We start from the raw sequence: 72,089 nt of genomic DNA on the forward strand, positions 1-72,089 counted from the left end.
TGTATGTGACATTATTTCCTAACACATCACCAGCATGACCTTGGCTATTGTGAAAATAGTCTGAAGTGAGGAGGACATCAGCCTTTCCCAAGGAGAGCATTTCAATGCCCTAGAGAAATATAGAATCAGCTAACAGAAGACTAGGTAATCTTAATTAATTAATAGAATTAATATATCAATAATATTACCTAGCCTTATTGCCCTTTGTCAGCCTTACTCCACAGTATCTCCCTTTCTGACACTCTGTTACGTGCATTTCCTCTAAGCAAAATGTTCTGTCTTACGCCCCTGTGTTAGTACATGCTGGGAACATTGCCTGATATACTCGGTGTACCTTGTTCTGACTGAGGGCTGTTTGTTGTCATTTGTACTCATTTTCTATCTCGGCCTCTCCAGTAAACCTTTCTTGACCCTTAAATCCTAGGTTAGCTGCCCTTTTTTATATAATCCACAGGACTCTGACCTTACCCCTGTCATGATATACACTGTATATTAATTTACTTTTCTGTTTCTCTCCAATAGACTCTATCCAAATCATAGGTAATTGCCTGGATTATCTTTCTACTCTCAAATTCCTGCCAATGTGAAACATATTGATTCATCTCGAAAAAATGACTCAGAAGAACAGATATACATACTCCTGCTTGTATAGAAATCTAAAATAAACTCATAGAAGCAGAGAGTAGAATGGTAGTTTGCCAAGAGCTTGGGGATAGGGAGTCAAGGAATTCCACTGCATTTATGGGTCAAGAAGTATACAGTTTCAGTTAAATATGCCCTAAAGATCTACAGTATACATAGTGCATGTGATTAACAATGCAAAGGTTATATACCCCAAAATTTGTTAAGAAGGTAGATATGTTAAATATCACCAAAAAAGAGGGAGAGAGGGAAGGATCTTTCGGAGGTGATGATTAAGTTTATGATATTATTTACGTTGATGGTGTCATGAGTATAGACTCCAAACTGATCTGGAAGTATGCATTAAATATGTACAGATTTTTATATCTGTCATATCTCAATAAAATAGATTTAAAAGTTGTAGAAATAAGGAAAACAAGGGAAACAAGGAAGGCATGAAGTTTAAATGTATATTTTGGCAGACATTAAGGAATTTGCTAAATTCAGGCAATGCATATTTATTTCCATGGGCTCATATGCAGACACTAGGAATCCATTATGAGTAAAAGAAAGAAAAATATCCACCACTATGGAGTTGAAAGGCCAATGAATGAAAGAAAGAGAAAACAATTAAGACATTCTCCTTTTTGAGACTCTTGGTACAATCCAGATTATCTTCCTTTTATTTTTTTTTAATATAAATACACAGTTGTTTGTTTTCATGTGTCCATTCTCCATCTCTTCAGAGTAGCTGCTATTATGTCTCTCGAGCCTGTCCTCAGACCCCCTACCCGAGCATCTGCTGGGTAATAAGCACTCCCTCTTCAAATAGTAAAACTCTTTCCATATTCCCTGGCTGTTCTATGGAGAAGTGCATTCCCAAATGTATTTCCAAAGTGTATTCCCTGGCTGTCAAATGGAGAAGACCTGGTCTAGTTGTGCTAAGGAAATATAGATATGGTATTCTGGGAGAGGAATCGGGAACCCCACGTTTCAAGCTATTCCTACTTGTATCTCTTATCTTCTATAAGGTTCATCAGACAATAGGACAAATTAACCCTTCAGTACCAAAGGCAGAAATATCAACTTAGCTAGATCTGCTGGTTTCAAATAAGTAAATATGCTATCAGTGTAATGGGTCAGAGAAATCACATTGCACGGACAGGAGGAGAGTACCTCTAAATTCTGGACCAGAGAGCACCTCAAGAATGTATGAGAGGAAGGAAACCTGAAGTTGACTTGGTTCTTTGAGTATGAATGAGACCTCTTTCAAATCTAGGGCATGTAATAAAAAAGGGATTGAATTATGGATACACTCTTGGTTGATTATACCTTAATAGAAATGAGAGCCAGGTATTTGAAGGATATGTGGTGACATGTGATAATCACCCCAAAATCTCTGCCTCCCAGAGCTATCTTCTTGTTTAGTCTTTTTCGGTGAGCAAAGTTCCACATTATTGTTTCATGCCTAGAATTATGGTTTTATTTTTTCAAATATGAACACTTTTTTTAGGACATTGACCCGGACTCTTTTCAGATATTAGGATATCAATCTGATTTGGTCTAAGGAATGATTTTTTTCTCTTTCTTTTTATTGAGATGAAATTCACATACATAAAATCAGCCATTTAAAAGTGTACAATCCAATAGCATTTAGTACATTCATAATATTGTGCAATCACCACTTCTACCTGGTGCCAGAATATAGACCTCACTCCAAAATAAAACCTCATGCCCATTAAGCAGTTATCCAACATTCCCTTCTCCCAGCCCCTGACAACCACCAATCTACTGTATATCTCTATGCTTTTATCTGTTCTGAATATTTCATGAAGTAAAATAATACAATATGTGACCTTTGTGTTTGGTTTCTTTCGCTTGGAATAATTTTCTAAGGAGCACCCATGCTATAGTGTGTGAGTACTGCATTTTTTATGGCTGAATAAAATTTCACTGCGTGCATACACCACAATTTGTTTATTAATTCATCCATTGAATGATAGGTGAACTTTCAATAGAATGGTCAATTTTTATAGAAGAAATAACTTTCAATTTCTAATGTCTAGTGGACACTAAAAGAAGCCTATAGATCTTTCCTAATTATCAGATGTTTCACTTGTGTTAGTGAATGTTTCTTCTTCTTCCTCTTCTTCTTCTCCTCCTCCCCCTCCTCCTCCTCCTCCTCCTCCTCCTCCTCCTTCTTCTTCTTCTTCTTCTTCTTCTTCTTCTTCTTCTTCTTCTTCTTCTTCTTCTTCTTCTTCTTCAGGATGAGAGAGAGAGGGCACACCTGTGAGGACATGAGCAGAGGGCGAGGGGCAGGAGAGAGGGAAAGGGAGAATCTTAAGCAGGCTCCAAGAGCTGGGTGCTTAACTGACTAAGCCACCCAGGTGCACCCCCTGTTTTTCTTTTTTGATTCTTTTCATGGATAAGTAGAAATTTACAAGAACAAGATATTTTTCCATTGTGTTAGCTAATTCCAGTTTATTATGTTTTCCAGAAGATGATTGTTAACTGCCTTGTCCCTACAGGTTTTCAAATTGAATATTCCTGTGTTTCTTTAAAAGTGAAAGCAAAGTAAAAATATACACATGTCGACCTCCAAATACACTCTCATCTCACAGTGTGGTAAACCTATACATTTTGGTAATTTTCTTCTCAGAGCTCAGGTTTTTTGGGCATGAAATATGTGGTGGAGTTGAGAGCATGATGCTTGAAGAAGCACAGATGTGAATTTAAATCCTAGTTTTACAGTGAGCAGCTTTCTTGGGCACTGTTTGCTTCATGCAGACATGGCTTGATGAGAAAAATAGTGTATTTTGAATAGGACAAGTGTTTCTGGAATCAGGAAGCTCATAGTTTGTCTAATGTAAGTGAACATGAACATAGATACAATTCGGTTAAAACAGTACGATTAAATAAATGGGGTTCAGAGACACCTATGTGTCTGCATATCTTTAAATCTTATGTGTGGCAGAAAAAAAGTTGGATTTAGTAGAATTTATGTATTCTTATATATAATATATGGTGGCTTTTAATCCTGAGTCCAATCATTTTTTATTAGGGAGATACTAACGAATTAATATCTTTTAACTATTTATTTTTCTTTAAAATGCTGCTAATACAATTCACCTCCTTTGGTTTAAATGAGGCTAATTTTGGTAATGTAATTAAAAGTTTTGAGCTTGAGGAAGACATCCTAATAATTCAATTTCCTTTCTCCTTTCCATAATACAGCATTTTAAAGACTTCTGTCACTTGTTTTATAGTTACATTTTAATGTGTAAATATCACACTTTTGCAGGCATATTACCAAAGACATCTTTAACTGACATATTTATTAATAAGCATTTATTATATTCGATAGTACAGATATTTCATAAAGTGCTGAAGATGCAATGGCAAAGACAACAGACTGGGCCCCTGATTGTTTAGAGGGGGAGGGTAATTAAACAGTAGTTAGGTTAGCAGGTAAGAGTCATGATGGCCAAGTGCAATTACCTAAACCCACCAACATTCCTTCATTTATTAAATGAAAACAATTGGGATTTACTGTCCCGTTGAATAAGTATATACAGGAGATTTAGAATAAAACAACACAATGCTTTTCCACAACAATTCTTAATTAAAGAATATAGACATGAAGTAAAATTGTGCCATATTACAATAAAATTATTAATGGGTTATAATTATTATAAGGTTGGAGATATATAATATATAATTATAATTATATATGAGGTTGGAGAGAAAGGTAAGGATAAGAAAATGGAAAACTTTCTAAAATATGTTAATAAATTTGGCCTTTATCTTACGCTTAATTTTAAATCACTTAATTATTTAAACAAACATTTAAATAGCCGAGACATAAAAATTATTTCAGTAAGATCTTTCATGCAACAGATTAATGGATGATAAATTAGATCAGAACAATAGTAAATAATAAATTGGCTCAAGACGACAACCCAAATACTACCATCTTTTTGTCACACAAGAAGAATATACCTGCACTCTCACAAAACCTTCCTGGAATGATGATACATTTCCCAGAGGAAAACGGACAGATGAAAGGGGAAGAGAGAGTCAGGGTGCCATTTTCACTAAGCCACACTTGACTACTTCAGCAAGTTTCCCCTGCCCTTGAATACCTTGCGTAGTACAGACCTTATCTGTTTCGTTTTTAGGCTATAAACCAAGGGATTAAGGACAGGGGTCAAGAAGAGAAAGAGGTTGGCCATGGAGACATGGAGAAGAGGAGATGTGAACGTACCAAATCTGTGAATTAGAGCCAGCACAATGAGTGGCACATAAAAGATGCAGACAGTGAAAATGTGGGACACACAAGTGTTAAGTGCCTTGAGCCGACCGTCTTCTGAGGCAATACCCAGCACTGTTTTCAAAATAAGGATGTATGAAATGACAATGAACACAGAGTCAACGCCGAAGGAGCAGAGGACAAGGGACAACCCGTAGATGATGTTGACTCTGACAGGGCCACAGGCCAGCTTCATAACATCAGGATGGTAGCAGTAACAATGTGATAGAACAACATCCTTGCAGAAGGACAATCGCTTGAGCAAAATCGGCAAGGGTGCCATCAACACCACACCCCTAACCACGGCTGCAATTCCCACCCCAAGAATCCGAGGAGAGGTTAAGACCACAGTGTAGTGCAGTGGGTTGCGAATAGCTACAAATCGGTCAAAGGCCATGGCCAACAGGATGGCTGACTCCATGGAGGAGAAGGTATAAATGAAGAACATCTGTGTTAGACAAGAATGGAACTCAATTTCTCTACGATTCAGGAGGAAGACCCTGAGTACTGTAGGTAGAGTTGATAAAGACAGCCCCACATCTGTGGCTGCCAGCATAGATAGGAAGATGTATTGAGGCTCATGAAGGATGGAGGTGGTTTTGATAGCAAAGAGGATGATGCAGTTCCCCAGGAGGGCAGTTAAATACATGACACACAGTGGGATAGAGATCCATATTTGTACGGCCTCCAGTCCAGGAATGCCTGTTAGAAGGAGCGTCGGTGGCTGGAACCAGCTACTATTTATGAGTTCCATAAGGTTATTTCTTGAGATCCAGTCCAGATCAGCTTCCAAGTGTTTCTATTGGGAGAAAAACATACATTTTAAGATAGGAGGACATAGCACATCTAATTCCTCTGGGACAGAACTAATCCTAGGTATCCTTAGATATCAAAGAACTTATCCTTAAAACATTTCCCAATTTATCTGAATAACTACCTGGAGTTAGGATAATGGGTAACCGCTATTAAAAGGGAAGAGCTACTAGCATCCTTTGGCCTAGAACACTCCAATCATTGATTGAGTGACAATGAAAATTAAGTACATGATTTTCTTTCTTATCTCAATGCTTAGAAAAATTTTATTCTCAGAAGTCTTTCACGTGTTGTAATGAGCACTGGGTGTTACACGCAAACAATGAATCATGGAACACTACATCAAAAACTAATGATGTACTGTATGGTGACTAACATAACATAGTAAAAAAATTAAAATAGAAAAAAAGAAGTCTTTCTATTTTTAATTGATTTAATTATGTTTGCATTTGCTTTTATTTTCAATTACTTAGGCTGAAACTTTGAAACAAACTCCTGCACTTTTTCCATATCAATATCATACCTATAAATATTCAAGCATATGGAAACCTGGTCATTTTTCCTGTTAGTTTTACCTATAGAAATAAAGCATAGAATAATTAAATAACACACATAAACCCCAACCCATTAAAAAAGAAAAACCTTCATGTGACATAATTTATTTTTATAATTAATTTCCATGTTGATTTTTTATATTATGTGTTGATTTTTCAAAATATGAGTGATAAAATCAGTAAAGTGATACTGTCATTACATCTTAGCTAGTGCTACAATAGTTCAAACATTAACAAATAATTTCTTTTTTAAAGAAATAATTTCCTGAATAAAATTTGAAATATGTCTACTTGAAAACATAGATGTCATTTATTAGGGAATAGATACCAATACTTCAGGAAATATCTTAAAAACAGCATAGCTGATGTGGAATCTACAAAAAAAAATTTAATAAACAAAGAGCAGACTCAGATCTATAAATAGAACAAACTAATGGCAGAGGGGAATGGGGGGATGAGAAACATGGTGAAAGGGAGTGGGAGATACAGGCTTCCAGTTATGGAATGAGTAAATCATGGGAATAAAAGGCACAGCAGAGGGAATATATTCAGTGGTATCATAATAGCATTGTATGGTCACAGATGGTAGCTGCACTCGTGATGAGCACATCACAACATATGGACTTGTCAAGCCACTATGCTGTATAGCTGAAACTAATGTAACACTGTGTGTCAATTATATTCAATCAAACAAAAATAACATAATTGGAGGAAATGGTCTTAGCACTTATGTCTTTATTTCACAATGAAGGGTTGGAAGAAATTATGAATGATTGGTTGAATACACTTAGGTTTAAGTGTTTTGTTTAAGATCGCAAGCAGAAACAAAATAGTGATGTAACTGTATTCAGATAAGTGAGATTGGGGAAGAGGGGAGGTAACATAACTGACCTAAACTCTATCTGGAAGAGCATGAGATCAAAACACAATGTCGTTTGTAAAATAATATTATTTAAAAGTATGGCTATACGCAACTAATGAATCATCGAACTTTACATCGGAAACCGGGGATGTACTGTATGGTGACTAACATAATATAATAAAAAAATCATTAAAAATAAATAAATAAATAAATAAATAAATAAATGTATGGCCAAAAATTAAAACTCCAGAAGAAAAATTAAACAGAGATTAATGAAGGATTCCTTTTTAGTAAGAAAGCTAGAGACAGGGAGGATTGGAACAAGAGACTATCCTTTCTTTGCTTTCAGCCAAAATTAATACTGTGCTGTTTAAAAAACATGCCATTGTAAACAAAGTTATCTTTTTAGAGATGCAAACATATTTTTGAAGAGCAGATCCCAGATGAATCACAATGTATGCATTTCCACTCGTTGATGTATAGACCTATGTTTGTTCAGTCCCCTATTGTCATATTCTTGGCCGTGAATGTCTACTATACCCTACTACATTCTTTCATAAAATGCCTAGTAAAAAGTGTCCCATAAAGCATGTTTTTTTAGCTGAGGGAGTGAGTCAGCCCCTCATAAGGAGGACCTTTAATAGGGAGACAGACTTCTTTGGGGATTAGAATACTAAATATGTGCGTTCTCTCTCTATATATACATATATATATGTACACATACATACATATACATATATAAAATTTCATCCGTACATATGAAATATCTTTTTGACATGAGTCAAGAAGGAGAAGGAGGTGGAAGAGGAAGAGGGAAGGACTCATTGTTCATAACAGCTGGGGCATCTGAACATACCGCACACTCACAGTAACTCAACATATTGCGTCACACCAGACTAAGGCCTGGGACTCTAGACATAAAGTTCTGACCTACCACAACATGCGATGCACCTCGTTTAAACTACACAAATACATACGCTGCAGGTTCGTATACACACGTTTTAACCATCTTTCCTCCCTTTGCTTTATCCTCCAGAATATCTTGGAATTCACTCTCCCCTCCTTTGGAGCCATTTTCCCCTTCTGATTTCAGCACTGAGCCTCTAGCACCACCAGCGCAAGCACCCAGGCCACCATCACCACAACGGCACCATCAATGTAAACCTCAAGTATGTACTTAGTCCTATCGTTAGCTGCTTCGGTTTTAATACTTCTCGTGCCTGTATGTCTAGCCCTTTTAGTGAGAATGTCTTTTATTTCAACTAATTTTATTTTTTTCTAGTCACTCTTTAGTCAGATTGGGTGCTTAATTCCACCACATAGGACTTACTCATTCCAACATCAAAATATCTGTACACTTCCTGATAGGATCTCAAATGTGATCATGCTTTACCTCCACTGATGGTAATTAAATTCATTGATTAAAAGCTAGTCTATACCCAACATTCTATAAAATCTTTTTTCCTTTTTTTTAAATAATTAATTAATTAATTAATTTATTAGAGAGAGAGAGCAAGCACATAGGTGGAGGGAGGGGCAGAGAAAGAGACAGAAAGACTCCCTGCTAAGCAGGGAGTCCGACATGGGGCTCGATCCCAGGACCCTGGGATCATGATCCAAGCTGAAGGCAGACACTTAATTGACTAAGCCACCCAGGCAACCCTGTAAAATTTTCCCATGACTATTTCATATTCCAAGAATTCCTCAAGCCATTAAATCCTTACAAAATGTACTTTTTTTCCTCAATAGCTGGCAAACACCGTATGATTTCATATTTGTCTTCCAACTGAGTTTTCCTTATGCAAACTGATTTTAAACACCTTTAAGGTTGCGATTGCACCCTTCACATATGGGAGTAAGGAGAGCCTAACACTCTGGACATTAAAGGCTCATAGTAAGCTTTGTTTAAACAAATAAATTACTTGTTAAGAGATTTTTACTGTAGCATAAATTTGCTAACCCCTAGTGAAGATTTAAAACTCACCAGAAATCCAGGCTCCCTCTTAAATTTTGATGTACAAAGAGTTTTGGGGGGTCATCCTCCTCACTGAGGCTCATACAGAACTGATGTACTGTATGGTGACTAACATAACATTAAAAAAAAAAAAGAACTGAAGAGTAGTGAGAGAGGTGACAATCAGATGGAGAATAATTATTCTGGTATTTATCAACCTGTTCAATTTCCAGTTATCCTTTTGCTAGAGTTCCATTTAACTGTGGTAGATTCCCCAATCTAGCCAGAAAGATCTCTTGCAGGCTATTCCTGGAGAGAAAAAAGACATTTAACTACAAATTATATATGCCCCACCTCCAACCGCCCAAGAAATCCTTTTAAGATGTATCACTTCTCCGGTCTTCTCCCAGAGCCCAAAATCAAACCTTGGTCTCTCACTTATGTACTATGAATACCCATTTGTTAACCTTGAACTCCATAACATACTTCTTGGCTCCTCAATTAGGTGTCTGTACCCTCATCTTTTCCCAACTCTTCCTTTTGGGTTCCTTTCTAAAGGCATTGAGGTTCCATGACCTTCATTTTGAATCTGTGGAAAACCTAGATGGAGCAACTCCTAAAGCTGGCTCCTCATCTTTCTTCTTTTATTTTTTTTTTTAAGTTTTATTTATTTAAGTAATCTCTACACCCCACGTGGGGCTCAAACTCACGGCCCTGAGATCAAGAGTCACATGCTCCTCGACTGAACCAGCAAGGTGTCCCTCATCTCTGTTCTCTTAAAGAACATACATTCAACAGTTCTTCTTCTGTGAGGTGCGACCTCCTCACCGTGCAGCTGCACCTCAGCACGGATTGGCAGGTGAACTGAGAGCGCAAGTCTTCTCTGAGACTCGTCTTCCTTGGCACAGAGAATGCATGGATTCTCAGAGGATGTTAGAAGCCTCTGATAGGGGTATCCGCCAAGCACTGAACTTATTTACTGCCACAAGTAGAATAGCTGAGATGTCAGGTGCCAGAGGGAGAGGATCAAAATATCCTCATGAGATAGTCATTTCAATGTGCCTCACATGAGATATCACAAAAAACAAATCACTTGGAAGCAATGACGTGCCAAACCTGCTTTTCTCAATGCTCCGAAGTCCCTGTAATTAAGTACACATTCCAGCATGAAACCAGTCGTATCTCTACTGTTCACCACAAACATGTGATAAGCTCTTTTTTAAGAAGTAATTTTTCCTGATAAATGACCTTTTGTATCCAGACTTAGTTTGGATCATTTTTGGAGGTGAACCATTTTGAACTACAATTTTTCACTATTTTTTTTTAAGATTTTATTTATTTATTCGACAGAGATAGAGACAGCCAGCGAGAGAGGGAACACAGGCAGGGGGAGTGGGAGAGGAAGAAGCAGGCTCATAGCAGAGGAGCCTGATGTGGGGCTCGATCCCATAATGCCGGGATCACGCCCTGAGCCGAAGGCAGACGCTTAACCTCTGTGCCTCCCAGGTGCCCCCTTTTTTTTTTTTTTTTTTGAGAAGTTGAGGGTTGGACTCAACTTCTCAAGGTTGGACTGTTTCTTTCAGGATCATTATTATAAATGTCCATTATTGTATTCTTTCTCAACATTGTAGTGCTATAGTGTTTTTGGTTTTTGTTTTGTTTTGTTTTTTGTTTTGAGAGGTACAGGATCCCTTATGTTAGAATGAGTTAGCGTAGCTTTATTAAAAGCTTTGGGTCTTCCCCCCTATGTCTTTCCTGTGGTTGTAATGTTTTCCTCTCCTTCCAAAGTTTTAATCTCTATTTCCTACTTTATTCACAATGCCTAGAATGGTACCCACTGTATAGAGACATTCAACAGATCCTTGATCAATGAAGAATAATCAGTGATGAAGGCTTCCATTTTGGGCCAAAATGGAGTAAGGGGGATTGAATCATCTCCCAATCTCAAACAATCAAAAAATTAGACAAAAGAAATGAGCAATAGTTTTTAAGACAATGAATCTCTGGCAACAAAGGACTATAATCTCTGAGAGTCAGGGAAACATACAAAATAAATCCTACAATGATCCCAGCTCACTATTTTGAGAGAGTTTCCAGGCAGAAAACCCAACAGAGCCTGTGAACTTCCTGAGTTGAGGAACCATTGCTGAGAATACAAGAGGACAAGATGGTGCATATGTGTAAAGAAACTACCTGAGACCAAAGAAAAACCCTCTGAAAGGAAAATGAAATAAACTTAATGCTCACATATGGGCTGAGTAAGTGCCTGTCCCCAACCACACTGGAAGCGCTCAGAGTCCACAGGGCACTGGGCCAAGCATTTAGAAAAATAATGTCCCATTAGTGTGGAGTAGTTAATAATTAATCCTAGGCTAAATGCTGTCTTGTCCTGCCTCATAAATCTTAAGCACAAGAATTTAAGGATCAAACTATTTCCGGGTAATTTAAATGTCATATCAGAACAAAGCTTAAGAATATTTATAAGTATATAAATAAGCTTTAGGAAGATACATTTTAATATAAATTTTATATAAATATTTTAATAACTATAAATTCTACTCTTACACCCAACAAGGTAAAATTCACGATGTCTGACGTTCAGTCAAAATATGCATACAAAAAAGCAGGAAACTGTGACTCACAAGAAAGAGGAAAAAATCAATAGAAACGGATCCAGAATTGACATAGATCTTGGAAATAGCAGACAAGGGTATTACAACAGTTGTTTTAACTCTATTCCACATATCAAAAATTAAATATCGGCGTGGAATTAGTATAATCTGAAGTATATATAAGAAGATAAATGGAGAAGTATATTTGGTAACTGTATTTAGCTTAGGAAAGATTTTGGTTGGAGTAGAGCTGTAACAGTCATCAGATGTCAAACACTTTCAGAATGAGAATAATATATCAGAAAAAGAAAGAAGTAGTAGAAATTATCTTGAGTGAATATGTGTGCGTGTGGAGGTGTGTATGTATCCTACACGTACGTGTGCGTACAGTAAAGGAGTCCATAGAGGAGGAGCAGATTGGGAGTAGACCGGGGCACATTTACTCAGAGCCATGTAAGACTTAATTCCATAAGAGATATCATTGCTGGAATTAAATCTCTCCACCATTAACACAGAAATAATAGCTTGTAAAGGGTTGAAATTGCATTGGAGAGCAAGGAGATCCCTCAAGGACGAAGTATGGTGAAGGGGGTGAAGGAACTGATCTTAGAACAAGGAGAGGTCCCCCCACGTAAGAAACACGACAAAGAGGAAAATGCCTTAGAAATCGTTTTAAGGAAAAGATTCCTGACTATTGGGAACAATATTGTTGAAAGACCAATAATACTTAGTCATTGAAAGAAATTTTTAAGAAGGGTGAGATTAGGTGGGCAAATAGCATAAGAAAATAAAACAAGACATCTGATTTTTTTTAAATAAAATTTTTGTATTATGTTATGTTAGTCACCATACAGTACATCCCAAGTTTTTGATGTAAAGTTCAATGATTCATTACTAAGACATCTGATTTTCTTTCTTTTTTTTTTTATAAGATTTTATTTCTTTATTTGACAGAGAGACAGCCAGCGAGAGAGGAAACACAAGCAGGGGGAGTGGGAGAGGAACAAGCACGCTCATAGCAGAGGAGCCTGATGTGGGACTCAATCCCAGAACGCCAGGATCACGCCCTGGGCTGAAGGCAGACTCTTAACGACTGAGCCACCCAGGCGCCCCAAGACATCTGATTTTCTAACACAGAAAGCAGTTTTATGAAGACCATGACACTAGATTTCTGGGGATTAAGACACACTCGTGAAGAGCAATGAATGTTTAAAAAGCTTAAACAAAACTTTGCATTTACAAAAGACCTATATTAATACCTGTTCTTGCTAAACAAAAGAAATCCTCAGACGGTTTTCACTGTTACGAGAAAAGGCAAAAAGTGAAACTAGCATTCAGTGTCTGTGCTGTAGGAGCCAAGCCCTTACAGAGGCAGCTCAGGCCCTGAGCTGCCAGAGTGGTGGCACTACCAGGCTCCTTCCCCAGGAATGACACTCCTTCCCCACACTCAGCATCTCAGCATCAAGGCTTCATGGCTTTGAACTGTGTCTGTGAGCATCTGCGTTTATCTCCACTTATTTCGTGCATCTGTTAGCAAGATGTGTCCTAAGGAATCAGAAAAGCTTAAGAGGCATTATGTTTTTAGATCTAGGAATGCTAACATTTTTTTCATATAAATTAATAGTAATTGCTTTTTCACTTTTCACCATCTTGGCTTCCAAAAGTTTTCATAGGAATGCTTTCGCCTTTAGATAGGAGGAAACCCGTATTTGTCAAGAATGTAAGATATTAGAGACTCAGCGCTTTCTCTATCCCTAATCAGACTTTATCTGGCTTCTCGTCGGCCTTATCTCATTTCTGCAGGGCATGAACTAAGCATATTACACCAGTGTATCTGGCTTTACTATACAGAAGTACACTGAGCAGGGAATTTATGCGCTCACTAGAGGCTAGTATGAACCTCATAACAATGGTTTCCATGAGGGCCACTCCTAAGATAGGAAAGATCAGAGGAAAGCGTATTTCATTGGTGTGGGACCCTACCGGTATTAACAATTTGATCTTAAAAAGGCAATACAAAATCTATGCGTCTACATGAGGTATAGTTATTTATCAGTGCAGACTTAGAGTAACGGGTAGAGAAAAAGTACTTATACATCATTTATTCTCCAAATCAGTGAATGTGAAGATTCTATATAATGTTCAAGCCCTTTTTCTGTTCAGATCCAATAACTGTCTTTGTGTTCTTTATTACTACATGAACTCTTCCTTGATAATTTCGTATCTTTCACCATGAGAGAAGGAAAAGTAGCAACACAATTACACTTGAAATACCACGGCTCTTACAGAATCTCTTTGTATTGATGGACAGTAGGACTTGCTGCCTTTTCGGCTCCCTAAAACCACTAGTAAATGTTTGTTACATCATCAGTCATGACCTGGAATCATCCACTGTGTTGCTGGAGTGTACTGGATTCCTGGACAAACTGCTTGTGGGCATCAGAAAGGACCAGGGCTAGAGTTATGGTACAAAGCAGAGACAATCTTTGCCTGATTACACCCGACTGACGCTATATAGTGCAGTGTATCCATAAAGGTATAAAGATCAATCCATTTTCACATTGATTTATCCTACTCCTTTAAACATGGGGTCCTTCTCTCTTGGGATTGAGCCCCACATCGGGCTCCCCATTCAGCAGGGAGTCTGCTTGTCCCTCTGCCCCTCCCCCTGTTCATGCTCTCTGTCTCTCAAATAAATAAATAAAATCTTTTTTAAAAATCCTTAAACACGGGGTCCTTCTTTATAACCTTACAATTGTGGATTAGGTGGGTGCATAAGGCAGGGTTGGATCCTTGCCCTAGAGTGTAAGTATAATCCCTACGGTCCTATACTATTCGCATATTTCACATACAAAAAATAAATTACACTGAACACTTCCTAGCTTCTAATGAATGGTTTTAATTCTGGTGGAAAAGCACTTCTTCTTTTACTTGCTCACTCTAAATTTGTATTAATAATAGGGGGTTGCCTAAGAAGAGCATGAGATTTGGCAAAAGAGAATCTGCATTTAACTTTCAGCTGGATTTCTTACTATATGTGCAGGTAAACCAAGTGACTGAACTTTTTGGACTTCAATATCCTCATCCAGCCAATGGCAAAATAAGAGCAGGAATCTTTGTGGTTTTAAAACAATTGTTACATTAGAAATATGCTTTAGGGGCGCCCGGGTGGCTCAGTCGTGAAGCATCTGCCTTCGGTTCAGGGTGTGGTCCCAGGGTCCTGGGATTGAGCCCCTCATCAGGCTCCTCCACTGGGAGCCTGCTTCTTCCTCTCCCACTCCCCCTGCTTGTGTTCCCTCTCTCACTGGCTGTCTCTCTGTCAAATAAATAAATAAAATCTTAAAAAAAAAAGAAAGAAATATGCTTTAAACTTGGTAAGTTTCATGGCAAGAGTAGTTGGTCTTAACGGGTATTTTTTCCCACATGTGTATCTCCTTTCCTCTACTAGACAGTGAGCAGGGGTCGAGGGTTTTATATTCCTTCATATATTTGTGTTTGACACAGATTTAGCACAGGACAAAATATTTCACTATAAATTGCTCTGTTTCTGTCCCCCATGGACTTTAGGCTATTTTTCAGGATTCTTTTTTTTTTTTTTTTAAGATTTTTTTAGATTATTTATTTATTTGACAGAGATAGAGACAGCCAGCGAGAGAGAGAGAACACAAGCAGGGGGAGTGGGAGAGGAAGAAGCAGGCTCCCAGTGGAGGAGCCTGATGCAGGGCTCGATCCCAGAGTACCAGGATCACACCCTGAGCAGAAGGCAGACGCTTAACTTGACTGCACTACCCAGGCGCCCCAGGAGATAGTAGATTCTTAAGGATCCTATTCCCTTGACACTAAAAAATAGACCCTCCTGCTCGGACAGTCACACTCTCACACAAACTCATACACTGAATAAGTGGAAACCTCAACAACATCCCATATTTCTATGATTTGTGTCTATTAAACAGTCTCGCTGTGAATCCCTGTCATTGATAGGGCAGCTATTGATTCCCTCCTCCTACAAGCCTACCTACTTATCCCATCGTTGGTTCTTTCTTGACCTTACTAAAAGGATCAAGGTCTCAGAAGACCATGGCCGCTTTATTAGTTTCCCCATTTCTCCTGGGTTTTAGGTCTCTTGGGATAGAGAAAGTTATAGAACGAGCCTCTGAGCCAGCGTTGAGACCTCAACCAAGAACACCCAGCCTATCTTGCAGGGCCTCTGTGATTCTGCAATTGCTGAACGAAGGAGGTAATAAGTCTCTGGTATTTCATATTGGACAGTAAATGACTGCTGTGTCCTGAAGGTGTCCTGTGAATCTCAGGTTTTAGATAGGTGTACTCCTGGTGTATATGCCCATGGGGTCATGGTTTAAGCAGATCCATGGTAGTGGTGGAGGCATGTCCAATGCCTGTGAAGTGATACTTGTTATTTATATGAGTACCTGGCTACCTGGCAGACCCTGCTCTTGCAAGCTGATGAGAGTTCATGGAAAGGTTGTTTGTGGCTCTTGACACAGCCAATCTCTGTGAGGAAGAATTATTTCAGAATGTGAAAGTTAGGTTAGTTCCAAAATGGGCTCAGCAAAAGAAAAGGGCCTGCTTTGTTGCCCAACTTATCTGTCAGTTACAGATACGATTTCTTATAGATGAAGAGAGATCCTTGAAATTCCTTTTTTTTTAATTTTTTAATTTTTTTTAGGTTCTATCCCAAAGATTTCTGTCTGTTTGGTTTTCTTTATTTACTTTCAAGTAGCTGGTTAAAACTTTTTTGGACCAATTTAGTGCAGAAGTGTTTCACCTCATTTCAGCAGAAACAGAAAAGGAGTTGAAACACAAGGTTAGCTGTAGTGGGTATGGAAGCCAGTTTGATGGAAGCTTTTACTTACTGTTTTTTATTTGGGGGGAGAGGCTTATCTATATATTTGGGGCAGGGAAGAATTAAGGTGGTAAATAAAATGGAAATGATAAAATATGACATAAATCAGAAGTCAACGGTATGAGAAAGGTATAAATGGTTGAGAAGAAGGAGGGGAAAAAAGGAGAGCATTTAAGTGAAAATTCCTTCTTGGTAAATAAACCCATGAGCTCTATTGGACTGCATGTGTCTGACAAAGTTCTGGCTATCTCTGATAAGAGGGGTACAGGTTTCTCCGGTCATTTGGCTCATTGTCCGTGGCCTTTCTTGCCATAGTTTATGGATGTGTTCCCACAACTGCAGCAGAATGTTGCTTTGAGTAAGGTAAGCAGTATGAGAGAGAAAGGGAAATGATGTTAATTATAATAGAAGATACTGGGGTTCTGGATGATTCCTAGAACAGAATTAAATTTCTCACAGTGAGAAAGGAAGCCTTGACCATAGACTATGAGGGCCATGTCATCTCTGCTTATTAAGAATTGTGGTTGAGTTGATATCTAAGCTGGTTTTCAAAATTAGCTCATTTTATGCCTTCATGGGATTTATTTTAATATATTAGTACACATTCATTTAAAACGTGGTATTCTCAGTACTTCTGAAAGGAAAGTGAGTAGAGTGGGCACAAGAGAAGAAGAGATGAATGTGGAAGATCACTGCCTACCTGGATTCCTAGAGGAAAGAGATTGGAAAGACCAAGGACGGAATCTCTTACCTGACTGGCATCAGCTGAAGCACCCTCTCTGACCAAACCTGATCTTTCTTTTGGGGATCCTTGACATCTCATAAGTCTTTATGAACCATTTGTCCTTCCAGCCATCATTTCCTTCAACTGCTGGACAATGATGCTTTTCCTGTGATTTGATCCCCTTTCTCTGTTTGGCTTTTCTTGATTCTGGAAAGTTGAACTTTCCTGGTGAAAAATCAGTTGCCCCTCTGGTCCTGTGTAGTCTCTCTTTCTGCCAGGATACCCTTAGTTCTACTATAAAATCTTTCTTTTTTCTTACCTTAATAGCCATCACTACTGTTGGGCAATTGTTTATTCACTCTTATTTTCTGCTCTACGTATCTATTTCTCAATAGTATCTCTTCCAGATTTCTCCTTCTTTTTTCCCCACATGAGCTTTGGAAATAACTCTAATAATCATTGTCTTTCATTTTATTATAAAGATCTGGATCAAATGTGAGCCTTGTGAATATCTTCCATATGTCCCTTAATATTTCTTTGACTACTCTTGGCTTCAATGGAAGAAGAAAAACACCCATATAATAACCTGATTGAGTTATCTTTGTCATCAGGGGGCCTTAATTCCAAAATTTGTTCACTTTCTTGCTTCAAATTCTACTTCACTGCCAAACTCCTCTGACATAAATGGACATGTTCATCTCTTGTTCCAAAGAACACTTCCCAGTACCTTTTGATCCTTCCAGTTAGTGTTTTCCTTTCCTTCAGTGCCAATCTTCTTAAGAGTTGTTCACCACTGCTGTTTTCAGCTATCACATAGCCAACATCTTGCAATCCCTAATCAGACTTTACCCTCACCAATTCCTTGAAATCATACTAGCCACTAATGGAAGTCTAATATTTTTTCATTAGACCCTAGTGAATGTCTAATATTTTTATTTCACATTCTACTCTCACCGCAAAAATTGGGGAGTGACAATGAATCATCATCATCCCCATCATTACCACCACCAACACACTGGAAATTACAAGAAAAATAACATTGGAAAATAGACTCAGAATTGTGAAAATTGTAGTATGTAGATGAGAATATAATGGGATAAAGGCTGATGAAGGAGAGGAAAGTTTGAAGAAGGGGCTGCTCACGAGTGACGAATGAAACAGTGTGCTAAAAGCATGGGGTTTTAAGCAAGAAAACTTGTTCGAATCTTTGCTTGGTTAGATACTAGCTTGGACAAATTATTCAAACTACTTGTACTATAGTTTCCTAAAGTATAAAGTGGAAACCATACTAGTAGCCATTTTGTTGGGTTCTTATTATAATTAAATGGCATTTTGTGAGCATTAAATTATACAAAGTGGTTAACACAAGATATAACTCATAGTAATTACTCAAACATTGGTTAAACAATGTAAGTAATGTGGGGACTACAGCATTTTCTTTGGGGTAAAAACCCAGGTGATGGGAGGCTGTCACTGTGATCAAATAGACTACATGTTGGAGATACAGCTAGAGAAAAGATTTAATACCAGAACTCTTCTCTTCTTAAGTCTTTCTTTTTTGAATCTAATAGAATGACTTATAGTTACACTAAACTGAAATATACATCCTGATATATAGGTATGTATTTTTTTTTAAAGATTTTTTATTTATTTATTCAACAGAGATAGAGACAGCCAGCGAGAGAGGGAACACAAGCAGGGGGAGTGGGAGAGGAAGAAGCAGGCTCACAGCGGAAGAGCCTGATGTGGGGCTCGATCCCATAACGCCGGGATCACGCCCTGAGCTGAAGGCAGACGCTTAACTGCTGTGCCACCCAGGCGCCCCTATATGTATGTATTTTTGAGCTCCAGGTCCATGATTGGATTTTAGTCTTTTGTACCTAGAAGAGAAGTAGCTATGCGCTAGTTCTGTTCCAACCTATATGGACAGAGAGTTTGGAATGGCAAAACGCCTCTACCGAGGTCCCAGTTGCTTTTCGTGGCATAGCCGAGACTACAGCTCAGAGTGCCACGCCCAGTCCAGTTCTCTTCCAGTGCACTATGCAGGTCTGAGATAGTCGGCCAGATTTATTCCCTTAGTTGTTCCATAGATACGTCATATATTAATAGTTTCAAAACAATTGCTTTAACTTTCTCTGAGTCCTACAGCCTCTACGTTACTCCTTATGTTGGTTAGTGGCACCACATTTTTCCAGAGAGTATGTCTCAAAATGTTATATTGCCTTTCATTTTTGCCTCATATAACCTGTCACCTGGGGACGCCTGGGTGGCTTAGTCCATTAAGCACCCGCCTCCCACTCAGTTCATGATCCCACGGTCCTGGGATTGAGTTTGCCTCAGGCTCCTTGCTCAGCGAGAAGCTTGCTTCTCCCTCTGCCTGCTGCTCCCCCTGCTTGTGCTCTCTCTTTCTCTCTCACAAATAAATAAATAAAACATTTTAAAAAATAACCTACCACCTGGAAATCTCTATTTTATTTGCTTTTTTAAAAACACATTTCTTCTCTATCCCCTGTTTTCACTGTAAAAACCATGTTCCTAGTTCTGCTTGGTTTGTTTCAAAAGCTTCCTACAGTAACTGGTAGTTACCCTTCACCTTTTCAGTCCATCTTTTTGCCTTTTATGCCACATTTGCTCAACAAAAATATATTAGATATTGGAGATAGAGTGATCATGGAACTTCAGACATATTGGTGAAAAAATTACAAAACATGCAACTAGGAATTATATCAGTGTGCTATTGGGAAGTAGAGAATAAAAAATAAGCATATTGTCTATCAGTAAAGACTTATTTGAAAGGGTAAATCTTAAATTTTGATCCCATTATGTTCTCCTTGAAACTGTGGTAAAATACTATAGAGATTCCATAAATATTGTTGAATAAGAAATCAATTCTTCGGGGCTCCTGGGTGGCATAGCGGTTAAGCATCTGCCTTCGGCTCAGGGCGTGATCCTGGCGTTATGGGATCAAGCCCCACATCAGGCTCCTCCGCTATGAGCCTGCTTCTTCCTCTCCCACTCCCCCTGCTTGTGTTCCCTCTCTCGCTGGCTGTCTCTATCTCTGTCAAATAAATAAATAAAATCTTTAAAAAAAAGAAAAGAAAAGAAATGAATTCTTAGTGTAGAGAACTAAACCCAAAGCTGTTAGCTTGACTTTTAAAACTCTGAATCTTCAAGGTGCAATCTGTTTGTCCAGTCATATTTCTCATGCGTCTAAGCCTTTGATACACTACATGACTTGATTTTTTACAATGACTGAAGCATTCCTCATTTTAAGTTTTTATTTGTCTTCGTTCTTTTTTCTAATGGTAGTTTCTTGGAAGCCTAAAGGTTTTCTGATAAACAGATCTACGGACAGCATTTCAGTGAATCTTTGCATCACCCCCTAGTTAAAGGTAATGTCTCTTCTGTGTTATATACATGGGCTGCATGTCTCCCATTTTTCTTATCCTGATCTGCTTTGAAGGGTGGTTACTTGTGTCTACGTCCCATGATCCTCACAAGGGTAGGAGATCCTTGAAATAGAGGATAGGTATCGTTTAGATTCAGTTCCTTCTTTAGCATAGTATTAGTCACAGAATGACCTTTAATATTCATTAACTTAAATTCTTGCATGTGTTTGCACATTTTTTTGTTGTTATTTCTTTACCCATGAGCTGCCTTTTCCTTTTTTCCAATAGTAGTATTCAAGTTTGACCAGAAAGAAAAAAAAAAAAAAAAGAAGGGAAGGAAAGGACAAATATTCGAACACAAGCTGGAAGGAATAAATGGGAGAAAAAAGCAGTGGAGAAAAGAGAGAATGAAGAGAGGATGCAGTGTATGTGGAAGATAGGACACTGTCTGTTTGCACAGTATTGTTTTAACTGAAACATATGCATACGAGGACTATGGAAAGAGAGAACATGATTCCATATGCATAATGTTAAGTTATGTGTTAAGTTATGAGATAGATTTATCTATCTCTCCAAGTTATTTTCAGTTGGTGATGAAAGACTTTATATGGAATTACAGAAATAATGGTTGTTACTGACTTAGCGGTTGAACTCTCCAAAGGCCACACCAGTATTTCAAACACTTTATTTCTAGAGTGTGTGATTAATCACCAGAAAGAAAGTGAGATTAATCACCGGAATTACCAAACGAGAAGGAAAACCACGATGTGCAAGAGCATTTAAGAGACTTTCAAGTATGATGCTGTCGATAAGTATAATGTATCATAGTGTCTAGACCAAACTATAAATCCATAATTTTTTTTATTATTTTAGTTATAGCCATTAGCATTACCAGTAGCTTCAGCTCTATAACGTCATTGTAACTTTCATGTCAGTGAAGTCTATCTGAATCATCCTTGAATGATCATCCTTGAATCATTACTGATTACCGATCCTTTCTTAAAGCAATAACTTGATTCCAATGCCAAGATTCATACTCAAACCAGATAAAATAACTCTAATTTTTCACTCTCTCTCTCTCTTTTTTTCAATTCTAGCATCCAGTATCAGAGAACAGAGTAAAGCATGACAATCTCTTCAAACCACACCAACCTTAGAGATATTTGGTACACCATGATTGGGATCCCAGGACTAGAAGATGCGCACACATGGATTTCCATTCCCATCTGTTCCATGTACATAGTTGCTGTTGTAGGCAACATCCTCTTATTATTCCTGATCTTTACTGAACGCAGTCTTCATGAACCCATGTACCTTTTCTTGTCCATGTTGGCCCTGGCAGACATCTTTCTCTCCACAGTGACCACACCAAAGATGCTAGCAATCTTCTGGTTCCAAGATGGGGGTATTTCTTTTGGTTGCTGTGTGTCCCAGATGTTTTTTCTACACTTCATCTTTGTGGCAGAGTCTGCCATATTGCTGGCCATGGCGTTCGACCGCTATGTAGCCATCTGTTATCCACTAAGATATACTACCATCCTAACCCCCTCAGTCATTGGAAAAATGGGCATTGCATCTGTGATTAGGAGTTTCTTCATCTGCTTTCCCTTGGTTTTTCTGGTTTATCGGCTTACCTTCTGCAGGAGGAATATTATTCATCACTCATATTGTGAACATATGGGCATTGCCAGGCTCGCCTGCGATAGCATCAAAGTCAACATCTACTATGGGGTGATTGTGGCGCTTTTTTCTACATGCCTGGATGTGGTGCTTATCATCATCTCCTATGCCCTTATACTCCGTACTGTGTTTAGAATTCCTTCCCAAGATGCCCGACTGAAGGCTCTGGGTACTTGTGGCTCCCATGTCTGTGTTATCCTACTATTCTATACTCCAGCCTTTTTTTCATTCTTTGCTCACCGATTTGGGGGCCACAATATACCACTCCATGTACATATCCTCCTTGCCAATCTTTATGTGGTCATACCACCCACTCTCAATCCAATCATTTATGGAGTTAAGACCAAACAAATTCAGGAGAAGTTTATGCAGGTGTTTTCTATGAGCAAGAAATTGTGCTGATATTGACTATATATAACTTAATTTTTCAGTTTTCTATGTAACTCCACTAATTGTAGAGTACTTCAAATTATATCAGACATCTTACATCATGCCAGCATTAGGAGAGGACAGTAAGAATAAATTTTTGAGATCATGTTAAAAACTTATTTATTTATTCATTTATCTTATTGCTGATTTTGTCAGGACAGTATCAGATCAAGGACACCTTAGACTCTGTGTAAATTTTGAGATTAGTTACAACAGACTAAAAGCACAATGACTTAATAACTATCTTCAATTTCATATTGACACAGAAAAATAGGAAAAGTAAAATAATAGGAAAAGTAAAAACACAACCCACACACTAAAAAAAAATGGATAAAACAGAATCCCAAATCAACTTAACAGGTTTTCTTTCCATTTCCCTATATTACCTTTGTAGTTAAGAGAAAATAGTATGTATTTAGCATTATGATAGATTAGTTGAGCATTTAAGCTCTAAGTTCTGAATTTCAGATTTCTTGCCTTATTAAAGAGTATTCACCCTTTCTGGGTTTCTATATATTTATCTTTATAGTGAGCATAAAATATTACATATTTTATAAGGTTGTTGAAAGTATTAAATAAGATGATTTACACAAAGCTTGTAAAACAGTGCATAACACAGTGAGAATCAAAGAATGTCACCTGTTGCTATTATTATCAGTAGTTTATTCAGTCTGCGTCCCACAAACACTGGACCTGCAGGATAGAGAAAGGAGGCTCCTTATATCACATAATGTCAGACATTCCGGGACATAATGATTTAGGTAATCTTGGGGGCAACAAACCATTTTAATTTCTCAGTGTGAATGCAGAAGAAAGATTTTGTCCGAGATAGACATTTAAGAATTATCAGATCTATATGAGCTGAAGCATTAGAATGGATCAAAAATCCGTATCTGCTCCTCAAATGGATATTAAAGTAGCAGTAACCATCCTGGTCTTTATGTGAATGCAGTGAACTACATTTTTTTCATGATAGGAGCAATAACTATTGCTGTTATAAGTAACAGTAAAAGATATTCCTTAGGGAATTAAGGCAAAAATGGGATGTCAGATGACATAAATATTTAACAAAATAATAAATAATAAAGGAATTTTGCATGTTCACTTGCACGAGTACTCACACAAATTTACAAATGTGTGTTTGTTTGCTCGTACCATTGCTGTTGAAGGTGAAAACTAAAAACATAAATGCACAGGAAGAATGCATTACAATACACTTAAAATATAGTGTAATTATTATTACAGAAAATTACAACAAAGTGGTAATACGGAAATAAGCGAAAATTTTTTGTTGTTTATTTTTTGTTTTTTTGTTTTTGTTTTTGTTTTTTTTTAAAGCAAGAAGGAGGGGGAGGGGTAGAGAGAGGGAGAGAGAGAATCCAAGCAGACTCCATGCCCAGCCAGGAGCCTGATGCGGGGCTTGATCCTACAACCTGATATCATGACCTAAACCAAAATAGAGTCAGACAATTCAACCGGCTGAGCCACCCAAGCACCCCTAAGCTTAATTTTTTTTAAAGATTTTTTTATTTATTTGAAAGACAGACAGAGAGAGCCCAAGGGGAGGGACAGAGGGAGAGGGACAAGCAGACTCCCCGCTGAGTACAAAGACTGAAGGGGGCTCAAGCCTAGGACCCTGATATCATGACCTAAGCCCAAGTCAGATGCTTAACCCACTGAGCCACCCAGGTGCCCCAAGCTTAAAATGTTTTAAAGAGAAATTACAGGTTATAAGATGGAACATATCAGGTAATTTCAAATAAATGGGTGTACGCACACATACATAATCATATAAGGAATCATATATACATGTATATTTGCACAAAAATTCTGAAAGAATATATAGAATTCTATTAATATTGTATAAATTTTTGAAAGAACTATTTACTTGATTCTTTTATTTTAAGGGACATATTGAGGTTGGGAATTGATATAAATGTAGTACAGTAGAGAAAGCTTACTTATGCCAAGAATACATAAACATTATTTTATAATAAATAGAAGTTGCCAAATTTGAGAAATATTACCATGAAGAGTTAGTTGAAACCTATCAGCATATATCTGTATATCTATATTTCATAAAGATATATATATATATATATATATATATTTGAAATACCAAGGTATTTTGCTTTTTGAAAACCATTGATTTTTCTTTTCCTGCACTAAGTCTACTGTCATTAAGTGCTTCTGTTAGAGGGTACCAGCTAGAATAAGGGTAGAGAGGAAGGTTTAGATGCAGAGGAAGGACCTTTTAGACACAAAAGAGGAGTAGGAGAACCCCTTTCAGCGTGAGATGGGGAAGAGACACAGATGGGAAAGGAGAGGGAAGATACAGTCTTCAAGGTCCTAGTTTCAGCTGCATACTCTCTGACCCTCATTAAAAATAACATACAAAACCCATAAAAAACATACAAACCCAACGAGTTTTGAACAGGAAGATAAAAGCAGGGGGAGATGAATACCTTATTTCCTGCTTTAATATCTGAGGGAGATCATGGGAAAGCAGTGTTAGCGTAAAAATGATCGTGTGACGTGTTCAATCAGAGAACTGTTTTCCTTCTGTCTCACAAGGGCAACAAATGAATTTGGAGTTCTTCACAGCACTGTGGGGAGCATAAAGATCATGGCGAATGCTGACTAGGAAAGTTGAAAATGCAGTTGCTTTGGCTAGGCAAAAAAGGTTCTGTAGCCAAGGGCCATAGACACGGATGTTAGAGTTGGAGAAGTAAGAGAAAATGGGTCAGGTTTCAGGGCTTGTAGATTAAGATCCAATGTTTTGGAGGCCTCACTAAGGAGATCCAGGAGAAAATTATCAAATTTCAGCAGAAGCTGCAGAAAGAATAAAGGTCCATGCAGAGTAAGGAGGTAAGATGAGGTTCGCTCAACAAGGCTCAGCCAAGTACTACAGACGCACACCAGGGGCCCATCCAGTTCTCTCATCCAATTCCTCAGTGTTGGCTGGACATGTTGGCTTCCCCTTGAACACAAGCAACAAGGAATTGTATGGGAGTGGGAATGAGTGGCAGAGAGCTCTCAAGGAAAGAAATAGTCTATCAGAGAGCATCAATTTCCAACTGACAAGAAAGTTACTGAAGTAGATACAGAAAATACATTTTTTAAACTCAAAAACTTTAATTGACCTGTATAAGTGGGAAATTGGAGTTTCAGACAACCATTGACACAGATAGAATCTCTTGGAACAAGATTAAAAATCAAAACAAAGGCAAAACTCACCACATTTGACTTTTTGAGTATAAAGTACACAGACTATTACGTAGGATTTCGTGTATCATAATCCTGGCTGAGAGAAGAATGGCCTATTAAATAATTGGTTCAACTGGTAATGCATTTAAACCTGTATTTACATCAATACACAACTTAAAATTCTTTTTTTTTAAATTTATGTTCATATTGTCTGTGGTACTTTCTTTTTTTTTTATTATGTTCAGTTAGCCATGTATAGTACGTCATTCATTTTTGATGTAGTGTTCAATGATTCATTGAAAACTCTTAACTCATTGAGGCGCCTGGGTGGCACAGCGGTTAAGCGTCTGCCATCGGCTCAGGGCGTGATCCCGGTGTTCTGGGATCGAGCCCCACATCAGGCTCCTCCGCTAGGAGCCTGCTTCTTCCTCTCCCACTCCCCCTGCTGTGTTCCCTCTCTCACTGGCTGTCTCTATCTCTGTCAAATAAATAAATAAAATCTTTAAAAAAAAAAAAAAAAGAAAAAAAAGAAAACTCTTAACTCACATCATGAACGGAACCACCAACAAAAACAAGCTGAACAATGGGATGTGAGGCGATGTAAAATGAAACCATAGTAACAGAGATAATAGTGGTGTGAAGCTGTACCGCCCTGTAGAACTACTCTGAGGATTAACAGCAAGAATCACTGTCAGGGTAGTGTTGCCATGGTCCCTGGCATAAAATAGGCATCTGGTGAATATAAACTAAACATTATTTTTACGGTGACGATGATGATGATGATTGCTATCACTGCAACGATTGTCATATTATTAAAAGTAAAGATATAAACATCAAAGGTAAACTCTACCGGTTTGGGGAACACAGTTTTACAATCGTATAGTATGTACGCTTATAGCAGTTTTATTCCAAATGAAAACTGTAAAGCACAAAATGTCCATCAACTGATACATGAACACACAGTTTACTCTATGTGGTACCATGGAGTAAGATTCAATCATAAAAACAAACTGTGCATATAGGCAATATGAGAATGTATCCCAAGAGCATTATTGCAAGAGAAAGAATCCAGATATAAAGATTACAGTATTTACAATTTAATTTACATGACTTGCTCTTAAAGGGAAAACTGAACGACAGATTGATCAGTTTAGTGACTTCCAGAGCCTGGGGTTGTGGGAGAAGATTGACCACAACGAGATAAAAGGGCCCTTTTGGGAGTGATGGAAATATTCCATATCTTGATTATGGTGGTGACTACATGACTATAAATGTGTTTCAGAGCTCATCAAATTGCACATGCACATCTAAACAGAGCAAATTACACTTTGTAAATGTACATCAAAAAAACTTGCCTTAATTATATTACATAGATTACATAACTATAATTGTAGCAATAATATTTTGAGGAAACACACATACCCACAGAATCTAAATATGTACACTATGTTACCATCCATGATTTACTTTAGTGATCTTTCTGTTTTTATTCATGAGATATTTTTATGATGGTTGCATAATCATTTTAAAAAGTACAGAATGAAAATAAGAAAGCAGGAAATGTCATGTCATTTGAAACTAAAGCAAAGAATATCTCCAACTTCCATCACCTACTACTCCTCAAAATTTGACATATCATTTAACTTTCATGTGTTTTAAACTATTCATATATGTAATAAAAATAATACCTACCATAGAGTCCTGATGTGGATATAAATTAGGAACATGAAGGGGTGCCTGCATGACTCAGTTGGTTAAGCATCTGACTCTTGATTTCAGCTCAGGTCATGATCACAAGGTCCTGAGATCAAGCCCCGTGTTGGGCCCCTCGTTGTGTGAAAAGCCTGCTTGAAAGTCTCTATCTCCCTCTCCCTCTGCCCCTCCCCTGCTGTCTCTCTAAGAAAAATTAATTCATTATTTTTTTAAAAAAGAAACACATTTCTATTAGTTGGCCATAGTAACACTTTATGCTCTCTCTCTCTCTCTCTGTTTTAAACTGGGGCAGGAAATTTAAATGAGATGCGGACTCATAGGAAGTATTTTCAAAGGGTTTTCAAATGGTAGTTGTTATTCGCATTATTTGGATAAACAAACTAATCACAGAAGTCTACTTCATTCCACCCTGGCAATTACTGTCTGTCAGTATCTTAGTTCAATTACTAAGGAAGTTTCGCTAGGGAAAGATTGCTTGGCTGGTGAGTAACTTGGTATCAAGATTAGTTTTTTGTTGTTTGTCTCACTACTTTTTAAATGATCCAAATAGTCCAGTTTCTTTATGATATTTACTCCATTACATGACCATATGGCTAAAGTGGTTAGTGGGGAGAATGGCTGAAAAATAAACAAGAATGTGGCCTAAGTTAGTGGAAATGGACTAAGATCATTGTTGACCCTTTAATAATTACTTGAAGGACTTTAATCAGTAAAATTCATCTTCTCTATAATGAGTGGATCCCAAACTACCTTCACTCAACTGGACATAGTAAAGTATACATTTTAATGGTGAATGTGCCTTATACATTAATATGATTCTCAGCCCATTATATATGCATTTTCTGATTTATAAAATTGATCACAATATAACCCATATGAGTTTCACTGACTCATGGTTGTGGGGGAAAATGGAGAGGGAGTAACGTGGAAAACATACAAATAAAAGTCATTCAACACATTTATATTTACTGACTCTTACTCTTTCAAGCTCCACTTATTGACTTTTAAATACATTCACATTTGATCTCAAGACTTACATTCTTTTCAGATAAAACAATCTCTGGACTCTCCTTCGTATTTGTTGGGTCTTGATACTGTAAATAATGGGGTTCATCAAGGGTGGGAAAAGGATATAGATGTTGCCCATGAGGACATGAACCAATGGTGAGAGGTGTTTTCCAAAGCGATGGACCATAGTCAGACCAATGATTGGGATATAGAAAACTGAAACAGCACAGATGTGAGATACACAGGTCTGCAAAGACTTGATTCTCTCCTCCCGTGACGCAATAGCTAAGACTGCATGCAAGATCATGATATAGGAGATAAGAATGAGCACTGCATCCAACAATAGGTTGCTGATTACCAAGGCTAGACCATAAACGCTGTTGAAGCGGATGTCTGAACAGGCCATTCTAATTAAGTCTTGGTGCAGGCAGAAAGAGTGAGAAAGGATGTGGGGGCGGCAATAATTTAAGAACTTTAGGCGAACGATGACTGGAGGTATGAGTAAAGAACTCCTACATAAGATTGCCACCCCAATTTTCATGATTTTGTCACTAGTTAGGATGGAAGAGTAGCGTAGGGGGTTGCAAATGGCAATGTAGCGGTCAAAAGCCATAGTAAGGAGGACAGAGGACTCCATGAAGGACAAACCATGGATGAAGTAGGACTGGGCAATGCAGGAATCCAGGCTGATCTCACGAATGATCCCCCACAGGACCCCCAGCACCGTGTACATAGTGGACAGCCCCATGCACAGGTCAGTGAGCGCCAGCATGGCCAGGAAGTAGAACATGGGCTGGTGCAGGCTCGGCTCCGTCCGGATCACATGCAGCACCATACAGTTTCCCAGGAAGACCATGGCATAGATGGAGGAGAAAGGGATGGAGATCCAGAGATAGTGAACTTCAAGGCCAGGAAAACCAGTGAGAATAAATCTGGAACTACTGATGTTCAAGATAGAGATGGGAGACATTAGTAGATAATTGAAAATATTTCTAGAGAGATGTTATAAATTAGATCAGTTTATGATCCCCTGATTTCTAATAATGTTTGCCTGCTTTTGAGAAGAAAATAAATTAAAATATTATACAGTTTCCTTAAGTGTCATAAACTCAGAAAAACCGAGACCTACTTCTGTATTCTTTAAGGCAAAAATCCATTGTCTAGACAGAGATTTTTGAGGACTGGTGACTAGATATGCCAAGAGACTAGGGAGTTTTATGCAGAAACAATGATGTTAATAGGTCCATGGGATTTGGATTTGGGGCAGAACTTCTGGGAGTCTCCATTCATTCCTCAAGGAAGATAATATGTGATCTGTGTGTACTGTTGCCAAGGCTGTCATTATCCTCAGTAAAATGTGAAATGCATTGCTAATTTTTCTCTTGGGTACCACAACTGTTTTTTCACTATTCCCATGGGGCTATAAGACCCCAGAGGAAATGGACTGATTAAAGTAATCTAACTTTGCAGAACATTACAATTTAGCCACAAGAATCCTAACAACCTAAGAAGAATCAGAACTTTTTTTTTGCACATTCCACATTGTTTAGCTCCTCTCTAAATCATTTACCCTTTTTAGTTGTACTTCATTATATTTTCTTTATTTTTATGTATCTTGTTATTCTGTATGAGATTTCTCCTTTTTCTGACCCTCCAGGTGTTTTTATCTCTTATATCTTTTTATATAACACAAATGACACTTTAAACTGCAAAGTACTAAACAAATACTTCATCTCAGGTAATAGCTAGAAAGAGAATAGCTAAATCATATGGTACGTATTTATTTAACTTTCTAATATACTTGCCAACGTGTCTTCCAAGGCAAGTTACCATCTGGCTTTCGGATCAGTAATGTATGAGAATTATGGTTCTTCCACATCTAGGCTGATACTTGGTATGATCAGATTTTTGTTTTCTTTTGTTTTGCTATATTAATAGATATGTAGTGATATATCACTGTGGTTTTAACTTGTACTTCCCTTATGATTTTTTTGCATCTTTTCATGCTTCTTTGTTCTATACACACGTCTTGGTGAAGTGCTTGTTCCAATAATTTTCCCTTATGTGATGAAGTTCTTTTCTTACTGAGTTTGGAGAGTTCTTTACACATTTAAATTACAAAACCCTTAGCAGATACTTGATTTGCAAATAGTTATTTTCGGGTTGCAAATTGTCCTTTATTTCTCTTAACAGTGACTTTTGCAAAGCAATTTTTTTTTTAATGTTGACAGACTCCCATTTGTATATTTTTTTTCTTTGAAAGTATATGCTATGTTATATCTACAAACTCAGTGTCAAATCCAGGGTCACAAGTCTGCCCCACGTTTTCTCCTAGAAGTGTTACATTTTATCTTTGTTTCCATAATCCATTTTTTTTAAAGATTTTATTTATTTATTTGACAGAGAGAGAGATGGCCAGCAAGAGAGGGAACACAAGCAGGGGGAGTGGGAGAGGAAGAAGCAGGCTCCCAGCAGAGGAGCCTGATGTGGGGCTCGATCCCAGAACTCCAGTATCATGCCCTGAGCCGAAGGCAGACGCTTAACAACCGCGCCACTCAGGCGCCCCCCATAATCCATTTTGAATTAATTTTTTAAAATGATGTTGAGTTTATTTTCATCTTTCAGTACTTCCATTTTGAAAAAGACTACCCTTTCTCAATTGGTTTGTCTTTGAACTTTTGCCAAAAATCAGTTGAATGCATTTATGTGATGTATCTGACCTCTCTATCCTGGTATTAATCTACGTCTTTCTTCTTTCATCCCACTACCCTACCTTGATTATAAGAAAAGTCTTAAAATCCAGCAAGGTCCTCTAAATTTGTCCTGGCTACTATTGTTCCTTTGTCTATACATATAAACATTGGGATGCATTTGTAAGTATGTACATAAAACTTGCTGAGATATTCATTGAGATTGTGTTGAACCAAAAAATAAAACTGGGGAAAATTAGCTTGTCTTCCAATCCATGAAAATGGAATATATTTAAATCTGTGTATTCTTTTTTCTTCCCATTACTATTACGTAGTTTTCATTCTAGCATTTTGAACTTTTTTTTAGATTTAATGCCAAATATTTGATTTGTGGGATGTAATTATAATGGTATTTTTTTAATTTTAAAATCAAATTGTTAGGCTTCTGTTTTCCGTTCTAACATGTAAAGGCCTTGGAAGTTATTACTCTCATTTTTACAGCAACGACAATATAAACTAAACAAACTGAAAATCACACTTCTCTTGAACCCATCAGAAAACTGATGTTACAAGGCAAACCAGGATCCAGAAATGCAAAGAGAAAGGTGAATAAAGAGAATGACAAAAGAGGCTGAGGGAACTATAAGTACTTAACAAAGCAAAATAAAATACTTAATCAGCATTTTTGATAAATTTCAGGTGCTCAGTATGGGTTAGCATGACGGAGTTCTGCGGACTCTAATAATGTGGCGATGTATTTTCATGAACTTTAGCTGTAAGAAACACACAAAGTTCTTACAGTGAAAAGCCAGGGGAAAAAATCATCTTATGTGTGTAGCAGGTGGAAGGAGAAATTAGCCATTCTGAAATACATCCAGCGTGGTGTCCACAAGAAAGGCCTGCTCTCCAGTGAAAGAGACTTTGCCAGTGCCTATCTCAGGCAGACGGAAAAGGGGAATTACCCAGCTCCAGCTCTCTGTAGCCTTCCTATCTCACCCAAAAGGGAGGGAGAGGCAAATTAACACCAGTGAATGGCTCAGCCTAAAGACTCAGGCCCACCAAAAGACAGATTTACTCTAAGGTTAAAGAATGTTTTCCCTCTCCCATTGCTTACACAGTATCAAGAGGGCCTAGTATATAAACAGTGGTTTACAGCTGAAAAGCTGCAAGGGGCAGACTCTAATTAAGGCATTCTTAGGAAACCTAAAGACTACAGCAGAGACAAAAATAAAAAATAGAGGAATTGAAGACTCGGCACATATGACTCTGGCAAATGCTAGAGTTAAATGCTAAATTTAATATAAAACCACACACTGAATGGTTATGGCTCTTAGTACCTATTATTGATGTATTTTGTCCATCTTTCAACAAAAGTTTATTGCTAAATTCCTGCTAAAAAGAAACCAAGATACAACCTGAAAAGACAAAGCAAACATCAGAACCAGACTGAGATATGAGTCACATTCATAGACAAGGTTTAAAAATTACTATGATTAATATGGTAAGGACACCAATAGAAAAAGTATACAATATAGAAGAACAGATGGATAATGTAAACAAGGAGATGGAAATTCTATGAAAAAATCAAAATGAAATGCTAGAAATAAAAAACACTATGACAGAAGTAACCCATATCAGTAGACTGCCAATGCTGAGTAATGAATCAGTGAATCATATATGTCAATAGAACTTTCCAAAATCAAACACAAAAAGAAAAAATAATTTTTTTAAGTTTTAATTTAAATTTCAGGTAGCTCAGTGTTACATTACTTTCAGGTGTACAATACAGTGATTCAACAATTCCATACATCACCCCGTGCTCGTCACAAGTGCACTCCTTAGTCCCCATCACCTGTTTCACCCACCCCCTCACCTACATCCCCTCTGGTAACCATCAGTTTGTTCTCTGTAGTTAAGAGTCAATTTCTTTGTTTGCCTCTCTATTTTTTCCCCCATGATCTTTTTTTTTTTTCATTTGTTTCTTAACATTCCATGTATGAGTGAAATCATACAGTATTTGGCTTTCTCTGACTGACTTATTCACTTAGCATAACACAGACACACAACTTTAAGAGAGAACAGAATATTCAAGAACTGTGGGAAAATTTGAAAGAAACTGGAATGCCAGGAGAAGAAGAAAGAGAAGATAGAGTAGAAAGACAAGATACAGACGTAGTGAAGAGAAGGGCCATATGCACCCCAATGTTCATAGCAGCATTGTTCACAATAGCTAAATTGTGGAAGGAGCTGAGATGCCCTTCAACAGATGACTGGATTAAGAAGATGTGGTCCATATATACAATGGAATATTACTCAGCCACCAGAAAGAACGATTACACAACATTTGCAGCAACATGGACGGGACTGGAGGAGATTATGCTAAGTGAAATAAGTCAAGCAGAGAAAGACAATTATCATATGGTTTCACTCATTTATGGAACATAAGAAGTAGGAAGATCAGTAGGAGAAGGAAGGGAAGAATGAAGGGGGGGTAAGCAGAAGGGGGAATGAACCATGAGAGACTATGGACTCTGGGAAACAAACTGAGGGCTTCAGAGGGGAGGGGGGTGGGGGATTGGGATAGAGAAATGGATAAGGAAGATGTGTGTGCATGTGTGTGTGCTCTCCCGCTCTCTCTCAAATCAATCAGTCAGTCAATCAATCCATCAAATCTTTGTAAAAAAAGATAAGATATTTTGCTATTATTGTTTTTGCCATTTGTGATATGGACGGACCTAGAGGGTGTTCTGCGAAATGAAACAAGTCTGACTGAGAAAGACAAATACCATATGATATCACTTATATGTGGAGTCTAAAAAACAAAGGAATAAACAAACAAAATGCAGGATCGGAGCTAGAAATACAGAGAACCAACTGACGGTTGCCGAGGGAAGGAGGGTATGGGATGTACAAATTGGGTGAAGGGGAGTGGGAGATGCGGGCCTCCAATTATGGAATGAATAAGTCATGGGAATAAAAGCCACGACACAGGGAATACAGCCGATGATACTACAATAGTGCTGTATGGTGACGGATGGTAACTACACTCCTGGTGAGCATAGCATAATGTATAGAGAAGTTGAATCACTATGTTGTACACCTGAAACTAATGTAACATGTGTGTCAATTATATGCAAATAAAATAATTTTGAAAAAATGATTCTTCTGATGGGCATGTGCTTGACTGAGGTCAAAGTGTTACTCGTCCTTCTTGTTTCACTTTTATGCTATAAAATTAATTGTCCTTTTCCTGGTGTATTTAGTGCCATGTTTTAAGCATTTTTGTGCTTTGGGTGGTAATTTTACTCTTTGAAATGGCCTCCAAGCATAGTGCTGAAGTTTTGCCCAGCATTCCTAAGTGCAAGAAGGCTACTGATGTGCTTATAGAGAAAATATGTGTGTTTTCACGAGATAAGCTTCCTTCAGACACGATTTATGACACTGGCGTAGTGAGTTTATGTGAGTTCAATGTTAACAAATCAATGATATGGTAGTCCCAGAAAAAGGAAACGAGAATTCTCTAATCGGTAGGGGAGGATTCCCCAGAAAGGGCTAAAACAATGTCTGTAGTGCATAGGGAAGCGACGGAAAAGATGGAAAAGCAGGTACATTTGGGGACTCATGAGATGACAGCTGACAAAAGCTGCAGAGGGGGCGTCCTTGTGAGATTTAGAACTTTAGGGTCACCATACCCATTAGGTAGGAAAATGTGAACCCCACGTAGCTAGCACTGGCTGGTTTGCATGTTTCAAAAGGCAATACGGCATAAAAAATGTGAAACTTCAGGCAGGGTAGTCAACAGATCAGGAAGTAGCAGAAACTTTCAATATCTGCTAAATGTTATAGGAAAAGGGTTTTGTGCATGAACGGCTTTTCAACGCTGGTAAGACTGACTTGTTTCACAGCGACATTGAATATGGGGCAAAAGTATACTGAATGTACCATTATACCAAAGACTAAAGAAGTGCTAAAACAAATGTTGAATAAAAGAAAAACAATAACTATATTTCCATAGTGTCAAATACTCTCTTACAAAGTACTTACTAAAGTCAAAGGAAAATATATAACTTCACTGTAATGATCCCTGGAACACCCGACCTTAGCAAATAATCACGTTGATCGTCATGAGAGTTCAGACAAATTCAAACCACATGCAGCCTGACTCTATACATGAGAAGAATGGAGCCCCAATGTCATTACACAATCTGAGTCTCACCATGAGGATGAATCAAACAAACTCAGATGAGAAACATTCTATAAAATAGTTGACTTGTAATTTGTAACAATTCAGGAGTTATACAAATCAAGGAAATCTGAAGACATTTCACAGGGAAGAAATTGAAAAAGATAGGAATACCAGTACACACATGATTCTGAATTGCATTTTTGTTTACTGTAAATTACATTGATGGTACAATTGGAGAAAATTTATCTGGAGTCTGAAAATTTGGTGATAGTAAGATGTCAGAGTTAATTTCATGATGATGATTATATTATAGTTACGTTGGAGAATGTCCTTGATTGTAGAAAACACACACCAAAGAACTCTGGAGTGATAGGGCATTGGGCAGAAAACTTACCATTGAATCGTTCATGAAAATGTTCTTTATACTCAAAGCTTTCCCATTAGAAAAAGATTGTTGAAAATGTCTCAAAGGAAAAAATGAAATGTGAAAGAAAGAGTTATCTATAATTTTATTTTCTTGAAGGTATATTTGTTTATTTGAGAGAGACAGAGAACAAGTGCACATGCATGAGTGGGGGGAGGGGTAGAGGGAGAGAATCTTAAAGCAGACATCTCGCCAAATGGAGAGCCTGACATGGGGCTCGATCCCACGACCCATGAGATCATGACCTGAGCCAAAACCAAGAGTCAGATGCTTAACCAACTGAACCACCCAGGTGCTCCATTTCTTTTTCTTTTTTTCTTTCTTTCTTTTTCTTTTTTTTTTTAATTTGAGAGTAAGAGAGAGAACACGTAGGGGGAGGGGCACTGAGAGAAGGAGAGAATCTCAAGCAGACTCCCTGCTGAACAGGGAACTTCCACAGAGGGCTTGATCTCTTGATCCTGAGATGATGACCTGAGCAGAATCAGGAGTCATTTGCTTAACCAACTGAGCCACCAAGTTGCCCCAATTATCTATAACTTTATATACAGCACAGGTGAATTATTATACACATATAAAGAGAAGAAAATATTTTAACTATTTCACCCATGAGTGCATCATTAATGTTGTACTACTGACACACAAGTAAATGGCAATATGCTTCATGTCATTTTTACAGCATTTTTTCCGAATGTTTTATATATGGTTCTTCATATTATGCCTGTCAAAAAGGAGACACATTTCCCAGTGGCTCAGAAAAGAGAGAAATGTTTACTGAGGAATTCAGCGAACAATAAAGTGAAATTTAGGGAAAAACAACAAATAAGCCTCATGTAAGCCTTATGTAAATATTTCAGTTGATTTCAGACTGAAATAGAGACTAAAAATTCTTCAGAATTCTGATACTATCTTTTCCCCTTGCGTGTTTACTTCTTGTGTTCTGAGTAAGTATTAAATTTTCAGTCAACACAGTGATTCTCTCTCCCTCCAGGATTGAAAAGATCTGTGGACTCCAGAAAATGTGTCCACTTACCATTCCTCTCAATCCCAGGGAACACCTAGTTTGCATTGAGTGACCAGGTGGGATCGTTTCACTTGCATCAGCCTCCACGTGGGAATAGTGGCCTCCCAGGAGCCCAGGTCCTCCTGGACCAGATAATCCTCTTCATTCCTTCCTCATAAATCTGAGCGTTCTGATTCCCTGGGCCACTAGCCCTGGTGACAAGACAGCGTTCAAGGGCTTCCTTGAAGAAAGACTTGAGAGAATGAAGTTAATGATCTAATCTGCCCCAAATGGTCAGGACAGTGATTTGCTTCTACAACTGAGACCTGCTACCAAGGAGCTTCCCTGGGAAATCGTCTTGAGCTGTGGCTTCTCCTGCAGACTGGAGCTGCCCTGGGATTCCACCACGTGCTTTGCCCGTGCTACAATGTGAGGGGCTGTGCATTCTCCACTGCGCTCACACACAGTGGACGGCTGGACAGAACTGGTCAGTAAATATCGACCTTCTCTGGAAACTTACCTTCACATGATCATGTCTGCTGCTTCTTCTATTATCAATTCCTCCATATTCATTCTCACGGGGTTCCCTGGCCTAGACCAGTACTATCCCTGGTTTTCAATTCCCTTCTCCTCCATCTATGCCATGGTCTTCCTGGGAAACTGCCTGGTGCTGCATGTGATCCGGACGGAGCCGAGCCTGCACCAGCCCATGTTCTACTTCCTGGCCATGCTGGCCCTCACTGACCTGTGCATGGGGCTGTCCACAGTGCACACAGTGCTGGGAGTTCTGTGGGGGCTCAGCCAGGAGATTGGTCTGGATGCCTGTATTTCACAGACTTACTTTGTCCACGGACTTTCCTGCACAGAGTCTGGAGTCCTTCTGGCCATGGCCTTTGATCGCTTCACTGCAATCTGTGATCCTCTGCGCTACACATCCATCCTGACCAACAGTAGGGTCAGTCATGTCATGGGGGCCATTTTGATGAGAAGTGCGTTGTCCATTCTCCCCGTCATCATTCGCCTGAAGTTCTTCCATTACTGCCGCCCCCACATCCTCTCCCACTCCTTCTGCCTGCACCAGGACCTACTGCGACTGGCCTGCTCTGACATCCGCTTCAACAGCTTCTATGCCCTGGCTCTGGTAATTTGTACCTTGTTGTTGGATGCTGTGCTCATTCTCATCTCCTATGTTTTCATCTTGCATACAGTGCTGGCAATTGCATCCCGGGAGGAGAGGCTCAAGTCCTTGCAGACCTGCGTGTCCCACATCTGTGCCGTCCTGGTCTTCTACATCCCCATCATTGGCCTCACCATGGTGCACCGCTTTGGGAAGCATCTCTCACCCTCCGTTCATGTCCTTATGGGCAATATCTATATTCTCTTCCCACCCCTGATGAATCCAATCATCTACAGCGTAAAGACCCAGCAGATCAGAAGCAGGATGAAGAAGTGGTTTTCCCTGAAAATGAAGTAGAGGCCTTGGATTTTCTCGTTGCAATATTTTAAGGTCAATAAGGTCAGTAATGCTACTTCTCCTATGTGCAACAACTTGCAATCTGAATAATAATTATTAGAACATTTTACTGTTTAATGAGGACCTACGTATGAAAAAACCTTAAGAGGTTTTTTAATGTAAGAGGCAAAATAGAATTAATTTTTGCCAATACACAATCTAGAAAAGATGTCTGAATGTCTACTGTAGAATAATCATGGTCATCATGTAGGGAACAAGTGTCTCTGTATTTTGTTGACATGTTCTTGAAGCATGGCTGCTATACGAAGATTATGACCTTCAGTTCATCAATATTTCCATTCCATGTAGACCCTCTTCCACCTAAATTTTGGAAACATGCTTATTGATTAGATTATGTCATGAATTGGTCCTTATATCTAAATACATAGTACAGTGAAATTGGACTTTCTTCATTCCCACAGGTGAGGTGTGGGACATTTGAAACTATAATACTGAGCCTTCCCCCACCTCTATTACTTTTTCCCTGCTAGTGACTAATGAATGTCTATCACAGGGATTTTGAAATAAAAAGATATGAAATCCCGCTATCCCAAAGATTTGGTTCTTATTTTTTTCCCATGCTATAAAAATATAACCTTTTCCACATAAAATTTTCATTCTTCACTTTTTCAGTGAATATCATTGGGATTTCTTCATGGTATTTTAAATTCTTCATAGTCTACAGAAAATATTTTAGTTTAGAAACTCCTGCAGAAGCCCATTTGAGAACTGATGGTGCCTCTCTTAGAGCAATGATTGTGAAAAGGGAAATCAGGTAAGGGATAGAATCATATTTAGGACCTATGGACACGCCTTAATAACTGCATGTGTCTTGCTGAACAGAATAGTTTCATAGTTGATGCTCATGTTTCTGGTTTGTGAAATCAAATTGATGGCATGTCCTTCAATGAAATAGTGACAAAGTAAGAGTATTATTTATGCAAGTGGAGATAATGGAACCTACATTGAACACATTGAGTTTGAAGTATCAATGGTGCATTAATAAAATCCGTTACAAATATTGAGTAAGTACCCCCAGTGTTTCAGACACAGTGCTAGGCACTGCTCAGGTACAGGAAAACACTGAAGGGCAAAAAGGGTGTTTTGCCTTCAGTATAACAGGTCATACAGACACAAATTATTAAGCATACATCCAAATTAAAAATTCTGATAAATATCAATATTGACAATTCAGGAAAGCGGTGACAAGCCTAACTGGGGACTTCAATCAGAGTACAGAGGAATTGGTGACAGCCCTGAGAAAGGAATATGTAGTCGAGGCTTGAAAGCAACCAGAGGAATATAACAAAGAAGGAATTTTCAGGCAATCAGAAGAAGAAACAAAAATACTGAGACTACATCAGACTGTATGAAAAGCAAGTGAATAAGTGACTATGAGATTCAGGCATAAAAGTTGAAATGTAGACAGGGGCAATGTTAGGAAAGATGAGTTTTAATCCTTAGGGCGATACGCAACTACTAATGAATTGCAATCAGAATGGTGAAATAATCAATCATGTATGTTAATAAGATCAGTCCTGTACCAAATAGATGAGAAGGACAAGAGGTGACAGCAGAAGACAAGAGAGGAGTATCTTAATAAAAGGATACAGTAGCAATTGAACAAGGGTTCACTCAGGGAGTTGCAAGAAGTGGGCATGTATTTAATAGTTGGGGTCAAAAGGTCTGGTGATCGATTGACTGTCAGGGATAAGGAAATGGAGGTGCCAGTCATGTTTAGATTTTTGAAATGAGAAACTACAGAGATCCTATAGCCATGTACTCAGATAAGCAAGGTGTGGGTGAATGGGACTTATTTTTGAGTCAGTCTTTTTAATTTATTTGTTCTTCCCAAGGTACATTGAAGAAGAGATGTCCAGCAGGGGTTTGGTATAGGTACCAGGTAGCTGATGAGAAGAGTAAAGATGGATAATGAATCTATAAGGCATGGTTATAAACATGGTATTTGAGATCAGGAGGGTGGATGACTTGATCAAGTATGAGTATCCTAAAATACTTGAACATTAAAATAGGATATATTTGAATCACCAAAAATAGGCTGAAAAGGAAGTGATAAAAATATTAGGGGAGCATTATATCAATGAATCCAAATGGAAAGGTGTTTTAAAGATAGGTATGAGTATGTCAATAATCATGTGAGAATGACCTTAATTTAATGAAATATAATTAACACCACCATGGAATTCACCATTTTTAGTTTATTTTCAGTTTTGCAACCATCTCCACAATGTAATTTTAGAATAAGAATCACCCAAAATAGAAAACTTGTACCTACTTAGAATCACTTTTTTCGCCCCTAATCTCTGCCTACCACTTATCTACCTACTGTCTCTATAGATGCTCCAGTCTGGATATGTCTTACAAATAGAACCATACAAGACGTGGGTTTTTTTTGTGTTTTGTTTTTGTTTGACTTCTTTAACTGAGCATAATGCTCTTGGAGTTCAACCATGTTGTAACACATAACAGTTCCAATTCTATGCTGAAAAGTACAATATCATATGTATATATGAATAACTTTGTTTTATGTTTAATTATTAAAGAGTGAGCACTGGGTATTATATGCAACTAATGAATCGTTGAACACTACCTCAAAAACTAATGATGTACCATGTGTTGGCTAATTGAACATAATAAAAAAATAAAAAAATAAAGAGTTAATATTCATCAAGACTAGTACCATTTTCTAATGGGTGGAACTGTAATGGGTTATACTGTGGTGAAATGTACAGGATGCCCTTGCTCATCGTTTCCTCAGGACCTGCATGCAGAGCGTCATGTTTTCCTTCTGGCGTTCTACTGGTACTCTTCGCTAACTCCAATGCTTCCATGTATTCTTTAGTCGATGGGCATTGTTTCCCCCATTTATTGACTCTTGTGAATAAAGCTGTGATGAGCAATCATGTACACGTCTTTGGGCAGACATATCTTTCAATTAATTCTTTCGTGTAAACTAACACATGACCTAACAGTGGGTCATGTGACAATTCTGTTTTTTAACATTTTGAGAAACTGCTAAACTGTTTTCCAAACTGCTGCAATATTTTCTTTTTTTTTTTTTTAAAGATTTTATTTATTTATTCGACAGAGATAGAGACAGCCAGCGAGAGAGGGAACACAAGCAGGGGGAGTGGGAGAGGAAGAAGCAGGCTCATAGCGAAGGAGCCTGATGTGGGGCTCGATCCCATAACGCCAGGATCACGCCCTGAGCCGAAGGCAGACGCTTAACCGCTGTGCCACCCAGGCGCCCCCAAACTGCTGCAATATTTTCATTCTGGCTATCAGCATATTATGGTTGAGATTTCTTCATAATGTCACCAATACTTATATGCTGTTTTTGAATATAGCCAGTCCAGTATGTGTGAATGGACTGGTGGTTTTGGTACACACTTCCTTAATGACTGATAACTTATGATGTTATGATTTTGTTCATATTTTTATTATTGAGTTTTAAGAGTTCTTTACATATTCTGGTTGAGTCACTTATCAGTTATGTGATTTATAAATATTTTCTCCCAGTCTCTGGATTGTCTTTCACGTTTTTAAGGGTGCGTTTTAAAGTGCAAAATACTTTAATTTTGATTTAGTCTAGTTTTTCTATTTTTGTTCTCTTATTGTTCAGGCTCTTGGTGTTGTACCTAAGAAAGTATTGCCTAATCCAAACTCACAAAGATTTATACCTATTCTTTCTTTGAACGGTTTCACAGTTTAGTATTACATTTGAGCCCGTGATGCGCTGAAAGGAAATTTTTGTGTATGGTATATGTATTCAGGGGTTTAATACACTTTGTGTGTGTGTGTTGAGAGCCAATTTTCTGGCAGTTTATCAAAGACTATTCTTTTCCCCTTAAATATTATTATTATTATTATTTTAAAGATTTTATTTATTTATTTGACAGAGAGAGAGAGACAGCCAGCGAGAGAGGGAACACAAGCAGGGGGAGTGGGAGAGGAAGAAGCAGGCTCCCAGCAGAGGAGCCTGATGTGGGGCTCGATCCCAGGACCCTGGGATCACGCTCTGAGCCGAAGGCAGAGGCTTAACGAATGAGCCACCCAGGTGCCCCTCCCTTAAATATTTACTGGGAGTCAGCTGACCATAAATGGATCACCTGACCTTTATGATTCAGACATCCAATTCCAATCAGTGCTCATTAGCAAGCTATAATCTTTCAAGAGGACATATCTCATAGACATGTCATAACCTAATTTCTAAAACTTCAAAAGAGAGTATCTCCAACTGAAAGCTGCTTTCTTTTGTATGCCAAATAAATAGTTTTTTAAAAAGCACCATTTTGGCTGCTTATTCTAACTTTTCTTCCAGTTACTGGATCACAACTATTTTTTTTTCCAATTCTTTAATGGGCAACAAAGTGGAGGAATATAGATTACTCGTGTTTGCTACCAGCTCCCTCGGACTTCCCTCATATACTGTGAACTGGTGTATGAGCTCGTATCCTTTCCTTCCACCAAACCATGCATGTCACAAGACCCCATCCTTGTTGTCAAAGTTAATACATTTTTTGTTTATATTTTAACTGCTTTACTGAGATATAATTCATGCACAATAAAAGTCACCCATTTAGACATACATTTGAATAGCTTTTACTATATTAACAGAGTTGCACAACCATCTCCACAATCTAATTATAGAACGTTTTCATTAGTAGCAACTACCCATGTCTCCCTCTCTGAGCCCCTGATAACCACTAATCAGTCATTCTTCAACTGCTAAGATTTGTCCTTCACCCCTGTTGCAAATAATTTTTGTTCAGAAAGTGCTGTTTATGCCGAAGTATGAAAGTTATCATATGGCTTCTCAACACATAGGTGCTTAAGAACCAATTCAAATACACACTCCAAAACTTTCGAACTGAGTAACTTTGAGCAACTTACTTATTTTCTGTGTGCATTCGTTTCCACACCTACATGCTGGAGGTGATGATAAAAGTAACTAATGAGATAATAGCTGTCAAGTTCTTAGAGCAAAAAAAGCATTCAGTAAGTACTAGCTTTATAGATAGGGAGCTTATTATAGTTTCTGTTTGAATAAGAGGAACTTGAGGCTTAATTTGAATCCGAACTTGAATTTTGATATTCAGACTCCTTGGTAAAAGTATATCTTGGACAATGGTCCAAATTGGCTTTCCAGTAAGAAACACTATATGAAATAAAATTATTCAATAGCTTTTTATTGCTCTTAAGATAAGGTCCAGGTTTCGAGGATTGCCATCGTCTGGTAGAACCTGGCTTCCTTACATTATAGTGTAATCCAGTAACGTAGGTCAAGATCTTCCAGCCTTACTCTCATTTCTGACCATACGTCATGTTCTCTCTCATCTCCACATGAATTTCACACTTTGTCTGGTTAATTTCTACCCATACCCATACCAAGGGAAAAGCATTTCTTGCATGTTATGTCACTTGGGTTCTACTGTTTCAATATGCATCACTCCTGCATTAATTATTTTTTCAGCTTTATTGAGGAATAAAGGAATTTATAGAGGAATAAATGTATGGACATAGAAAATTATAAGATATTTAAAGTGTACATTGTGGTGATTTGATGAACTTAATTTTTCTGATTATTTTATCTTTTAGACTATAAATATTTGAAGGATGGGTCAATTCTGTTTTATTTTTTTATCACTATATCCTCGATAGCGTTAACCAGGACTCAAAGTGCACTGTCAGTATAATTTTTCTTTAAAAATGAATGAGTAAATGAATGCTGAATGAATATATTGGGCTGTTACATATTTTCCCATGCCTTTTTGTATTTTTGTGTTTTTAGGAAGATGGTGAATTTCATCTTTGTGAAGAATACATGTCCAATGATGCTTATGGGGCTCAAAGGCATTAATTTAGCATGAGCTTGTCCAGAATGGTCTGTATTCTGACATGTTTGGAATTATCTTTAAATTTATATGCACAGTGGAATACTTGAACCATATGTATTTTTTAATTATGTGGGCAAGTCATTAGCTAACTGCCCCCACCAATTGTAGTATTTTGTCTTCTAGACAGAAGAAATAGCAAATGATGTTCTCACCATGCCTCTGCCAAGCAAATCTTAAATACGACCATATTGCAGAAGAGAGTTCAGTCAATAAAATCATAATTCCATAGGTCCATAAGGATTTCTAATCCCATTACACAATGATCTTGAATGTATTGTCTAAGCTACTTGTTTCACATAGGATTTTTAATGCAATCCAGAAATGTTCTATATTTCTGTTTCCTTTTTCTCCAATTAGATGTGAAACATCATGAGGACAAAGGCAATTTCTGATTCATCTCTACGCTCCTTGTGTTTTAGAATCCAATTATCAAATCTCATTGAAAAGATCTCACTTCGCTAATGGACCCTTTTGATACTGCCCTGTACTAGACTTGCTGCAAGCATTTAAATCTCCAAGATTTAAACTATCTTCTATCAATATAACAATCTCTATAGGATTAACCTTGCCTCATCCTGAAAGCCGTGTGTGCTTCTCCAACTGATTGTAAGATATCTTTGTATCAGTTTTCTATTACTGCTATAACACATTACTGCAACTCTAGTGGCTTAAGAAACACACATTTATTACCTTACAATTCTGGAAGTTAGAAGTCCCAAATGGGTCAGCAGGGCTCTGTTCTTCTAGAGGATATAATGGAAAACCTGTTTTCTAGAGGTGGTCTTCATTCCTTGGCAGTAGCCTTAATATGACCTTTACTTCTGTTGGGTCTGACCCTTAGACCTCCCTCTTCCAAGGACATTAATTACATTAATTCTACCTGGATAATGCGGAAAATTTCTCCTGTCTCAAGTTCCTCAACTCAATCACAGCTGCACCCTTTTACCATGTAAGCTAGCTAAAATATTCATAGGTCCAGGGGAAAAAATAAATATTTTCAGCCTAGCACAATCTCCATTTTGAAATTTCTGTATTTAACTCCTTTGATTTGGAATCCATAGGGATATTTTGGTTTGTTTCTTTTTAGTTTAGGGGGAATGTTATAAGGACTTTATTTTTGTTTTGGTAAAATATACATAACACAAAAATTTACAATGGTCACCATTGTTCAGTGCACAGTTCAGTGGTATTAATATATTTACATTGCTGTATGACCATCACCACCACGCATCTCCCGAGCTTTTTCATTATCTCAGACTAAAACTTTGCACCGATTAAACAATAAGGGCTCATTTTTTGCCCTACCTCAGCTCCTGGCAACCACCAAACTCTATTCTGTCGCTGGGAGTTGACTATTCCAGGTACCTCATTTAAATGGACTCATACGGTAATTTCCCTTTTGTGTCTGGTTTATTTCACGTAGTATGATGTCTTTAAGGTTCATTCATGCTATAATCCTCGTCAGAATTACATTCCTTTTTTTTTTTAAAGATTTTATTTATTTATTCGACAGAGATAGAGACAGCCAGCGAGAGAGGGAACACAAGCAGGGGGAGTGGGAGAGGAAGAAGCAGGCTCATAGCAGAGGAGCCTGATGTGGGGCTCCATCCCATAACGCCGGGATCACGCCCTGAGAGGAAGGCAGACGCTTAACCGTTGTGCCACCCAGGCGCCCCTACATTCCCTTTAAAGGCTAAATAATATTCTATTGTATGAATAGATCACATTTTGTTTATCCATGCACATTTGTATTGTTTCCACTTTTTAGTTATTGTGAACAACGTTGCTATGAACGTTGGAGGGCTAACACCTGTTTGAGCCCCTGCTTTTCGTTCATCTGGGTATATGATCAGAACCGGAGTTGTTAGATCATATGGCAATTCTATGTTGAATTTTTACAGGAACTGTATACTGTTTCCCCCAGCATTTTCTATACTAACTAGCAATATCCAAAGGTTCCAGTTTTTCTGCCTGCTTCCCAACACTTGTTATTTTCTTGGTTTTTGTTTGTTTTTTGTTCACAATAGCCATCCCAATGATTGTAAACTGACATCACATCGAAGTTTTGATTTTTATTTCACTAATGATTAGTGATATTGAGCAACTTTTCATGTGGTAACTGTTCAATTACGTATATTTTTTGGAGAAATGTCTACTCAAGTCCTTTGCCCACTTTTTAAAATTTGCATTTTTGTTGTTGTTAAATTGTAGAATTTATGGGGTGCCTGGGTGACTCAGTCAGTAAAAGCAGCCAGCTCTTGGTTTTGGCTCAGGATGTGGTCTCAGGGTCCTGGGAAGAGCCCCATGTTGAGCCCCAACGTTGACTTCCAGCTCCAAGCTCAGCCAGAAGTCTGCTTGAGGAATCTCTCTGTCCTCTCCCTCACCACTCCCTCTGCTTGCACATGTGCTTTCTCTCTCTCTCTCTCTCTCAAATAAAGAAAAAAAGAGAGAGAGAGAGAAAAAAGAATCCTGAGATTTATTCACTCCCCCCTAAATGCCCCCTCACATAAACCTGATGGCAAAAAGTTTTCTTTATGTTATTTTATTTTCCAGTGATGTAGAATTCTGCCCAAATACATTGGTAAACGCCAAACATAGACCAAGGTCCTATTTACCCCTATGTCCAGCCTGTTACCTTTGTGGCACTCTTTGAAACAGGTATGAATTATAGGATAATTGGTTCTTTACTAGTTAATAGCTTTGACTATTTGTGATCATATCAATTAACTATGACTTGGATGATGTTGGAAAATGTAAATTGAATAATGTTTGATAAACTGTTCAGTATGTGAGCTTATGGTAGTTTACTGTGTTTGCAGTGGGTAAGTAAGCAATGTTTAGGAAAATGGCTTCATGTAAAAGCTAAGGAGAAGAAAGATTTCACCCATTAAAGAGGGAAATCAGTTCAGTTTAGTAAAAATAAACTGTCCAAAGACATAGCAACATGAAACCACATATTGATTTTGGAAAAAAATACTAGTACAAACAATGGTTTTCTTTTTTCTTTCTTTTTTTTTTTTTTTTAAAGATTTTATTTATTTATTTGACAGAGATAGAGACAGCCAGCGAGAGAGGGAACACAAGCAGGGGGAGTGGGAGAGGAAGAAGCAGACTCATAGCAGAGGAGCCTGATGTGGGGCTCGATCCCATAACGCCAGGATCACGCCCTGAGCCGAAGGCAGACGCTTAACCGCTGTGCCACCCAGGCGCCCCAAACAACGGTTTTCTATTTTTCTTTTTCAATTTTATGCTCATCAAGAGTTCCATTTTTTTTTTGCTTCTTCTTTATTGTCTTACAAAGTCAGAGAGGGTAGCAAACGAAGAAGTCTTGGACTGCCAAACTCTGGACTTCAACATGACAGAAAAAATTCAAACGCACTCTCAGTGACATCTCTGCCACTAGCGTGGCTTTTACTAACCATCTTTATGACAATGAGCTCCAAAACTTTATCCCTAAGATAGATCAAGTACCACAATTATATCATAAATAAAATACTTGCCATTTCCAGTTGAAACAAACAAACAAACAAACAAAGCTGAAAGGGGAGAACTGCCCAGAAAACAGTTTTAAGTTTATGGAAATTCATGACATATAACAAACACATGTACATTAGCCATCATTTATTGGGTTTGTTACATGTCCTATTGTATGTCATGAGTTTTCATAAATACCCATAATTGTTTTCGCAAGTCTAAATATTATTGTTTTCATAGGTGAGAGGAATACCGTAAGAAAATTTAAGTCATTTGGCCATTGCCGCACAACTGGACAGGCAGACCTTGGTATAAATCACTGTTTGATAAGAAGAAATTAATGATTTTTATTTTGCCCCCTTATCTCCTTCAGAAATACCATAGATAATTTTACAGAAGGAATCCACCGCACAGAAGGAATCCCAGACTTAGAATTCTGTCCTCACATTCATTATTTTATGATAACACTGCCTTTGCTCTCCCACTGCCATGTCCTCACTGCACACAAAATCTAAGCCAAGTCTGTGTAACACATCTGTTCTCAGTCTACTTTAGTCACAGTGGGAATTAGGAAAAAAACAAAAACCAATGTATTTATAATTTACATGAAGAAAAGGCTGGAACATGTTTCCTTTAGACATTCTTTCCTTCAACAATGAAGATGAAGATCTTTGCCTACAGACTTCTGTCACACTCCCTGCCTGGACAGGTGTGGTTGGTGTCTCTTTGTACAAAGCGTCCAGCATCACACTTTTTGTATATTCTTTCCCCATATAAAAACAGTAATAATAATAATAATAATACGATAATTGGATAAACTTGTGGCCTGTGGCGAAGATGATTTTGTCACTTGCCATTTCTCAGGAGAATTGCGTCATAGTCCTTGCTCACAAGGGCTCCCTGCTCACAAGCTGCTACTGTTTTTGTTCCATATTGGCCTATGAGAATGATTTCTTCACCCATGATAAAGCACGAGGAGGCATATACACAGGAAGGTTGTGAGTATGTGTTCTTAGAGGTGCTTGCGAGATCTAGGGAGAGGTATGGAGAGGAAAATATCGTACTGATTTCTTCTTGGTCTACTGGATATTTCCCCTTTCTTTTCCTTGCTCAACAATAGTGAAATTCTTCAAATCTTCAACTGAGAAAGGTGTGGATTCTTGCTCAGGCCAACATAGGAAGGTAAAGCTATAATAAAAACATGAAGTTTATACATCAAGATACAAAGATTCTTAGTGTTTTTCCTAGATTCAATCTCATTTTTCCTAATCCTAGCCTTTTATTATCCCTTACAGATAGACACCTGGCAAGACAGCAAGTGGATTTGCATCTGCGTTAAAGTTTGTATATTTTTGATATTTAATTAATTCAGGGAAATTAAACTCAAATTTTTTCATTAATTTTCAATGCATTGTAGTCAAACAGTCTATCTCTTCCATTGAGGACAAAAAGGAGGTATAGGGGGGCACCTGGGTGGCACAGTGGTTAAGCGTCTGCCTTCGGCTCAGGGCGTGATCCCGGCATTATGGGATCGAGCCCCACATCAGGCTCCTCTACTATGAGCCTGCTTCTTCCTCTCCCACTCCCCCTGCTTGTGTTCCCTCTCTCTCTGGCTGTCTTTATCTCTTCAAATAAATAAATAAAATCTTAAAAAGAAAAAAAGAAAAAAAGGAGGTATAGGGACTTTGACCTAAGGTCTATGAGTCCTTTCATAGAGGAGGTGAGGCTTGAGCTGAGGGATGAATAATGAACAGGTATTTGTTGGGTGGTAAAGTCATGGGGACAGGAGAAAATCTGAAAGAAACAGGCTATAAGCACAGGAAAATGAGATACGTGTTGGAGCATTTAAAAATGTTTTATTCCGAAGGAGTTGAAACTCTAGTTCCAGAATCCATGATCTGAACCACTAAACAGAAAGTGTTCTGTGTGGGCAGAGTACAGAATCCAGGTAGTTTCCTGGAACCTTGATGCTGGAAGTATAATACTCTACAGCTATGTAAGTTTTTATATTTCATTTAAAAAAGAAAAGCCTTTGGGCTCTACAGTGAGATGTGAATTAGGAGATAGAAAGATCTAAGTTAGAGAAAACAACAAGAATAAGCCAGAGACTGAAAAAAATCAGAGCGATGAGACAGGGAATGGTGGAGGTGTTCAGAGGCTTAATCTACGTGAGTCAGTCATTGAATAGGTGGCAGACTCTGAAACAATGGGAACACATTCTGGTCTTTTTTGTCCTTGGGAAATTTGATATTTAGCTGTCATTTAAAAAATAGACATCAAAGTTTTCTCTTACAGAAATCCTAAATCCACTGTTACATAGGGGTTGTGTTGATGGTAACATTAAATTGAAAAAGACTAAGTGAATATAAAGCCAAATTACCTTTTAATTACCTTCTCATGAATTAAACAGGCTTCCTTACCATTCCACAGTGAGGTCATCTATCACGCATAATCAAAAGTAGAATCCAGCCTTAGGACTGATCGTTGTCTCTCAGACGGTGTTTTACTGTACCCCAGTTATAAAATGGTATGCTTTTTTGTACTTTTATCTCTTTTAGTTCCGAAAGTTTAGATGAAAGATAATTTTGAAATCAGAAATCTGATTCATCAAGCTCAACTCACCCCTCTGCCAAGAAAGAAATATTCCGCAAGGATGTGTGGGGTGGGGCGTTAATGCCGACTCAGACATGGACAAGATGCTAAGAGAACTCCAAGGGTCTGGGAACTCTATTCTGCATTAATTCTATGGGAATTCTATTCTGCTTTGAACCAGTTTCAATATATAAGGGGAAAATAACCTTACAGGGATTATAATGCCTTTTAAATGGGAATTGCAAGCAAATGCATGTATTGGAACATATGCTAGCACTTCCATAGCAGGAAGAATGGACATGAGGAAGGGAAACTGAGTTATGTGATTCTATCTAAGAGTACCTTGTATGGGAAAAGATAGTCAAAGGAGAAATACAATAGGAGAGAGATGTGTTAGGGATATGGAAAATCACCACACTTTCATTAAAGGTGTAATTCCAAATAATTTGAATTTATTCTATTATTTTAATACATTTATGTATCACCTTATCCAGGAAAACCTTATTTTTTATAATTTCTCCAATATTGGATTTAGTAAGAATTGTGAGCCAGTCTATCCCATTCTCTTGGAACAAAGAATAATTTGACTATATGTTATGAGTAGCAATTATATTAGTAGCAAATATATGAAACCTGGTCATTTTTACTATGAGTTTGTATATTCCTAAATTGAATCTCACTGAAGAAATATAATTAACTTTTCAATATTACAGTGCACTTGAAAAATTTTATTCCTCATTTTCATAATTTCTGATGTATTTTACTAAAAATAATAATGATCAAGACCAATTTTTCCTGGAAACATTTTCAAATAAAGTTATTTTTATTGATCAGATTTTAATAATAGAAAAACTTCTGAGAAATAAATAGAGAGCAACCTTTGTTTTTTGGACATTAGTCTATCAAGAAAGAATTTTCCCGTATCAAAACCTGCAGTTCTAAACTTTCACAAGAAATTTACATTCATGTATCATGTTTATTTTCTCCCTCTAAAATGCCTAATTTTATTCAAATTTCTGGAGGAAAATTCCCTGGCATCCACTTCTGGAATAAAGATAGAATCTAAATACTGTGTCACACCACTTCTGTATGCTTGTTATGTATATTTTAAATATTTTTCATATGCTATTATCCAGTATTGTCTTCTTGACATTAAGGATCCTAACTTATAATTCGTATTTAACCCAGTGCTTCCTATAGCACCTGGAATAGCGAATATTCCTTTCATTGTTTTCTGCTTGACCACAGCATGAAATGTTTTTTGGGTACAATAGAGAATATGTAATATATCAGTTAAATACCCATATCCTATTAACAATAAAAACCAAACTTATATTCAATGGGACAGTTTTAAACTGACAATACACAACCCTAAGCCCTCATATTAATAGAAATGTGTTATCTCTTAATAGTGGGTACACAGATGCCGGTTAGTATACAAGTATGTGTGTGCACCTGTGTGTGTGTGAGAGAGAGACAGACAGACCTATGGAAACGAAGAGAATCAGAGACAGAAATGGAAAGAACAGATGTTGTGAGGGTGATGAAAAGACAGAAAAGAGAACTGAAATGTGAAATAAATTATCCAGGAAGCCTATCTGCATTCCTGGACCCACTTAATTGCCCTATCGAAAAATGAGTATGTCTGGCAAAATGCCATTGAAACTATATTCAGCCTCTGATTGACTCTAGGTGAGAAGAGAAAACAGAAGACAGATACTCAGCACATACTGCCACTTTGAACCAGAAGCTCTAAACCAGGGGTCTCTAAGCCAACATGTTCAAGCTCAACGGCACAGTCTTCATGCCCTCGGTGCTGACACTGATCGGGATCCCCGGCTTGGAGTCTGTGCAGTTCTGGATTGGAATTCCTTTCTGTGCCATGTACATCATTGCTCTGTTTGGGAATTGCCTGCTCCTGGTCATCATCAAATCTGAACGCAGCCTGCATGATCCCATGTATCTCTTCCTGGCAATGCTTGGAGCAACAGACATCGCTCTCAGTACCTGCATCCTACCAAAAATGCTAGGCATATTCTGGTTTCATCTGCCAAAAATATACTTTGATGCCTGTCTCTTTCAGATGTGGCTTATCCACACCTTCCAGTGCATTGAATCAGGAATTCTGCTAGCCATGGCCCTGGACCGCTATGTGGCCATCTGTGATCCCCTGAGACATGCAACCATCTTTACGCACAAACTTCTCACTCAGATTGGGGTTGGCGTGACGCTCAGAGCAGCCCTCCTTGTAGCTCCATGTCTCATCCTCATCAAATGTCGGCTGAAACACTACCGGACCACTGTGGTTTCCCATTCATACTGTGAGCACATGGCCATCGTGAAGTTGGCGGCAGAAGACATTCGAATCCACAAGATCTATGGTCTGTTTGTGGCTTTCACTATACTTGGGTTTGACATAATCTTCATCACACTCTCTTACATCCAAATATTTCTAACTGTCTTCAGTCTGCCTCAGAAGGAAGCTAGGCTCAAAGCCTTCAACACCTGCATTGCCCATATTTGTGTCTTCCTCGAGTTTTACCTCCTGGCTTTCTTCTCCTTCTTTACTCACAGGTTTGGGCTCCATATTCCACCCTACATTCATATTCTTCTGTCCAACCTTTATCTGCTTGTTCCTCCTTTGCTCAATCCTATTGTGTATGGAGTGAAGACCAGACAGATTCGAGATCGGATGTCCAAGATTTTCTACTCTAAAGATCCTTCTTGATTTCTCATTTAACTTTTTCCAAGTAATAAAAATTTTTATTCTCAATTGGAGAAATACTAGTTTGGGGTCAGATTTTGTGCTTTCTCAAGTTTATTTGTCCTGCTGAAATATACAGTTCTAGATTTTACTTTGGAGACAGGATCTGATTCCTATTTAAACAATTTTAACTTTAATGGATACAGAATCAACTCCTCAGTAGACAATACAAAAGGCAGAAAACATGAAGACTTGTTTCTGGCTTAGACAATGAAAACCTTTATTTAATCCTTCAGTGAGGAACTTTCTTAAAAACACAAGTAAATCGAAGTGGTTAGCCTCTGATTAAAAGTATTACGTTCACGGGGTTCTTGAAAAACAATAAGTTCATTCTAAAGTTGATAATTCTGATGATCATGAGCTAACTACTTTTTGTTCTAATTTTGATTTCAGTAATCTTTCTCCTCCACCTCATCATCATAATTTTATTTTATATTTGTATTTATAATTTTAATTATCATCACCATTCAAGTCTTCAGTTATTTTCTGACTTACATTCATCTGAGCACTAAGAAGGTTCAGGTGTTTAATTTTGTATTGGGATGCAAATTAATACATTTTTAAAATCCAAATGATTTGGATTTACAAAAACTTGCATATGTAGTTACTGAGAGTTCCCATAGACCCCCTACCTAGTATTCCTTATCATTGTCCTCTTGCATTAATATATGTGTTACAGTTAGTGAATCAACATTGATACACTATGATTTACTAAAGTCCATATTTTATTCTTGTTTCTTAATTTTTACCTAACTTCCTTTTTTTTTCCTCCCAAGATCCCATCCTGGATGCCACATGTCATTTAGTTGTCAGTTCTCTGTAAGCTGCTCTTGGCTGTAAGTTTCTGAGACATTCCTGTTTCTAATGACCTTGACAACAGTGAAGAGTACTATTGAGGTATTTCATAGCAATCCTTTCCATTGGAATTTATCTGATGTTATTGTAATGATTAGATTGGAATTATGTGCTTTGGGGAGGAAAATCATACATGTTAAAGTCCCATGTTGATCACATATCAAAGGTACATATTGTCAACATAATTTATCCATTGTATATATCGACCTTAATTACTTGTCTGAGGTAGTGTGTGTCGGATTTCTCCTTTTTAATTCCCATTTCATACTGAACTTCTGGAAGGAAAATCACTATATGTAGCCCACACTTAAGGAGTAGGGATTTATGTTCCTTCTCCTTGAGGATGGAGGAGATACATAATTTAGTGAATTATTTAGAATTCTTTCACAAGGCAATTGATTTAGTCTCCCTACTTATTAATTTGTTCAATCATTTATTTACATCTGTATGGACTTATGGGCATTTTTGTTATAATTTGAGTTATAATCCAATGTTATTTCATTTTATTGTTCATGTTGTTCCAATTTGACCATTGGGTGCCCTTTTGTTTGGCTTTTGGTCCATTTTGGCTTAACCCCATTGTGTGTGTGTGTGTGTGTGTGTGGAGCACTTTTCGCTTTATGGCATTAAAAGATGCCCCAAGTTCATCTTGGAGATTTCCTGCCCCAGTCCTAGAATTACCATTTCTCTGGGAACTTTTGTTCTTTTCATTGGTGAATAGCATTAGAAACCAGGAACTGGGTCCCAGGTATGCTTGTGGCTACTTGGGTATATCTTTCTTTGGGTTCTCCCGACTGACAGAGCAAGGAATCTAGTGTGTATGCTAACCTATGTTTACACACATATCTATAGCTATTTCTATTTGTAAACACTTATATCTAAATTGAGTTAATCCAGAGTTCTTACTAATATCTGCAACATTAATTTATTACCACAAGGATCTTTCTAACTACTTCCCTTTGCTTATTGGTAAAGTCGCACTCCAACAGTGAAAAATCTGGCTTCAACCATCTGTCACCGATTTACTTGTTAATTTCCAGTATGCTTCTGAAGCCATGTCAGAGTTGTTAATCCTTGATCCTGTGGGAAACAACTTTATCAACTAGAATAAAGGGTTTACGGACAGTCCCTTTTGCTTTTTATGCCTATGCTCCACTCATTTCCAAAGTTAGTTAAGTCAATACCTTTTCCCACCATCCCCTTCACTGAAGCTATTTCATTTATTTAGCATACAGGTAGATTATTTATTTTTTTTATAATCTGCATTCCCTCTTGGAAGACTCCAATTTCCCAAATAATTATTTTTAATTTACATATGCTAAGGTCCGTTCTATGCTGTAAAGTTCTCATTTTTTAAAGGTGTGTAACATCATGTACTCGCCATGGCAGTATCACACAAAAGAATTTGATCTACCTAAAAATTGCCCGTACTTCATCTGTTTGTCTATAGACAAATGGTTTTATTCCTTCTTTCTAAATCTGTATACATTTTATTTTTTGTATTGCATTATTTTTCTAGCCAAGACTTTCAGTATGATGCTGAATGGGAATATTGAGTGGTGCCGTATTTTCCCTGTTCCTTATTTTAGAGGAAGAACTCCAGCTCTTCAGCATTAAGTATGATGTCAGGTAGAAAGATTTTGTAGATGTTCTTTACGAACTTGAAGAGTTACCCTTTCATCCTAGTTTACTGAGAGTTTACTTTTTCCTGCACAAGCAGGTGCTGGATTTTGCCAATGTTTTTACTGAGTCAATTGATATGATAATATGATTTTTCCTCTTTGGCCCGTTGATGCAGTGGATAACATGAATTGATTTTTTAATATTGACTATATTCCCATTAGTGGTTTACATATTTACTTTGAGCTGAAATCTGATATCCAAGCGCAATGAATTTTAAAGTAAATTGTCATAACTATAGGTATTAGTTTAAGAGAAAAACTATTAATTCTTCAAAGGAGACACTTCATTTCTGTATTATATATGTCCATTTTGGCCACTGACATTTTTGTATGTTCTTAGAACTAAACTATAAAATAAATTTCACACATGAATGCGTATATAGGAAATACTGAGTGATGAAGTAGACCTCTATCTCTTCAAGAGTTTAGCTGTAAATGTTTCTGTGGCTTTTATAAATGGCTCTCATAGAAAATTTTGATAGAAGGCTGAAAGCTTAAGGGCAGGTCAATAAAGACAACTGTACAGGAATATAAGACATTATAATGAAATTAACTGTTTTTCTAAATTATATACCAGCAAACTTTTTATGTAGAAGGACACACAGTAAGTGATTTAAGCTTTTTTGATCATGTGATCTCTATCCTATTTATTCAACATTGCTGGTATAGGGTGAAAGCTTCCACAGATAATACATAAATTAATGGATGTGGTGATTTTCCAATAAAATTTTATTTACAGATAGAGGCACAAGCTGGATTTGGTCTCTGTGCGATGGGTTGTCCCAAGGTTTCGGCATATTCATATTCTGTGTGATTGATCAAGAACAGTGTTGGCTTTATAAGTACAAAATATACTGTAGCCATTAAATTAATAAGTTCAGGGTTTGGACTAGATTTATCACCTGAAACCAGTGTCATGCCCCGTACACGAGATTGTATGTACCTTTCACCATTATCATTGTACTGTCCTTTGTTTCCCAAGGTGACCAATGACCTTCATAGGCCACACACCAGATCTTCTCTAATTGGATGTCCCAACTTCTTTTCTAATTATATGTTTTTCCTTGAAGCTTTATTCTTCTTTTGCTTTTATTACAACACTGTCTTCTGGATGCATTTTTACTTTTCTTACTACGTCTATTCACTTCCATTGAGATGTTACCTCTACTTGGAAACCCTTGCCTTTTTACTTGGTAATATTATCATCACTATTCAAGGCTTGAATCAGCCTTTTCTTGACATCTCCTCCAATATTCTTCAGATTTTTTCTCAGACTTGGTGTTGTTTTTGGTGTTCGATAATCATCTACACATTTTCTTTTTTAAGTAGGCTCCAACATTGGGATTGAACTCATGACCTTAAAATCAAGACATGAGCTAAGATCAAGAGTCAGTTGCTTAACCAATGGAGCCACCCAGGCTCCCTATCTTCTACACATTTTTAACTATATTATATTTAATTTTTTGTTTATATTATCTGGGATGGCTGGTGGATTTAATTTTCTCTTTGCTTAATTAATTTTTTTACCATTTAATTTCTCATGTATCTTTGGCCTATATTTGACAATAAATACTTGATGACAGTAATTGTGTCACTAATTTCAGTGACTTGACATGTTATTCACTGAGATAAGAAATTTTCTTAGGATGGTTTGGGTGGGGGAATAAGTGCAAAATGTCTACTTTGGGGCATGTTGAATTGAAGAAATAGGATCTTCTTGTAGATATATCCAGTTGGGAGTTCTATTTAGACATTTGGAAAAATATCTTTATTAATTGATCTTCATATTTTCAATGGCTATCATGGCAGTGAACATTGGTGTGTATGGGAGATTGTGTTGACTATTTTGATAATTATGTTTCATCCATTGTCTCATTGAATTCTTACTTTAATGCTATAAAGTATAAAAACCATTTTCCACATTTACCAATGATGAAGTTAGGATTTATAATTAACCCAGCTATCAGTGATGGAAGCAGTATTTAAACGACTTTTTCCCCCAAAACCCAGCTCTAAGATATCTGGTAAACCCACTCAATATAGACTCATTGAGGAAATGGAAGAACTACATGATTATTATAAAGAAACACAACTATTTACAACATAAACACGGAGATGTTGATAAGATACCTGCACAGTCCTAACAAATAAGAATACGGTTGTAGATGATACACCTAAAAAGGTAAAGTTTTTGAGGAACTAATTCATTGGAGAACACACAAATGTTCATGAGATGTCCACAAAATATATACCACTCTTGATCAAAAACCAACAATTTCCAATTCAACGAACACTTCAACCCATGATGATCTAAAGTAAAAGACCATTTTGAACAGAGCATTTTATAGATACGCCCAATGTAGTTTCTTCTGTGTTCCTGTATAATAAAATTAACATTAAATTAAGAAGTGAATCATTTTCACCTTCAGCACGAAATGAATGTGACCAAAACAAATTGATAGTCACTGAAGTGAAAAGAAGGAAAGGAAAGAAAGAAGGCAAGAAGGCAAGAAAGCAAGAAAGAAAGAAAGAAAGAAGAAAAGGAAAAGGGGGAGGGGTATGACATGTGGATAAGTAGTGTTTTCAGAGTTTTTCTTAGATTTTTACTTAAGTCTGGAAAGCATAGTTATAATGTTACCAGCCTGAACTGATTGGATATTTCTCTAGTAAAACAGAAGCAATAATTGCTTGGGGCCTTGTCAAAATACTGTAATAGATTTATCACTTATAAGGAGTTTTAAGGAAACTTAAGAAATCTACCACATTATCTAAAAGAAGAGAAGATGTAGGGGGATAAAAAAAAATGAAGTGTTTAGACTATTAAGCTCCCATATTCGTAAAGCAAGTAAGTATAAGTATATTGGTGGATAATATCGCATTATAAGGAGCATATATTTTGAAAGCCAGAGTCCCTGGGTTCAATTCTACATTGCCATGTCGTAGGTGAGTTACCTTTATGCAATTTACTTAACCTTTCTGTGATCCAATTTCCTACTTGGTACAATAAGAATAATAATACCATCTATATCACAGTATAGTTTTGTGGACTAAAGGAGTAAATATATGTAAAGGGCTTAAAAAACAGCCAAACCCACAGTGATCATTATTTGAGTGTTAAGCAATTACAACTATTACAATAAGTAAAATGAAACTTGAAAATAATGACTTTTACTCAAGAATTTTTAATCAGTTCATGTAACAGTGTGAGTTGCAAAAATTTGTTTTTATAAATTACATTGTCCAATGTACTGAGAATTTTGAAATTATTACAATGATTAGCTTAGTTATTTCAAATTTGTATTATAAAATATTATCCATAAATATAGAATACAAAATAATGTCAATAATAAATAAACAACAGCTATTGCAAATATTTATGGAAAGCTTCCCATGAAGCTTATTTCTAAGAGAAAGAAAAGGAAATATTAAAAGATGAAAATAGAAAGAGATCCTGCCAATATGGGTTTGTATTTATATGTTTTAGTTTTCAGAAATCTTCTTGCTTGGGAAGAAGAGACTAACCACTCGGTCACGAATCTGCTTGGTCTTGACACCATACACCAGGGGGTTGACTGCAGGAGGCACCAAAAGATACAAACTTGCAAAAATGATGTGAATGCTTGGAGGTACCTTCTTGCCAATGCGGTGAGTTAGGAAACTAAACAGCGCAGGTGTGTAGGAGACAAGTATAGTGCAGACGTGGGCAGCACAAGTGCCCAGGGCTTTAGAGCGGGCGTTCTGAGAAGACAGCCGGAAGACTGCCTGGAGGATTTTGATATAGGATGTGGCTATGAGCCCTAGGTCCAACACCATCACTGAAAGGGCCACCGAGATTCCATATGCTCTGTTAATGAGGGTGTTGGCACTGGCCAACTTCACCACAGCCATGTGCTCACAGTAGGCATGATTGATGACATATTTAGTGTAATACGGTAGCCTTTTAATAAGAAGAGGACAGGGCAAAACCATAAGGCTAGCTCTGATCATACCAGTTAGACCCATTTTAAGGACCACTGGTGTTGTCAGGATGGTGGTATAACGCAGTGGGATACAAATAGCTACATAGCGGTCAAAGGCCATGGCAACCAAGAGGGCTGACTCAACAATGCAGAATGTGTGGATAAAATACATTTGTGCTAGGCAAATACTGAAATCAAACCTGTGAGCATCCAGCCAGAAGATACCAAGCATCTTGGGGGCTGTGGAAGAGGTAAGAGCCATGTCATTCACTGCCAGCATACAAAGGAAGAAGTACATAGGCTGGTGGAGGCTTGGTTCTAGTTTGATGGTGCTGATGATGGTGCTGTTGCCCAGCAGGCCCAGGGCAAACAGGACGAAGACAGGGATGCCAATCCAGCAGTGAAAAGCTTGCAAACCAGGAATACCAACCAGGAAAAAAGATGAGATGTAGCGATGTGTAACATTGTCTGCCATGTTAAAACTGGAGAGCTTGCAAGCTTGGATACAAAGTAGCCAGGCTAATCCCCTCTGGGCAGAAGACAGGATGACAGAGCAATTCTGCCAGCACCTGAGGGGTTAAAACTTGAAATCATCAGGTAAACCACTTCGCCATTCTGAATCCCAGCATCTTCATCCACACATGAGAAAACCGTGTTCGTATTTCAGAAATTTTTTCCTGACTTTTGGAATTTTATTTAATTCTACTCTATTTTGTTATTTCCTAGTAGAGGATGTTAGTAATATAAGGATCTCATGATTGTGTCAAAGCCAGTGTTGGATTCTGTGATACAGACAGTAAAAAAAAAAAAAAAAGAAAAAAAAAGTCAAGTTGTCTTGTCAAGGACGTTGAGATCAGTATGGATACACGTGAACAAACATACAAGCACACAATAATTAACAAATATTTCATAATGCAATCATTATTTTAATAATACTCTTATTCACAGAGATTATAATTAATTAGGAGTTCAGAATAAGATCTCCTAATCCCAATATTGAAGAACAAAGCTTATAAAAACTAAAGACGGTAAGTGCCTTATCATCATGGGCAAATTTATTTTATTTTCAGATCATGCTTAAGATGATCTGAAAGTGGAGAAAAGAACAGACGATCTACAGGTGGACAGCATAACATAACCATATAAACAGGGAAAAAAGGGAAGGTTTTAATTTCTTTATGCTGCTAAATGATTTAAAATTGCTACAAGAGAGCATATTAGGGGTTAATAAGCCCAGTCTATCTTCTGCAAAGCCATCACTCTCAGCTGTAAACTCAGCCCTACCTCTGGCTGGCATCCAGACCTGCTTAATGACAGCAAAGAGCAAATCAGGTACAATTCAGCCTCGCTCAGCAGCAAAAATATTTTCTTATGACTCTTGCTCTGACCATATCCTTTAGTTTTGATAACTCCCCTCTATTTTTCTTCCTACCATCCAGTTTCTACCTAATATTGTAATTCTGGAACATGCATTCTACTCTTCTTAATCTGCTTCTTAAATTTATCTCAATTTCTGTTCACTAACTCCACTGATATGAAAGCTCAAGTTCTGTTGAGAAATATTCCAAGTGGCAATGCTTCCTTTTGTCTAAGTACTACCTGTGTAGGGAAAAACCGTGCTGGCTATGGTATCTGCATCTCACTATTAAACATACTGGGGCTACATGGGTAAGTATCTGAGGTATTCCCTTGTCAGGAATTGAAAAATGTCAAATGAGTCATAAAATATTTCAGAAAAAAATCAGAGCTTAAACTTTAGCCACAATATAGATACCTAGAGTTTTAGCAATTACTATATATGGATGAAGCCTATTACTCCAGACAGAGATAAGAACTTCAGACAAAATCTACAGATATCCACAATTCAAAGTAGGAAAGGTTTTTAAGTGTGTATTAAGCTTCTGCTCTTGGAGATCTTCACATAATTATTTTCCATTCGGAAAGTTGTTTTGCCAAGTTTCTTCTGTGAGTCTCAAACATACAAGAGACTAACTTACCTAGAAATATAGGCATATACATTTTAGCTAGGAAACATTATTTATGATTGCAAACGAGTGTAATTACTCTTGGTAATGCTCTTGGTATATGTAAATATTTTAAAATCATCTTTTAGTTTTTAGTAAATTAACTTACAAAATAGTAACATATTTAATCTATACTAAGAAAAAATAAGAACAGTGACTTCCCATTAAACAAAAGTTTTCTGTGAGAGCCTTAGAGTAGGGCACATAGGAAATTACAGAGGATGGCCCCCACATGGCAGTCTGCTTGTTATCATCTCCACTTCTACCTAGAAAGTCTTCTCTATCTTCTCTCAGGCTTAGTTTGAAAGAAATATTGAAGAAATCCATTGTTTCTATAAGGCAATTCTTTATATGTTCAGCAGACAGCCTGGCAGGACAGTCAGAATACCTATTAGCACAACCATTCCATCTGTTTCTGAGTCATGTAAGTACCCTATTCCTTCTGACTCCCTGGGCTTCGCCATTTTGGCCCGTTTCTGGATCAGTCCAGTTAGCCCTTGCCTGGAATCTGCCACATCAGAGTAGAGGACTCTATCAGAATACCACGGCATTAAGGAGGGCACATATTGCACGGAGCACTGGGTGTTATATGCAAACAATGAATCATGGAACTTTACATCAAAAACTAAGGATATACTGTATGGTGATTAACATCACATAATAAAAAATTATTATAAATAAAAAAAGACTACCATGGCATTTTCTAGACAGTGCTTTTGAATGCATTATCTATTTTATATTAATGTATTATAATAATAACACACAAATATATCCCACACTAAAATCAGTAAGTTCTCCCATTCCTTCCCCATGTGATTGCATCTTACTTGCTGGCAACAACAGCCACCCAGAAATTAAATTAGGAAATCACAGAATTTTGTTTACCTCCTCAATCTATTTATAACTAAACCTTCCGTCAAGCAACCATGAAGTCCTTATTTCTGTTAGAGCTCTTACCGTATGCTTTGTATGTGTTTGTTTTCATGCCAACCATCTTCATCATTATGAACCCCAAAGGAAGTTATCAAATCTTAACTCTCAATAGATTCTGAGAGAAGATGGGATGTTTCTGTACTTCTCCAGGCTCTGTGGAATTTCACAGATTTTTATCTTAGTTCCAAGGCTTCTGATCCACGAGAGATGAGTTACATAACCAGAAACTTCCCTCTAGCAGAAATTTCCAAAGTTCTTCCACAAACAGATAAGCCTCAGCGTGTGTGTGTGTGTGTGTGTGTGTGTGTGTGTGTCTTTAGCATTTTATTTGGTTCCTCTTCTCTACTATCAAATCACATTACTCAATATCCATTATGTCTCATAAAAGTGTAACATCATTTATGTGTTTACAGATCAGTCCTTCCCATTTTACTTTCACCTGCTTTATCTTAAATTCCATCTCACAACCCATGATATATTGCGGATGACAGTACAACTAACTATTACTCTCTGAAAATCCTCAAACGTTCATTTTCCATCGTCGCATCTAGGTCAATATGCTACGTGAGGGTGGTTAGAAAGTATGGCTGTGGTTGCCATTGGAGCAATGGGGACTCAAGTCGTAGTTGTGGTGGCTTTGGAGTGGGTTATTTTGATGCTCCGGAAGCCCCTCTCTTTGGAAGGCTGATATGTCCCTTAGGAGAGAAGGGGAAGGACAAAGGGAAAAGAGGCCTGGGCCAGGACTGAGCACCAAGCAGTAACAACATCTCTCTAGAACAGCTGTGTAAACTCCCCAGGGCTTGTATGTGGGTAGTACTCATGTGTTTCTCCTTTGGAGGGTCTACAGTCTTGAGAGACTCACAATGCCCAGTTGAATGAGACCTCTGAGATGCCCATCAGATATGCAGTTCATGAAGAAATCTCGGAGAAGACTTAGAGAAAATCAATTTAGTGTGGGCAAACTCTGAAAATTAAGAGAAGGAAATTGCTAACCTTAAAGCCAGTTTGATTATCATGGAATTGGCACTTACGTCTTGGGAAAAGATTAAGCTGGTCTGAAAGTGTAAAGGTAGCTCAGAGCATTGCATGAACTCTGGTTTGCTTTCCTTTTTCTCTTGTACAATTTTACTGACACGATTCTCACACACCCGGTCACCTTCCATTTCTCCTTCCCTATTAACAGTGCTCATATGCATGTGCAGACTTGTGTATTCAGTCCTTCAGAGTTGATGAGTCAGGATCGCTCTCTGCTGTGGCTGAACTTGTCTATCATCCCTCCAGCTGTGTCATAAGTGGTCATAATTATTTCCTTACGTTTCTGGCAATTTCAAAACTTTATAGTACTACGGTCTAATATGGGGCTTAAAGGGGATTTCAGTGTCCTTTTAATTCCTATCTCGCCCCTTACCAAAGAGTAAGAACATCTACTCATGTGTTGGAGTGCCTTGTACCCCTTCTTCTCTGTCTTAAACTGATTTTACTCTTCAGTTTTCTCTTGGAGATTCTGTATTTTTCTGTATGTTTGTTAGATATTCCTACCTAAATCTTGACAAAGGCTTTGCCAGCATCTTCTCCCAATTGATCTCTTACCTTTGTCTATGCTATTCTCAGCTCTACAAAAATCCTGCATTTGATTTAAAGTCATGAAAATTTCCTGGTATGTTTTTATGCATTTGGAAGTGTTTTGTCTTTCGTATACTTATTTCAGTTATCTTCCCACATTACCTTCTACGAACGTCCTAGCTTTAACTTAACCTTTTGGTCTTTCATTCGTTTGGAGTTCACCATGTTTTCTATAGAACATAAGGTAGAGATCCAGTTTTATTTATTTATTTTGTAAAAATAGGCCCATTTTATCAAAACCATCTAACATATGTTCATTATTTTTCCATTATTTTGTGGTGTCATCTTAAATGTATATTATATTCCTGTATATAAATGAACATTTCCACACTTTCTAGTTGTTTTTATGTTTGTATTTATCTTTTTGTGTCTATATATAACATTTCATCCCCATGTCTTAGTAGTATGCCTTGAGAGCTTCTGCTCTTACTTCTCAAAAGTGAATGTTCCATCTATGAAAATTGAATTTTCATATAACTTTAGAGTTGGTTATCAAGTTCCTAAAAAACACAGATGAAATACTGGTTTGTATTTCATTGAATGTGTGACTGAGAAGAGAACATTCTAAATATTTTGTTCATTCATTCAGATTATTTCTATGTCTGTTAATTAAATTAAAATAAAAAATTATCCATAAAGGTGTTTAATATTTTTGTCTGGTTTGTAGATACTTTATAACATTTCTTTCTATTAAAATAGAATATTATATTTAGTCATAATTTTAAAATCTATAGTACTTGAATAGATAATTTATTATCTAAGTTGATCTCATGTTAAAAATAATAATTAAATTATCATAATAATTAGAAGCTGTTTTTCTATGCACTAACTGGTTTTGCTAGGAAAATTAACATATCATCCATAAATGACAATGTAATTTCTTCTTGTCTAATCCTTACACATCATATTTCTTTTTATTTCTTTAAAACATAGACAAATCATCTATTTGATATTTGAAAACTGAATTTGAAACAAATATACTTTATTTTTTTTATTATTATGTTCTCTAAATCCCCATTACATTAATATGATGGAGAGTTTTGTTCAAAATGTCTCCATCATTGCTAATTTTCTTATATCAGTTCCTGAGAAAAAGATGCTAAAATCACTGATAATTATTGCTTTTTCTATTTCCCACTTTACTTCTGTGTGCTTTGATTTCATGAATTTTGAAATTAGTTATTAGATAAAAACACTTGTATAATTGTTGTGCCTTATTGATGAATAGGCACCTTTATAAATACAAACTGATCCTCTTTAGCTCTTGTAATACTCCTAGTCTTGATGTATATTTGCCCGTATATCAATTCTACCCTTTTTATGAAGAGCTCTGTCATGTTTTCTTTTTCCTATTCTTTTTACTTTTAACCTACATACAAGGTTTTAATTAAAAATATTATCATAAAGATGAGTTCACTTTTTTCTTTCAGCATACAATATGATAGGATTTAACATATGCATAGAGTCATTTGTTCTCTACCGTAATCGTGATGCCAGAAAACATTCTGTTATTCCAAAAATCTTCTGTATGCTATCCCTTTTTAGTCACACTCTACCCTGACCCACCGGCAGTGCCAGACACGCCCTATTCTGCATCACTAACACTGTCTTTTCAAAAATGGCACAAAAATAAAATCCTACACTATGTAACTTTTGACATTAGATTATTTCACTCAATTTAAAGCCCCTCCTGCTCATGTTCTGTCTCTCTAAAATAAAGAAATACATCTTTAAAAAATAAAAAAAATATAGAAAATAGTAAAACTGGTGAAATATATTAAATGTTTCCCATGTGTCATATTGTGATTTGATTTTATTTCAAATAGCCAGTAAACTGAAAACATAAGCTTATATAATACAATTTTTTTACGTAAGCAGACAACATCAACTACGCCTCCAGCGAGGCATAGGAGAACCCCGAAAGAACAGTTGGAGACTACTTTCAGTTATTCATCAGGGTAGCCATAACTTTTGATAATCATGGTATACTCATTTGGACTGAATTTACTTATTTTAGTTTTCAGAAATCTTCTTGTTTGGGAAGAAGAGACTAACCACTTGGTCACGAATCTGCTTGGTCTTGACACCATACACCAGGGGGTTGACTGCAGGAGGCACCAAAAGATACAAACTTGCAAAAATGATGTGAATGCTTGGAGGTACCTTCTTGCCAATGCGGTGAGTTAGGAAACTAAACAGCGCAGGTGTGTAGGAGACAAGTATAGTGCAGACGTGGGCAGCACAAGTGCCCAGGGCTTTAGAGCGGGCGTTCTGAGAAGACAGCCGGAAGACTGCCTGGAGGATTTTGATATAGGATGTGGCTATGAGCCCTAGGTCCAACACCATCACTGAAAGGGCCACCGAGATTCCATATGCTCTGTTAATGAGGGTGTTGGCACTGGCCAACTTCACCACAGCCATGTGCTCACAGTAGGCATGATTGATGACATATTTAGTGTAATACGGTAGCCTTTTAATAAGAAGAGGACAGGGCAAAACCATAAGGCTAGCTCGGATCATACCAGTTAGACCCATTTTAAGGACCACTGGTGTTGTCAGGATGGTGGTATAACGCAGTGGGATACAAATAGCTACATAGCGGTCAAAGGCCATGGCAACCAAGAGGGTTGATTCAACTATGCAGAATGTGTGAATGAAATATAACTGTACTAGGCAGACATCAAAGTCAATCCAATGTGCATCCAACCAGAAGATACCAAGCATCTTGGGGGCTGTGGAAGAGGTAAGAGCCATGTCATTCACGGCCAGCATACAAAGGAAGAAGTACATAGGCTGGTGGAGGCTTGGTTCTAGTTTGATGGTGCTGATGATGGTGCTGTTGCCCAGCAGGCCCAGGGCAAACAGGACGAAGACAGGGATGCCAATCCAGCAGTGAAAAGCTTGCAAACCAGGAATACCAACCAGGAAAAAAGATGAGATGTAGCCATGTGTAACATTGTCTGCCATGTTAAAACTGGAGAGCTTGCAAGCTTGGATACAAAGTAGATGGGCTAGTCTCCTATGGACAAAAATCAGGGTTGACAGAATAATTGATTCAGTATATGGAAATCCCAGGCATACTAAAACAGGCTATCTAAAGGGCTGACTCTTCTCTGAAACTTCTGTAAGCTGTTGGGTCAATCACTTCACCATTAGGAACCTCAGGATCTTCATTTGCAAATAAAAAGATTGACTCAAGTTCTTTTTGAATTTTCTCTTCTCTGTTCAGTGTTATTCTAGTCTACTTTTTCATCTTCATTATCTACTAAGTATACAGGTAGTGATAAAATTTCTGCTCCTTTGTGCCTGGGAGTTTTCTGAGTTGTGTGATAAAGACATCAGCTTTGCCTTAAGAAAGTCAAAGACCACTCCTCTCAGGGAATTTTCAATCAAGTGCGGAAACACGTGCAGGCATGCACAAACACACAGGGGTCTGCATACATATGTATAATAATTGCAAACAATGCAAAAAGCAATTGTAATTTTAACAACATGGTAGTCTACAGACAACTTAATCAAATAGGAATGCAGAATAAGAAATCCAAGCAGCTTAAATATAACCAAAATTCTTGTGAACGTTAAAAATAATAAGACTTTATTCTCACCATGGCAAATGCTTTCTTATTTCAGAAAAGATCTTAAGGATAATCAGAAGGACAGTATATTAGAAGCATGTTCAAAAATGAGGAATATCAGCTGAAAGCAGTAGAAAAACACAAAACTGCCGTTAGAGTTTTAAATTAATATTCTCCAGAAAACAGGTCTTTTGCAATGGCTATATCTCCACAACTTTTTATTTAATTCAAAAACAAGTACCTATATGACTGCATTTATCAATCTGTCCAATTTTATTAAGTATATACTATGTTTCAAGTAATAAGGAAAAATTGTTTTTTTTTATGAGCCATCCAAGGAAAATTAACTTTATTCAACATCTCATAAAGTTACCATACACAATTTTTATGAAGATTGACATGAAAGTTCATTTAACATTTTAAGTGATGGGGGGGGGAGAAATAAGTTACCTGCTCTCAGAATTTTTTTTGGAAAGCTTTATTTCTTCATTCTTTCAGATAACCGAAACACTGCTATCAACACACATTTTCAGCTAATGGGAAATAACGTAAGTCCATTTGGTGTTCTGCGCCCTCTGACACCTAGCCTCGATCCTGGCTTTGCAACCTGCCTAGTGACAGTGAAGGGCAACTCAATCTCCATCCAGTCCTCCAAGTCTCAGTGCCACAGGCATCTTTTCATGATCATTCACTAATCTGGTCCTTTTGTTCTAGTAATTGCCCTCAAACATTCTTCTGAGGATCTAATTCCTCCTAATATCGTAATTCTGAAATGCACACCCCAGTCTTCATTACATGTCTTTTTAAAACTTGTAATTGTTCCCAATATCTGCTCCTAAGCTCAGCTGATATGAAAGTTCAATAAATATTAGTAAATGTTCCTATTGATAATACCTCTTTGTTTGAACGTCACATAATATATGTGAGGGAAAAACTTTCTGGTTATAATGTGCATGTTGTCCTCTTAAGCATGTGCTACTCTGGACCTATGTGAGTAAGTATCTAAGGTGTTTCCTTATAAGACAGCAAGAATTCAAATTTGAGTTAATCATTATAAGTATTTCAGAAGAATTCAGAATTTAAGCATTACCCAAAACACAAAGACCCAAAGTTAGGTTAAGGATCACCACATTGGATGTGAGTCCCATAACCTCAGGTAGAATGGTATATATAGAGAGTTTGATGAAAGATATCAAAGAAGCAGGAATTTCAACACACCCAAAAGTGGGGAAAATACAAAGAAAGGCACACTTAGGCATATCATAATCAAACTATGAAAATCAATGATAAAGGGTGATTGGAACATTCATTCTAAGGAACAACAAGAAAAATGATGGCTGTTTTCTCATCAGAATCAATAAGGGTCAGAAGATAACAAAACCATATATTTGGAGAAAAAAATGACAATCTGAAATTCTATATGCAGAAAAAATATCCTTCAGCAGCGGGAGCATAAGGACTTGGTGCAAGAAACTAGAAGTATTGAACATTTAAACTATAAAAGGTTTTTAAGTTTAATAAAAAGAGTACTTTGATACCTTTATAGGTTTTCCCATGTTCCATGATTTTTCCTCCTTTTGTGAAAAACAAAAATTCAAGAGGATGTTGGGCAGAGAACTAGGTATGCAGCAAGCAAATAATACACCTAGAAATACAAACATGATTTCTAGGTAGAAAAATTACATAGAACAAAATATAAGCTTAATTGTTTTGTGATACGTTCATACTTACTAATAAAAGTAGGTCTACAAGCATCAGTAAATTTACTTATAAGACATTACTAAGGGTTGCCCGGGTGGTTCAGTCAGTTAGTGTCTACCTTTGGCTTGGGTCATGATCCCAGGGTCCTGGGATGGAGCCCCACAAAGGGCTCCCTGCTCAGCAGGGGGCCTCCTTCTCTTTCTTCCCCTGCCCCCACCCCTACCCCCACCCATACTCACTCTGGCTATTTATCTCTGTCAAATAAATAAATAAATACTTTTTTTTTTTTTTTTTAAAGACAATACTTAGAGAAAGAGGTTAAGTAGCTTCAATTTATAGAGGGGCCAGGCTCCCTTAAGGGCACCAGAATTTGTAACACAGGGAGCTATAGGAAAACAATTCCAAGAGCATGGCAGTCTATTTTGAATGAAGTCAATAAGGTTGTTTACCTTATATTTAACAGACAGACTGCCAGGGAAGTCAGAAAGTCTGCTCACACCCTCTAGCTTCCTGTTAGCTCTGTTTTTGTATCTGTTTCTGAAACATAAAGATACAATGTTCCTTCTGCCACCTGGACTTTTTAGCATTTTACCGGCATCTGGGTTAGTTAGCAGAATCCCTTGCCTGCAACCTGCCACTGCAGAGAGCATGAGGTTAGTAGAGCGTGCAGTGCTTTCTATGTGAGCTGTTTTATTATATATAACATGCTTATACCATGTCTTAAATAATCTCACTTCAAGATATCCCACACAATGTTCCCTGTTTTCCTCAAAGCCCCCCCCCCCCATCTGCCTGTATCTCATTTGCTGGCAATGGCAGTCACACAGTCATTTAAACCAAAACTCTCAGAGTTATTCTTGACCCTTTGCCCTTTATAACCTTAACAGTACAATCCAGCAGCCACTACATCTTACTGAATTATTTGATATCCATCAAATATAGCATATGTCATTCATCTCTGCCATCTTTAGTTGTGACATTTATTCATTCCCATGTAGTCTGTGGCATAGCCTCCTAATTATTTCTCCTGTTTCTGGTTTTTCTTATACAGTCCACCTCCTCACATGATCAACTATCTTTCAAAAGTCAGATATGACTATTTTGCTTAAAATCTTATCACTGAAAACATCATCTTTCAAACAAAAAAATGTTAATTCATATTGTAAGTTTTTCTTACCTCTCTCAAGCTCCTAGTCTTGCCACTGCTATCCTTCAGTGTGCTCCGGAAATTCTAGCAGCTCTGGGATCATGCTCTATGGTTTTATTTTTTATGACTTTAAACTGCCTCTACCTTTGGACTTGATTAATTTTTCGCTTATTGGCTTGATGAACTCTTATCTGTCTTTTTAATTCCTGATGAACATTTTCTGAGTCTCTAAAGTGTTTGCTGTCTACCTTCACCATTGACGAACCCTCTCATCCAGTAGTCCCATATCTTTCACACACACTGATGATCACAAGTATTACACCTTGTGGTAAGTATTCCTTTACTTGTCCCAACTACTCCACTACCAATACGAGACATGAAATAAAAGGGCCATATATTAAGGACTTTGTGTCTCCAGTGTTTTGCTCACTTTTTGATACAGAGGAAGCAACTAACTGTCAGTGATTTGATATCAACTGAGATATTCTTTCCGCCAGATAATGTCACATTACAATAGTGTAAAGTTGGTTTTGAATCATGAGAGCATCTTATGTTCTATGTTGGCAAATGGGGAAGGTGGTGGTTCTGGACTCCCTAAATAGCCCTTCATCAACAAATACATTCCTCCTCCAGTTTAATCAAAGATAATACATCCTCTTAATTTTCATCAATGCTGTGCTTTCTTTCAAAAAGCAACTCCATGTGGAAGTGTAACATTATGTCCAAAGGACACCGATGTGCTGAATCCTATGGGTACAGAGGGAATTATTTTGAGACATGGAAAACAGCATTTCGTGACTATGTTTTTGAGTGACAGACATAAGTCCAAAACATCCTTTTTTTTGTTCATAATGGAATATGCTAATACATATGTTATTCTATATTTTATTTTCATTTTTTTCCAGAAACTATTATTATTCCAAATTTTGCTACCACTCAAGGAATAAGCCAAACATATTCAAATAATAGAGAACAACAATTTATGTGTGCCAAATATATATTTTCAGCCCCTTAAACTTTTTTGGGGGGGCGAGGGCTTGAGGAAAAGACTTAGATGTATTTTGAAAGATCATTAAAGGCAATTTATTTTTCTCAACAACAAAAAAAGACATAGAAAATAGAGAAAACTTAACTCATGTCTGCAGCTTCAGCTTCATCCCATAAAATTTGCCCCATTTTCCATCTTAAACAAAAGAAAGACAGGCAAAGAAGTAAGGAAAAAGAGAAAGCTTTTTTTCTTACGTAAGCGATTGTCTCAAATTGCCATAATCTGGAGTGTTCAGGAGCCTC

At 37.4% G+C, this 72,089-nt stretch overlaps 7 protein-coding genes across 7 annotated transcripts; 3 read left to right on the forward strand and 4 right to left on the reverse strand.

Annotated features, from left to right (window-relative positions):
• Positions 1 to 4,730: 4,730 nt before the first annotated feature.
• On the reverse strand, positions 4,731 to 5,684 carry LOC103681197 (olfactory receptor 51A4-like). The gene has a single exon (XM_008710729.2). It carries the CDS (start codon positions 5,682 to 5,684, stop codon positions 4,731 to 4,733), a length of 954 nt encoding a protein of 317 aa, XP_008708951.2.
• A 16,143-nt stretch (positions 5,685 to 21,827) lies between these two features.
• LOC103681198 (olfactory receptor 52Z1-like) lies at positions 21,828 to 23,233 on the forward strand. The gene has a single exon (XM_008710730.2). It carries the CDS (start codon positions 21,828 to 21,830, stop codon positions 22,782 to 22,784), a length of 957 nt encoding a protein of 318 aa, XP_008708952.1. The 3' UTR covers positions 22,785 to 23,233.
• Positions 23,234 to 28,764: 5,531 nt separating this feature from the next.
• Positions 28,765 to 29,709, reverse strand: LOC103681236 (olfactory receptor 51V1-like). Its single transcript, XM_008710767.2, has one exon. The coding sequence runs from the start codon at positions 29,707 to 29,709 to the stop codon at positions 28,765 to 28,767; it is 945 nt and encodes a 314-aa protein (XP_008708989.2).
• A 7,792-nt stretch (positions 29,710 to 37,501) lies between these two features.
• Positions 37,502 to 38,513, forward strand: LOC103681237 (olfactory receptor 51V1-like). The gene has a single exon (XM_008710768.2). The coding sequence runs from the start codon at positions 37,566 to 37,568 to the stop codon at positions 38,511 to 38,513; it is 948 nt and encodes a 315-aa protein (XP_008708990.1). The 5' UTR covers positions 37,502 to 37,565.
• A 13,800-nt stretch (positions 38,514 to 52,313) lies between these two features.
• On the forward strand, positions 52,314 to 53,264 carry LOC103681238 (olfactory receptor 52A5-like). The gene has a single exon (XM_008710770.2). It carries the CDS (start codon positions 52,314 to 52,316, stop codon positions 53,262 to 53,264), a length of 951 nt encoding a protein of 316 aa, XP_008708992.2.
• A 6,053-nt stretch (positions 53,265 to 59,317) lies between these two features.
• LOC103680792 (putative olfactory receptor 52P1) lies at positions 59,318 to 60,271 on the reverse strand. Its single transcript, XM_008710274.2, has one exon. The coding sequence runs from the start codon at positions 60,269 to 60,271 to the stop codon at positions 59,318 to 59,320; it is 954 nt and encodes a 317-aa protein (XP_008708496.2).
• A 6,118-nt stretch (positions 60,272 to 66,389) lies between these two features.
• Positions 66,390 to 67,343, reverse strand: LOC103680791 (putative olfactory receptor 52P1). The gene has a single exon (XM_008710273.2). It carries the CDS (start codon positions 67,341 to 67,343, stop codon positions 66,390 to 66,392), a length of 954 nt encoding a protein of 317 aa, XP_008708495.2.
• Between the last annotated feature and the right edge of the window lie 4,746 nt (positions 67,344 to 72,089).

This window comes from Ursus maritimus, unplaced genomic scaffold, assembly GCF_017311325.1.
Source record: "Ursus maritimus isolate PB19 unplaced genomic scaffold, ASM1731132v1 scaffold_16, whole genome shotgun sequence".
NCBI classification, from domain to species: domain Eukaryota; kingdom Metazoa; phylum Chordata; class Mammalia; order Carnivora; family Ursidae; genus Ursus; species Ursus maritimus.

Bases quoted from the DNA above. Each gene is read 5' to 3' on its own strand.
- LOC103681197 (XM_008710729.2), bottom strand. From the start codon at position 5,684: ATGGAACTCATAAATAGTAGCTGGTTCCAGCCACCGACGCTCCTTCTA.
- LOC103681198 (XM_008710730.2), top strand. From the start codon at position 21,828: ATGACAATCTCTTCAAACCACACCAACCTTAGAGATATTTGGTACACC.
- LOC103681236 (XM_008710767.2), bottom strand. From the start codon at position 29,709: ATGTCTCCCATCTCTATCTTGAACATCAGTAGTTCCAGATTTATTCTC.
- LOC103681237 (XM_008710768.2), top strand. From the start codon at position 37,566: ATGATCATGTCTGCTGCTTCTTCTATTATCAATTCCTCCATATTCATT.
- LOC103681238 (XM_008710770.2), top strand. From the start codon at position 52,314: ATGTTCAAGCTCAACGGCACAGTCTTCATGCCCTCGGTGCTGACACTG.
- LOC103680792 (XM_008710274.2), bottom strand. From the start codon at position 60,271: ATGGCAGACAATGTTACACATCGCTACATCTCATCTTTTTTCCTGGTT.
- LOC103680791 (XM_008710273.2), bottom strand. From the start codon at position 67,343: ATGGCAGACAATGTTACACATGGCTACATCTCATCTTTTTTCCTGGTT.